This window comes from Zingiber officinale, chromosome 5A (genome assembly GCF_018446385.1).
Source record: "Zingiber officinale cultivar Zhangliang chromosome 5A, Zo_v1.1, whole genome shotgun sequence".
NCBI classification, from domain to species: domain Eukaryota; kingdom Viridiplantae; phylum Streptophyta; class Magnoliopsida; order Zingiberales; family Zingiberaceae; genus Zingiber; species Zingiber officinale.
The window spans coordinates 8,731,720-8,803,808 of NC_055994.1; the positions used below are offsets into that span (position 1 = coordinate 8,731,720).

Consider the following 72,089-nt stretch of genomic DNA (forward strand, 5'->3'; position numbering starts at 1 on the left):
ACTTAATGTCTTAACCTTCCTTTTACTCCCCCTGAATTAATGGTAAAAAAATAAAAATTAAGTTTTTAGGGTCCTAGAGTCCAAGCATGTAAAATAAATATAAAAGTCATTTATTTATTTTTCTTATTTTCCATCTCACCCTTTCTAGGCTATCAAGCATGTTTAGCTTATGAGTTTGTATGAGATGGAGTTAAGTTAAGTTGATTTTATATTTACATTTAAAAAATATTTATGATATTGAAATATATTTCAAAAATAATTTAAGTTAAATTTAGATTTCAAAAATATGAAATTTTAAAATTTAAAATATAAGTTTAATTAGATTTAAACATTTGACCATATTTAAATTTTGAAGATTAATTATAATTTGAAAATGATATTGAAAATTAATTATGATTTAAAAATAATTAATATTTAAAAATGATTAAGATTTTAAAAATTAATTAAACTTTTGTAATTGATTAGATTTTGAAATTAATTAATCTTTTGTAATTAATTAGATTTTGAAAATGATTAAACTTTTATAATTAATTAGATTTTGAAAATGATTAAACTTTTATAATTAATTAGATTTTGAAAATAATTAAATTTTTGTAATTAATTATGAATTTTAATTGAGTTAGCTTTAATTTAATTAATTTAGGTTTGGTTAACTACTTTAAACTCAGGTCCATCTCACCCTTTTCTAAATTTTCAATCAGGGAAGCTTAATAATTTTGTGAGATAGTTAATTTTATCTTTAATTTAGATTATCATCTAAGGATTAATTTACATTTGAGTTAGACTCAGATTTAACAATCAGTCAATTAAATATTTATTTTAATGATTGACTTCCAAGTTATGGCGAGGCACTAGACCTTCTTGGGTATGAGTTCATCCACCACTTCTAGATAAAACCTTTCAAAGAAATTGAATATTTAATTTCCTTTATGAAACTCTTAGGTCTAACTAATCAAGTGTGAATCAAGTCTAGGTCCTTATCTACCCTAGTCTAAGTATATATAATAAGAGCAATAAATCAAACATCAAACAAATCTATTTAATGATAAAAATGATCTTTCTATTGGTTCCCCTTGGATCATAGCCTCGATAAAGTCTATCAAGGTAATTTATTTGATCCTTGGGGATCCAATATTGATTGAGTCCAACTTGATTAATCAGATTAGACTAGGGGATCCATGCTTGGACTAAGTTTCTATTTGATCGAATTCCTAATGATAAGTACGATCTAAATCTTTGTTTGGCCTTGTATCCAAGTCCAGTTCGATTGTATACGACCCTTTATTTTCTAAGCATCAGTTCAAGATTCTTGGAACCCACGGTGAATTGTTCCAACGTGTCCTTAAGTCCTTTAACTTGAGTTTTCAAATTAGATTTCTCTCTCTTAAGTTATTGGACTTGAGTTAAACTTCCATTTTAAACTGGCTCAGTCAAAGGACTTAGGTTAGTCTTCTCCTTAAGAATTGTTACCTCCTTTTAGAATGACTTGACTCGGAAGTTGGATTTTTCCAACTTTCTTAACAATTATGAAACTAAATTTTGTAATTCATCAATTTTAGTACTATAAATTAGGAAACTTACAATATTGTTTGGCCCTTCGAAAATGGATACGGATCAGTGGCTTCTTTCAGACTCAGTTTCTGATTCGGCTTTGATTTTTTATTTGGACTTTGTTTCAGCAATGTATGCTTGTACTGGTAGAGCAAGGAAGCTTATTTGCTCGTGTGCTTCGTCGAAATCTTCAGAGGACTCGAACCACGTTGCTTTCAAGGCCTTCCTTCTTCGTTGCTTCTAGTTCGGACACTTCGGCTTGTATTGTCTTTTCTGGTTGCAGCCGTAGCAGGTAACTCCATATTTGACCTTCGTGTTCAATTGAGTCACCTTCTTATTTTTGCACATTTTTCATACCAGATTTACAAACTCGGTTGTAATTTCATCGTCGTCATCTTCTGAGTTCGATTCATCTTCGGACTCGGGTTCAGTTTTGCGCTTTGCTTTTGATTCCCACATTCTGCTTGTTCCTGCAACCAAAGTAATGTCTTTCTCGGTCCAAGTAGTATTAGTTTGTTCATGAAGTTCAAATTCAGAAAATAGCTCATCTAGTCTAATTAAAGAAAGGTCCTTGGATACTTTGTAAATATCTACCATTGATGCCCACAAGGTATTCCTCGGAAATACATTGAGCACATACCTAATGATGTCGCGATTCTCCACCTTCCGTCCAATTGCATGAAGGCCATTAAGGAAGTCTTGAATCCGCACATGAAGTTGGCTTGCCGATTCATCCTCCTTCATTTTTATATTGTAAAGTTTATTTAATATCAAATCACGTTTGCTTACCTTGGTGTCTGAGGTTCCCTCGTGTAACTCGATTAGTTTCTCCCATTGTTCTTTCACGCTTTAAAGGGGCCGACCTGGTTCAATTCTTCTTTGGTTAGGTCGCATTGGAGAGTGCATGCTGCCTTGGCATCAGCCTCAATTTTCTTCATCAAAAGTTGTGTCCCAGTTCTGCATGATACTAGCTTTCCAGCGCCGTCGAGTGGGAGTTCGAGACCAGAATGGATGATTATCCACATCTCAACTTGCGTCTTGAGGTGATACTCCATTTGACTCTTTCAATATCTGAAGTCTTTGCTGGAGAAGAGGGGAGGGCATGCAGTGCTATACCCTTCTTGGCGGACCATTAAAGAGAAATCTCGCACATAAAAAAAAAATAACAAATGTTCCAAGACTTGGTAGTGCAGGAGAAAAATAAAAATAACAATTCACTAATTTCAAAAAAAATAATAAAATATTTAAAAATATTATTTCAAATTTTGTTAACTGTGATATTTTGTCAATACTAATAAATGGTGAAGAGATGAAAATAAAATTTTCAAAAACAGTTTTGGAGGGAAAAAAATGAAATGTGTAAGGATTTATTTTGAACACAAACGATATATATTTTTCTTTCAAAAAGGAACTCCCTTGCTCGATTGGTGGTTTCACCAATTCAGAGTGGCCCCGCTCTTATACCAATTGTAGGATCGAAAAGCGCTAGAGGAGGGGGGTGAATAGCGCTCGTGACTAATTCGTTCGTTTTGAGTAAATACGCAGCGGAAAAGATAAACAACACAAACACCAAGAATTTACTTGGTTCGGAGCATGTGGCGACTCCTACTTCAAGGCCCTCATGTGAGAGTACTTTCGATGGACAATCACTAATCAATCGAAAAAGAGTATAACTTCAGTTTTACAAGTAATTTGAAAATTAAAGAATACCGACAACTTTGTATAAGGAAATCTTCAGTAGAATTGTCGGCAGAGCTTTCGGCATCGTAGAAACGTTTTCTGAGCAACTTGAAGAAGCGAAAGTTGTTCGTGATCTTGTTATTAAGCTTATGGTCTAAGCCTGGTTTTATAGGTTGTTCTGGGTGCCTGGAACCACTCCGGGCACCTGAACCACGTGGTTCGGCTAACCGACGCGCGCCACATCAACTTGCAGATAATTTTTCAGTTTCTGGTGCTCAAACCAGCTTTTTTCAACCCCTTATTTTCTGTAAAATAAAGTTAGTCCAGGCAAAAATAATATATATATATATATATATATATATATATAATATAAAATTTGACAACCTCTGACTGTCCGGTTCTGACTTTGAGTTTCGTCGAAACTCAAAGTCAAACCAACGCTTACTATTTCCTCTTCGGGGAACGCATCCTCACCTACATCTCTCAGGAGAAGTTACCTATTGTCAGACCAGTCCTCCAGACTGATTGGACTTTTGCTCAACGTCTGAGGCTTCCAGTCTTCATACTGGATGCCCTCTCCACGACCCGCCAAGACTTCCATCCGGTCCGCGACCACTAGAATTTCAACTTAGAGTCCCCGACTCTAGGATTTTGCCCGAAGCGCTTGACCCGCAAAGACTTTCCGCCTAGAGTTATCCCTAGGACTTAGGGTTATCACCCCCTAGGGGTTTCCACCTGCCTAATGATAATGAGTATTTTTATGTATTATTTTGGCTCTTATACTTAGCATTTTATACCTTCTCGCATACTTAATGTTATATTTATATCATGATTTGCGAATAGGGGCTCATTTTAGACTTAATTATAAATTTCCTATAAATTGTGGAATTTAATCTCATGTTTTTATTATGTGGTTTTGTAGGAAATTCAAAGAGCCATGTATTAGGGTCAAGCCGGATCAAATTTGACTTGATTTGGAGGTTAAACGGAGGAAATCAAACTGAATTAATATGGTCTGTTGATCCTAATCTAGAGATATCCTACCCCTTCAGTCAGATCAAGTGATCCAGCCCTTCATCCCTATCTCAGCGGATCTTCCTGTGGATGGCGTTTCGAAAGCAGTGGACTCCGACTGTGCCTTCTTCTCCGGCGAGTTCCATCTCTCTAAATCCATCAGTGTGCCATTGTGGAGCCTTCACCTGTGGATGGCGTTCCAGATCTGGGTCTCCGTGTGACAGTGGAGGTAGTCGATTGGTAGTTGGATTGGTGCATGATTGTGGATGAGTGGGTGTGGATAATTAAGTTAGTTTGTTTTCATGTTTGATTTATTTAGTCTTGTTCTTATGCATTTTGGATATTTTAGTTACATTCATGTTTGAATTGTTTAGTTGTTAGTTTACCTTCATGTTAATTGTTTAAGTTTAATGTAGTTTTTTCTTGCTTAATTAAGTTGTTATATTTGTTATCGCTTCTTAGATTGATAGATCGCACTTTGTTTAGTTTCACTATGCATGATTGTTGATTTTGTATCATAGCGTGACAATGTGATGCAAATTATCAATTATGTATAGTTAGATTTCGTTTATTCGTTGTTAAATTCATTTAGTTTAATTGCACTTGTTTTTGTTTAACTGTTGCTTTCTTTCTGAATGTTTCTTGGATCCTCATAGTGTAGAGTGACACTGCATTGTGAATTCATATTTGCTGTTTAGTTAGGATTTCTTTATTTACATTAGGTGTAGAAATTCCAAAACAAAACCCCATTATTCGATTTCGTCTGAGAGCAAACGTCCTATCACTGTTTCCACGTGAGAGACGACCCGGTCCTCTACTATACTACTTAGCGTAGGTTAAGGGGTTCGGTAGATTAGAGATGAGTTAATTTGATAATGAGCGAGTGACAGTCGTATCCATTATCAAATTTTGGCGCCGTTGCCGGGGAAACTAGTGATGCTCATTTGTTTTTAGACTGTATATAGTTTTATTTTTATCTTGTTCTTTCTTTTCTATTTTGTTATTTTATTTTTCTTTAGAGTTAACTGTTAGTATCTCCTTTTGCTCTGGAACTTTGCAGGTTGATGGAAAGGAGTGAGAGGAGTAATACTATAATATGTCATGAATAAAGACCTATTTTGGTCAATTTCATCATTTAGACCACTATTTCTATTTTTCTATATTTTGCATTTTATTTTTTTTCGATTTTATTCTCTCTTATTTTTATTCTTTGGTGGTTGCAAAAAATTTTAAAAAAAATTATTGTTAGGGCTTTATTATTCATTGCTTGTATGTATGTGTGTTATCTTGTATATTTTCCTGTGTCTTTTGATGGTATTTGCATGAGTGTTTCAGGTTAGAACAGGAAATCTCTTTTGTGCCAGCAGTTTCAGAGTTTCAGTGTGTTCAATTCAGAACCTCAGATTTGTTAAGCAACATGGAGAACAACACTGAAAAGACTCTCAAAGAGTTTTGGGCACCAAACTTGTCAGATGATTTCTTTTGCATCAGATATTCTGATTTGGAAGTCGACTTCGAGTTATGGAAAATATTCATCTAATACCGAAGTTTCATAGACTTTCTGGTAAAGATCCCAACAAACATATGCAAGAATTGGATATGGTGTGCTCTTCATAGAATCCACATGGCGTGTCAAATGAAGATGTCACACTTAGAGCATTTCCATTCTCACTGGCGGATTCAGCAAAGGATTGGTTGTACTGTCTTCCACCTAATTCAATTTCCAGTTGGATCGAGATGAAGAAATTATTTTTGGCGAGGTTCTTTCCTACTTCTACGATTGCAACTATTCGGAGGAGTATTTGTGGAATCCAACAATTCGTAGGAGAACCGTTTCAAGATTATTGGGAGAGATTTCAAAAACTTGTTGCTAGTTGTCCTCAGTACCAGATAAGTGATCAACTTCTGATTATATACTTCAATGAGGGATTGTGTCCCATGGACAGAAGTATGATTGATGCAGTTAGTGGAGGAGCTTTATTTAACAAGACATCTGCTTAAGCCAGAGAACTTATCGAGATTATGACTGCAAATTATCAGCAATATGGGACTAGACCGACGATTGCTGAGGATGTTCATTCCTTTGCCAGTGTACTCCCTACCAGGATCCAGTATTTTCTGCCTGATCCTCAGTCTTATCAGATCCATCAACAAGACAGGTATAATTTCGTTGCAGGATTCAGGTATAGGAACACACAACAAGAGAATTCTGATTGGTCCTAACATTATCAGTCATATTTTCAGTATCAGCCTTAGCAGTATTTTTGGGAGCAGTTACAACAACTTGTACAACATCAAGAAACACAATTTAAGCTAAGGACATATTTATCGACACAGTTACAATTGTTATCAGATCAATCTACTGCATCAATTTCCAAGAAGATTGATTGTAGAGTTTTTGATATTCTTGACCTTGTTTCAGCTACTCTACTTGACTCTTCTAGTTTTTTACATCGTGATGTTGTTGTTGTTGATCCTGATAATATTTTTGTTGATGATATTACTGTTCCAGATAGTCTTGATGTTGCAGGTGTTGTTTTTGATGATGGAAGTGTAGGGGAGACCCAAGAATCACTTCCTTTGACTATTCCACCACCAGCTGAGCCAGTTGAGCCTATATTTGTACTTAGTGGCGATGAAAATGTAGGGGAGACTCAAGAAATACTTCTGTTGACTGTACGACTGCTAGAACCAGAGCCTTTAGCTGTCCAAGAGAATGCCACATTCACTGTTCTAGAGCCTTAGGGTACCTTTTAGGATGGTAAGATCAATAATTTTGCTGAATTCTTATAAAATTCCATGAAGGTAATTAGATCTGATTATAGTAGATGTGATATATCTCTTGATTCATGCTCTGTTGATTTTGATATTGTTTATATCCCATCTCACACAGCATGCGTGCAGGGAATGCATTCTTTTATTTTTAGTGTGCAAGATTTCTATAGATATTTCATTTACAGTAAATCATGCAAGGATGCATTATACCATTTGAAGAAAGCCCTAACCTTTTATGCAATAATGAAGCTTCTGGAGTGGACACTTCAACTAAACCGTCTTCGACCACCGGAGAAAATTTTTAAGGAGTCGTTGGGTGAGGGAGCAACCCTTACTTCACCTACCATCATTCCACTTCCATATTGGCTTCTGGAACTGAATCGGCTCCGACCACCAGAGATCAGGGGAGTCTATTCCATCTTACTTTTACTTTTCCTTTCTACTTGTATATATTTCTTTACTTTGTTTGCTTATGCTTGATAATTCATTTTTAGCTTGTCTAGTCAGCTTTCATAATAAATTCGCTATGCATTTTTTTTATCATCTTAGAAATTGTGAAAGTTAGTTAAATTTGATTGTCAAGTTTGATAATTTATTGTCATGATTTGATTCTTGGATTGCATGTGATTATAACTTGGTGATGGATTTCATGTTGATAGATTGAGATGATAATTTTTTATATACTTAGTGAGGATATTTTTAAGTCTATTATTCCTATTGATGTGTGATGCATTTGTGGTTAATGCTACTCTAGAACTTGTTTAATTCTTTCAAGACCACATTATCATAGGTTTGCATGATTTTTATGAAGGTTATCTCACTTTCTTTTATTCATTCCTTTTATTATCACATGCTTCTTGAATAAATTCCTATCATTTGTCATTTCATTATTTTCTTCCTTTAATTTATTTCCATCTTTTTCTCTCTTCTCATGGATGTGGATATTTTTAGATGTACATGATGAGTATTTTGCCCAGAACGGTCAAAAGTTTAAGTGTGGAGGAGAGAAATAACTTAGTGGAATTTAGTGGAAGCATAGGTGAATCATGCTTGATCACCATAGGTAAACCATGTTATTTATCATTGTATTTGAGCTATTGTTGATATTGTATAGTGATACACAACATGTTGAAAAAAATAAAAAAAAAGGAAAAAAAACAAATCAGAAATAAAAGGAAAAAACAACAAAGAAAAAAAAAACAGAAAAGAAAAAAAAAGAAAAAAAATATTTTGACATGTTGTATCATTTTTATTCATTTGTGATAGAATTTTTATGAGTGACAATTTTTACTTTAGTGATATTGTGGTATTATTGCATATCATGTGTAGAGTTTTAATGTGAAATGCTAGAGTAGGAGTTGTTCACATTTTTATTGTATTGGTGAAAGATGGTAGAATTTTTTGTGAATAACAATCTTTATGGTAGCAAAATTTGAATTTTATTGTAGATCATGAGTGATTGTTTATTGAAAAGCTATTGTAGAGATTGTTCACATTTTTATTGAGTTGTGAAAAGTTAGCTTGGGAGTTTGGATGAGATCTATTTTTGGGCATTGTTTTCTTGCACTCATCTATGTAACATTCCCATATATTCATGTATTCCACCAATAACTTGCTTTATCTTCTTCATCTCTTTTCTTATCCTATCGTTTGCTTTGATTCATATTTCCCTTATATTGCAAATAATGCATTCATTATTTTATTGTACACTCTTATCTATATAGTGGTGGAGATTAGAAGCAAAGCAAGCTTATGGTAGTGCATTTATCATGAGTAGCTTAAGTGAGCTCTACTATTGCATGTATATGAGAGTAGGGATGACAATGGATCGGGTTCGGGGCGGATTCTATATCCTCCGTACCCATACCCATCGGGTATAGGATCTCCAATGGGTATACCAATACCCATTAAAGGATCGGATATCTTCTATAGTTATAATTTTTTTTCTTTTTATCCAACTATTATCATTCAATAAAAATATATTAAAAGTAACATCCTATTAAAAAAATATATATAATTTTAAAAAATAGATTAAACATCTATATACTCTCCTTTTAATATAAATAAAAATAGTAAATTGATTTTGAAAAAAGAAAATTTTCTTTAATATATATATATATATATATTATTTAATCTGGTATTTGGGTCGGGTATTAAGTATTGATAGTTCTTCCCTACGCTCCTCCATTCAGGTCGGATATCGAATCCTCCATCGGGTTCGGATGAAATTGTCATCCCTATATGAGAGGAGAGCCACCATCACTTCCCTTGTGAGGTTATTTTGTTATCATTCTCAGTTTATTCATTATGGATTGAAATTATCATGTTTGCGGATCAATGTATGAATTGAATTCATGATTACTTGGGTTAATTGAATTGGACAATCCTAGGTAACTTTCTTTTCACTATTTTCTAAGATTGAGTAAGAATTGCTAGGGGAATGCATTTTGTTATTTTCTTCTTTTGTTTACTTGCTCGAGACGAGCAAGAATAAGTGTGGGGGAGTTGATAATGAGTATTTTTGTGTATTATTTTGGCTCTTATACTTAGCATTTTATACCTTCTCGCATACTTAATGTCATATTTATATCATGATTTGCGAATAAAGACTTATTTTAGACTTAATTATAAATTTTCTACAAATTGTGGAATTTAATCTCATGTTTTTATTATGTGATTTTGTAGGAAATTCAAAGAGCCATGGATTAGGGTCGAGCCGGATCAAATTTGACTTGATTTGGAGGTCAAACAGAGGAGATCAAGCTGAATTAATATGATCCGTTGATCTTATTTTAGAGATTTCCTGCCCCTTCAGTCAGATAAAATGATCCAATCCTTCATCCTGATTTAAAGCGATCTGGACCGTTGATTGAGAGCTCAAGGCATCAAGGGTTCATCCAAGAAGAGAAGCTTCAATTCAAATCCAATCCAAAAGCCCATTTTTAAAAGCCCAATTCATCAACCCAATTTCAATCCTATTGGTTATTGGATCCAGATCTCAGCTCTAATGGACCCAAACCCGAACCCCATTAAGAAACCCTTTCCCCTATTTCTCCACCTGCTCGCGATTTCCAGCGGCGTTCGCGACTTTCTCCACAGCGGCGCCGGCCTTCTTCTTCCTTCTCTCCGGCCGGCGGCCTCTCTTCTATTCCCTTGCCGCCGGCCGGTCCTCCACATCCTTCTTCTTCCTTCTCTCCGATCTGCCCCAAGCGGCGACAGCTGCAAACTCGGCGATTCCTTTGGGCGGACAGCGGCGGTGGTCTAGGGTTTTCTTGACGGCGGAGCGTTCTCCTCCGGCAAGGTATTCCTTCTTCATCCCTATCTCAGCGGATCTTCCTGTGGACGGCGTTCCGAAAGCAGTGGACTCCGACTGTGCCTTCTTATCCGGCGAGTTCCATCTCTCTAAATCCATCAGTGTGCCGTTGGGGAGCCTTCACCTGTGGACGGCGTTCCGGAAGCAGTGTACTCTCCATCTCAGATGCAGTGACTGTCGAATTCCGGAAGAAGAAAGCTTGATCTCAGTTGTGTATCAATTTCCAGCCGATCATGGGGCAATCGATGGGTTTGTTGTTCACCAGTGATGGCGTTCCAGATCTGGGTCTCCGTGTGACAGCGGAGGTAGTTGATTGGTAGTTGGATTGGTGCATGATCGTGGATGAGTGGATGTGGTTAATTAAGTTAGTTTGTTTTCATGTTTGATTTGTTTAGTCTTGTTCTTATGCATTTTGGATATTTTAGTTACATTCATGTTTGAATTGTTTAGTTGTTAGTTTACCTTCATGTTAATTGTTTAAGTTTAATGTAGTTTACTTTCTTGCTTAATTAAGTTGTTATGTTTGTTATCGCTTCTTAGATTGATACTATATCTTTCTTACAAATAATTATTTTTTTAACTCTAAGTTAGATTTTGGATACTATATCTTTTGGAATTATAACATTATATGATTTTATAATTTAGACAACAATAATCTTTTTTGAATTTACCAAAGGGTGCGTGTAAGTTTCCGAATTGACCAAAAGACATACTCTACTTTGGTATTTATCAAAGGGCACATATAATTATGTGTTCTTCCTGTCCTACCCCTCCTAATAAATTTGACTTTTTTTTCCTCCTTTTTTCTACCTTTTTTTCCTCCTATTCTCTCTTCTCTCCTCTTTACTCTTTCCTCTCTCTTTTGCATGTATGCATGTATAACGTGGGTTGGATATGAAAATCATATCGGACCCATGACGTTTATAGTTTAGTTGATTCTTGCGATAACATTTTAATACCTTCGAAAAAGTTAAAATAAGCAATGAAGGACATCATTGATTCCTTATAGTCTCAGGAATTTACAGAACCTGAAATGGTTGCAATATGAGATCTCTAGGTCGATCAACATATTTTGATTGAAATCCACTGATTAATCTAAGCAGGTCCGATTAGACACATTTCAGATTCTGTGAATTTCTGAGGTTGCAAGGAGTCCAACGGTGCCCTTTATTACTTATTTTGACTTCTCCAGAGATGTTAAAATGTTATCGAAATAATTAGTTAAATCTTAAACCCTATGAGCCTAATATGATTCATATCAGGCTCGTGTTGAGGTTTAGAGATGATTCTTTCTTATTATATTTTAATATATTCGAAGAATATCTAATAAGCAATAGAGGTCACCGTTAGACTCCTTGCAGCCTAAAAAATTCACAGGATTTAAAATGATTGCAATATGAAGTCTTTAGGTCGATAAGTGGATTTTGACCGAAATTTATTGATGGACCTAGATAGGTCCGATTGGACCCAGATAGGTCCGATTGGATCCATTTCAGATCCTGTGAATTTTTTAGGCTGGAAGGAGTATAATTGTGTCCTCCATTGCTTATTTTGACTTCTTCAAATATGTTATAATATTATAAAAAATGAGTTAAACCTTATATCCTATGGGCCTGATATGATTCCATATCAGGCCCAATGTGGGTGTGATATGATTCATATCATGCCTACGAGATTTAAGGTTTAGTTAATTCTTTTAATAATATTTTAACACCTCTGACAAGTTGAAATAAGAAATGGAGGGCAATGTTGGACTCCTTGAAGCCTCGAAAATTCATAGGATTTGAAATGGTTGTAATATGAGATTTCTAGGTCGATCTGTGAATTTTGAACGAAATCTAATGATGGACCTAAATAAGTCTGATTGGATACCTTTCATGTTGTGTAGATTTCTAAGGCTGCAAGGAGTCAAACAATGCTTTCCATTGTTTATTTTAGCTTTTTCGAAGGTGTTAAAATGTAATAAGGAATAATCGGTTCTAAACCCCAATGTGGGCTTGATATTCTTTATATAATACCCACGGGGTTTAGGGTATAGTTAATTCTTTTGATAACATTTTAACACCTCCGAAGAAGTTGAAATAAGTAATGGAAGGTACCGTTGAAATGGATCCAGTCGGACATGTCAAGGTCCATCAGTGAATTTCGGTTAAAACCGACTAATCGACCTAAAGACCTTAGATTGTAATCATTTTAAGTCTTGTGGATTTATGAGACTGCAAAGAGTCCAAGGCCTCCTTTGCTTATTTCAGCTTTTTCTAAGGTGTTAAAATATTAATGAAAGAATGAGCTTTAAATCTAACGTGAGCTTGTGCATGCAAAAAGGGAGAGGAAAAAGAAGAGAGGAGAGGAAAGGAAAGATAAGAGAGTTTGCATCTACGGAGTACAAAGGAAAGAGCAAAGAAGGAAGAGAAAAAAATGATTTGGTTGGAGGGATTGAATGGGAAAAGCACGTAATTGAATGTGACCTTTAGTAAATTCTAAAGTAATGTACGACTTTTAATTAATTCAGAATTTACTTAAATGAAGTAAATCATCGATGACCTTTTTTTATGGTTCACCCAAAAAAAAATCACTTTTATTTTTTTAATTATTTTATCAAGTTTAGTATTTAGAATATTTTTTAAAATTTTATTTCTTTTATATTTTTAAATTTGTAGTTCATTTATGATATTTTATAATTTAGTATGTTTTATTTTCTATATATAAATAATTATTTGGTTGATGTAAAACGAACTTTCGTTTGAAATTATCATCTAATGACTAAGTCACCAGATCTAAAGAAGAGGAGATGAAGACCGTTGATGTAGATATGAGGCTTTGGATTAGATCTGAAACGCTCTCAGCCCTTGGATTAGCTTTGGAGTGTTGTCGTCCTGTTTTTGAAATAGGAGCTACAGTCGAGCTACAGTGGATCTGAGAGGGAGATTGCACGTCAAGGAGAAGAAGCTACCGGCGATTTTCCTTCCACCGGAGTTGTGGACACGAGGAGGAGTGGGGTTCCCTTCTCTACTCAGTCTTTAGCCTTTAACGTCTTCTTCCGGAAATCCTACATTAGTCGTACTTCACCGCCGTTGAGGTCCGGCTCGATTCTTCATCTAAATGTACTGGAGTGCTGTCGATCGTCTTCGCCGAGTCATCTTTTCCGATTCCAATCTGACCTAAGCTTGCGATTGCTCTAGCTGTATTGTGAGCAATACTTTGGTCATGCATCTTCTTCATGTTTGATTTGAATGTCTTGCTATCTTAAAATTGTTGTAGTCTAACTGATCCGAGTTCTCTGTACTGTTCTTTCCAGTCCCGATTGAATCTTTGCTTGCTTAGATAATGAAGTATGGATCATGACACTTCTCTAAAATGTACAGTGTCATGATCCATACTTCATTATCTAAGCAAGCAAAGATTCAATCGGGACTGGAAAGAACAGTGACAGAGAACTCGGATAAGTTAGACTACAACAATTTTAAGATAGCAAGACATTCAAATCAAACATGAAGATGCATGACCAAAGTATTGCTCACAATACAGCTAGAGCAATCGCAAGCTTAGGTCAGATTGGAATTAGAAAAGATGACTCGGCGAAGACGATCGGCAGCACTCCCAGTACATTTAGATGAAGAATCGGGTGAAAGTAGATGAAATCCGGACCTCAACGGCAGTGAAGTACAACTAATGTAGGATTTCCGGAAGAAGACGTTGGAGGCTAAAGACCGAGTAGAGAAGGGAACCCCGCTCCTCCTCGTGTCCACAGCTCCGGTGGAAGGAAAATCGCCAGTAGCTTCTTCTCCTCGACGCGCAATCTCCCTCTCAGATCCACTGTAGCTCCTCTTCCAAAAACAGGGCGACAACACTCCAAAGCTAATCCAAGGGCTGAGAGCGTTTCAGATCTGATCCAAAGCTAGAATCTTGACAAACTTTTTTTTTGTACCTATAAGGGGCCCTGTGTCAGTTAGGATCATGGAAGAATTTTCTGATTAATCTATTTTGATCCATGTCTTGTAATTTTAGTTTTGCTTTCATCATAGAGATCAGAACTTTCTTCTGTTTCCCTATACCTTGAGTATTGTAACTTTATAAAGTCATATTTTGAACTTTCAGATTTGTATTACTATCAACACTCCATAGGTGGTATATTGTCTGTGTAACTTCCTCTAGGTCCTATCTCCTTTGTTATTTATTTTCCAGATTGAATACTTAGTGTCTTTCATCCATAGTTGGGTCATAAGTTTTCTGTATATAGCTCTACAAGGCTTTCAAGTTTTAGTATATGTAAAGATGATAATATATCACTCGCTAACTTCATCTTACATTTGACATAATACCCCACACTTTAAATACTGATTTGAACCTTAAAACATTCTGGTCTGTGTCCGCAATAACTATTTCATTGTAATAGTCAAGTTGTAATTTCATTACATTGCACATTGTAATTTCATTGTACAGGCATCACACATTGTTGGGTACCCTTGCATGGGTCCAGAGAGAGAGCTTCAAACTGCATTAGAATCCTTTTGGAGTGAAGAGATGAGTTCTGATGGACTGCAAAACCTTGCAGCTGATCTTAGGTCATCCGTTTGGAAGCAAATGGCGGATGCAGGGATCAAATACATTCCAAGCAATACATTTTCCTACTTTGATCAAATGCTTGATACCACGGCAATGCTTGGTGCTGTTCCTGAGAGGTACAACTATACTGGCAATGAGATAGGATTTGATATATATTGCTTAATGGCCAGGGGAAATGCATCTGCTGTTCCTGCTATGAAATCTATGGAGAAGAGACAGTGGTTTGACACCAATAAGTAAGCCCTTTATATAGTTTCCTATCATTGCTTGCAGTATTAGTATTCTTCTGACTTTGTACATTTTGATGATATATCATTACATTTATTTGATATAGTCATTTCAGTGTCCCTGAGTTGGGCCCAAATACAAATTTCTCATACTCCTCGCACAAAGCAGTGTTTGAATACAAGGAGGCAAAGGCGGTATGTACTTGATTACTTAAATTATTTGAAAATATCATAACTTTAAATTGTTGCTATTTTCAAATAATTGTTGTGTTTTGAGATTTAATTTTTAGTAAGTCTTTATTTTGTGTTTATATTTCCTCAATTATGCAGTTGGGAATTGAAACAGTTCCCGTTCTTATTGGGCCTGTAACTTGTTGCTCTCAGAACCTACTAAAGGTGTTGAGAAGTCATTTTGCCCCCTTTCACTTTTTGAAAGCATTTTGCCTATTTATAAGTAAGTATCCAAAACCAATCTCCAGTACATTTAGATTACCTTTGATATTTTGTCCTGGAATTTTGTACTTAAAATATCACAAAACAACAGGGAAATTATTGTGGAACTGAAGGCTGTTGGTGCTTCATGGATTCAGTTTGATGAGCCAACCCTTGTTCTGGATCTTCAGTCCGACAAGTTACATGCATTCACAGAGGCTTACTCCAAACTAGAATCATCTCTGTCAGGCTTGAATGTGCTTGTTGAGACTTACTTTGCTGGTGTACCTGCAGAAGCATACAAGTTAGTTTGTTCATATTGATCGACATCATATTGATCGACACCACATTGCATCTTTTTTTGTGCAATATTTCAGATTATTTTAAAATTTCCAGGATTGTCACTGCTTTGAAGGGTGTCTCGGGTTTTGGTTTTGACCTTGTTCGTGGAATCGGGACAATTGACTTGATCAAGACTGAAGGCTTCCCTGCTGGCAAGTATCTTTTTGCAGGAGTTGTTAATGGAAGTAACATTTGGGCAAATGATCTTGAATCCTCTCTCAAAATACTTAAGGATCTTGAGGACTGTGTTGACAAAGGTATTCATCTCTTTTTTTTTTTTTTGTCTATATAATTATCTTTCTTTTTAATATGCAGATGATTGCATTTGCTGTTTGCCTACAGACAAACTTGTTGTCTCTACATCGTGCTCGCTCATGCACATTGCTGTTGATGTTGCTAAGGAGTCAAAATTGGACAGTGAACTTAAATCATGGCTTGCATTTGCTGCTCAAAAGGTTATTGAAGTAAATGCATTGGCTAGTTCCAAGGAGGTAGTTCTTTCTACCAAATTATTGTTATCTCATGAGAGTCTTTTGAGGGAAAATGAAATTAATTCAATATATTTTGTTCAATAGTCATTTAAATTTCTCCTACTTGACTGTGTAAGAATGTAGTGAATAAGTATAATGTTGGTTTCACAAGGTGTCAATTAGTTGAAATATTTTCTCAACATTGCTATGTAGGGTCTCAAATCTATCAAGATTTTTTTTTCTTTCATTTATATTATGACTTCTTTTATTTTAAATTTTTTAAACTATAATCATTCCTTTATTGTCATTTTTGCAAGGTCATCATCACGTTTGAAAATTACTGAATCAAAGTTTCCCAAAAAATTTTCAGCTCTCATATTAGAGATAATTGAAAATGTTATTTTTTTTCATTTATATTATGACTTTTTTCATTTTAAATTCCTTAACTATAAATTATAATCATTACTTTGTTATTTTTTTTTTTGCAGCCGCTGCCATCATCTTTGAAACTTACTTCATCTGAAATTTTCAAAGATCTATTAGTTTTTATCTTATCAAAATTTTCTTTTATCGATCTTCTCAGTGACATATGTTGGGGCAAGGTTGTCCGCTATATGTGCTGTAGTTATGATATTCAACTCCCACCAACTCCCCCATTGTTTCTATGGCAGGATAAATCGAATGAGCACATTCACTACTCCAGCCTATGGGAGGATAAGATTCAGAAACAGTCAGACTTCCGTGACACAATAACTGGATTTACCTATGGTTGGCTAATAATGGTCCACAGGGATCATGTTTACCTTATGGATCCTATAACCCATGTATCTATCAACCTTCCGTCGATACCTAGCGATGACATTGACTATTGGAACATTAGGGGAATGTCATCTTCACCTTCTTCTCTAATTGGAGATTTCATGATCATCATGATATTTAGTGACGGAGATTTTGATAGCTTTTTGATCTTTGCTAGTATAAAAAGATAAGCAGTGGACCAAGATAGAGACAAAGGGTGGAGGGAAGATATTTGACGCTACGCTTTATGAGGGTAAAATCTATGCACTGACGGATGAGAGCAATTTGCTATCTTATGATATCGTCACACATACCAAGAAAACACTGACAGAATTTCAAGATGCTAGTCATGCGACTAGGCAAGCAAGCTTTTTTTACACTCCGGAAGGTGATCTAATGTTTACACAGATAAATGAAAGAAGAATTAAGGTTTGGAAGGTCCATCCAAAGGTATTAGAGGAATTTAACTACCTCTACCCGGTGGAAAGTTTGGTGATGAATTTGATTACCTCTACCTTTCTCGATATAGATTGTGGAGCCTCTGCTCACGAATATAGCATGTGTGCCCAAACTTTCCATCGGGTAGAGGTAGTCAAATTCCTCTAATACCTTTGGATGGACCTTCCAAACCTTAATTCTTCTTTCATTTATCTGTGTAAACATTAGATCACCTTCCGGAGTGTAAAAAAAGTTTGCTTGCCTAGTCGCATGACCACCGTCTTGAAATTCTGTCAGTGTCTTCTTGGTAAGTGTGACGATATCATAAGACAACAAATTGCTCTCATCCGTCAGTGTATAGATTTTACCCTCATAAAGCGTAGCGTCAAATATCTTCCCTCCACCCTTTGTCTCTATCTTGGTCCACTACTTATCTTTTATACTAGCAAAGATCAAAAAGCTATCAAAATCTCCGTCGCTAAATATCATGATGATTGTGAAATCTCCAATTACAGAAGAAGGTGAAGATGATGTTCCAATAGTAAATGTCATCACTAGGTATCGACGGAAGGTTGATAGACACATGGGTTATAGGATCCATAAGGTAAACATGATCCCTGTGGACCATTATTAGCCAACCATGGGCAAATCCAGTTATTGTGTCACGGAAGTCTGACTGTTTCTGAATCTTATCCTCCCATAGGCTGGAGTAGTGAATGTGCTCATTTGATTTATCTTGCCATAGAAACAATGGGAAAATTGGTGGGAGTTGAATATCATAACTGCAGCACATATAGCGGACAATCTTGCCCCAACATATGCCACTGAGAAGATCGATAAAAGAAAATTTTGATAAGATAAAAGCTAATAGATCTTTGGAAATTTCAGGTGAAGTAAGTTTCAAAGATGATGACAGCGACTGTAAAAAAAAATAACAAAGTAATGATTATAATTTATAGTTAAGGAATTTAAAATGAAAGAAGTCATAATATAAATGAAAGAAAATAACATTTTTAGCTACCTCTAATATGAGAGCTAAAATTTTTTTGGGAAATTTTGATTCAGTAATTTTCAAACGTGATGATGACCCCTGCAAAAATGATAATAAAGAAATGATTATAGTTTAAGAAATTTAAAATAAAAGAAGTCATAATATAAATGAAAGAAAAAAAAAATCTTGGTAGATTTGAGACCCTACATAATAATGTTGAGAAAATATTTCAACTAATTGACATCTTGTGAAACCAACATTATATTTATTCACTACATTCTTGCACAATCAGGTAGGAGAATTTTAAATGATTATTGAACAAAATATATTGAATTGATTTCATTTTCTCTCAAAAGACTCATGAGATAATAATAGTTTGGTAGAAAGAACTACCTCCTTGGAACTAACCAATGCATCAGTCAATGTATTTACTTTAATAACCTTTTGAGCAACAAATGCCATGATTTAAGTTCACTGTCCAATTTTGACTATATCGAGAAGGATAGAGGCTTCCATTTATTTTTTTAACTCAGAGAAGGATAACGATGTTACGATTTATAGCATGCTGGAAGAAAAGTTCATCACCATGGACGTGAAACATTTATTTGCACCTCAGGATGTTCTGCCAATTTGGTTTACCCCTATTCTCAAACCTTATGCAAGGGAACCGACAGTGTGACAATGATTGGACAATATTCTGTGCATTTTTTTCTTCAACACGTTGCGTTTCTTTACGTTTTTCATCATTTCAGAAAGATGAAAATGTCTATTAAGGTTGTCAAATTTTGACTTTACCATCTCTGCCAGAGAGTCTCTCAACTTTTCGTTGTATTCATCTTTGTGTTAAGCAATGTGCGTCCAAGTTTTCTTTCAACATAGTTGCCTGAATAGGCAACGTGCGTTCAGTTTACTGCTTATCGATGGGTAAGATAATATATTATTATATAAATTCTCTTAGTTCTAGAAGAACATTTCATATCTTTAGATTGGTAGATGGATTTGAAATTGTCAAGTGGGCTACTCTCGAGTTTCTAGAGAAGTTTAAGACACCTATTGTGATGGGTGATGCACCTGACAAGGAGATATCGAAAATCAAAGGTAAACCAAATTTTTTTATAAAAAATTATTAGGTCATTGATATTAGTTTCTCTTAACTCTGTTTGAATTTTCTTTTTCTGTAGTTATATGAATCGCTAGCTGAGCAACTGACCGAAGCTGTTGTTGATGCAGTAAGTTTATATTTACTTGCACATGTTTTCCTATAGATCTTCTTTAATGCTTATGGATTGATTCTGGTTAAAGTACATTAGTAATAAAACTCTGAACTGACTGCAAATCACAATTGAATTTTTTTGATAGGTTGAGGAAAATTATCATCTCTATGTTGTTGAAATATATCAGTATCTCCTGAAAGGAATTCTGTTTGATACGTGTCTTTATTTTTAGAATGTGTTTATCAAGTTTGGTCTTGGCTCTTAAGCGGTAAAACTCTCTCTCTCTCTCTTTTAAGCTTGAATTATATTTATTCTTCACCCACGGGCTGGATCAGCTGGTTAGGTGCCTGCAGCTTGCCAATGAAGTCGTGGGGTTGAAGGTCGCCAGTTGCATTCGGGGATAAAACCCTAGTCTGCTGTGCTAAAAATTCCTTCGACCCCCAGTCACCTATCCTGTCCAGCATTAACCGTGATTTACTCCCTCTGGAATCTTGTGGTGTCGGGGCCAAGGGACCGTTAGATGACGGTTCCACCTTTTTTTTGCCATTGAATTATATTTATTCTCTCAAGTATTCATTAATTTTTTATCATTCTACCGTTTCTTTCCTATGAAGATCCTATTAACTTTTTCATTAACAGGTATTCTGCATAATAAACGGGATGAGCCAATTGATCTCTTCATGGTTGAGATAATTCACACGTGCCATAAATTTGATGATTTGATGTTGACACACTCTTTTGGTATGTTTTTCTTGTGACCGTTCTTTAGTGTTGTTCAAAGTCTCTAGGTTGCTTGCCTAGGCACCCAAGTGAGGTGGGGCTTGAATGCCTTGACACCTTAATCAGACAGGCATTGCCTAGCCATGTGTTTGCTTCTAGGAGATAGGGTAGTTGGCTAAAAAAAAACTTGTGGAATGCCACAATGGCTCAGTCAACAATAGAGATCAGTCACACGATCAAATATAATGAGGCTTCATTGAGAGGCAAGTGACCATTGTTTTTAAAAGAAATTGCATTTTAGACAAGGGACTTCATCACATATTTGATATATGCACCCTTTAGGCAGTTTATCTGCCTAGCTAGGAGAGCTAGGCAGATGCTTTTGCAGGCCAAGACTGCATATATCTGGTGAAAGGGAACAATGGAGAACATATATGCAATAAAAGGGAAGGGAACAAATGGTTCCGTTCATCTGATGATTAAGAACTTATCTTGATGATATTTGTCTACTGAAGATGAGTAATTATTGTGGTTGTGAAACGCTAAACTAAACTTTTGATGTCTTAACACGAAACTTTATGTTTTGTTATATAAGTTAATAATTGTTAACTATTATGTTTTGTTGATTAATACTTAAATTCTGATAATCTAATATTATTTATTAACCTTAACATATGTATTATTGATAGTTTAATATATAAGGATAGAATAGAACAAGGTTGAGAATTTTAAGATAGATATGTGATATTACTTGGAAGGTGGGATAGAATAGAACAAGGTTTATTAAATCTCAATTCGTGCCAAGATTTCGACCAAAACGATACAATTCTTGTACCGTACGGTGTAGATATCGTTTTGATATTTTTTTTTAAAAAAACAAATATAAATGTATATTGATTTTATTAATATTTGATTATTAAATATGTTCTATATTTTGAGATATTGAATTTATATTTTAATATTTTCTTATAAGATAATCTCTATTATTTTTTTTATATAAAAATCAATAATTCTTAAAATTCAAGCTAAATTTAAAAATATTTGAAAGGCTCAATATAATTATAAAATTATTTGAAAATCTTAAATTATTTTTTTAATGTATTTGTAATTTTTATTTTTTAATGTTTAATAATTATATTTTAAAAAGTAGATTATTTTAAATTATTATTTAATTTTAAAATTATTTTTAAAAATAACTTATTTTATAAAATATTTAATATTTTTAAAATTATTTAAAATTTATAACTATATAAAATAAAAATTAACTAAACAAAAAAAAAATAAAATTTAGGAATATATAAAATTTAATTAGAATTTTTAACAAATTTTTATATATTCTAATGTGATAATAGGATTTTAGGGATTACGCGGGGTTGCCCTCCGGCCTTCGTGACCTTGCGGCACCCTCGAAGTTATGTCGATGTCGATCTCGCCTTGGAATAGTAAATATCATACGTTTTGTGCGGCAAGACAAGCAAATATGTATGGCTCCAAATGTCGATAAAAAGATAGAAAATAGGTTAAGATAGTATGAAGATGCTTAGAGGTGAGCAATAGATTCTATGGTTAGTAGAGTAGAAATGATTAGGTGGGAGGTCTAAGGGATTGAAGACAAAATTTTTTTGTTGATTTTTTTTTTTTTATATGTTTAGAATATTGCTAGTGATATAGCGTGGCATAGAAAGAACAATGAACCTAATTAAAGGATATGATTCATGCAACCAGGGACGGATTTATGTAAGGGTTGGGTTGTGTTGTAGCCTAGTCCTTCGACAAAATCATTCGAAAATTTGAATTTCTCATCTGGTATCTCGGAGTCAACTTTGGACATCTCAGCTAAGAAGACTTTTGCATAGTTCATAGCAATAACTAATAAACTTAATTACATAAAGATTTTAGACAAATATTCATTCGCCCTATCAATTCAATCATTTAAATGAATTCTTTCACTACAAGAAAATAAGAATATAAAAAAAATCTATTACTAAAACTTATTTTTTTCATCTCTAGTTAATTTAGAGATGAAAATTGTAACGCCCCTAGTTTTTTTTAACAATTCATATAAATAATTGTGGACGCTTCGAATCATAATTACACTTATAGCCATATATATTTTCAATTTAACTGAATTACTTAAAACAAATAACTACTAGTAACATTTGACACTAGTCCTATGATCCCAGAACTTATTTTACGAAAGGAAACATTTAGCAATGCGGAAACTAAACTAGAAGGTCTTCGGGTTGTGTTGTTGTCGGTCCGAGTCTGCTCGATGGTCAAGGTCTCCTATGAGCTGTACCTCATCTCCTCATCTCCTCATCTCTTGCAATAATTTGGAACTGTGAGTCTAATGACCCAACATGTTCAAAACCATCATGTACAAGAATTACTTCGTATAATACACGTACTAAGGGAAAAGCGGGAGTTGTCTAAATTTTATGCTTATCTATATTATCAACCTATCTAGTTAGCATAGTCTAAATGTAAACCAAAGCTTATTGATGGACATATCAGGATTTCAACGAGCATGAACATAAATATATACCTAGCATCACAAGAACATGGCATAACATGAACTAGCATAGACATAGCATGAACTAGTCTAACATGACATACTTGCATAATCATGAACGTAATATAATCGTACACATAACGTATCTTAAACATAAACATGAACCTAACATAATATATAGTTAGGTATAATCATGTACATACCATAACGTAAGCATACTTGCATTTCATAAATCATGTTGGATTTGGTGAGCTCTCGGGCTAAGGGTACCGGTCATAACCCCCGTCTCATTCATGAATACCAAGTTACGTATTTATATGGTTATCATTACCATGTTTCTAAAAAAGGATCGTATATCATAAAAATCTTTTTAAGACAACATTGGATTGTTGATAGTGACTAGCTATTATTATATGGTCGATTGATCAATCTCAGCTGTAAAATCATGGTACCTGGTAGCGTCAACAACTATTATCATTGGGTCATGACCAATCATGGAAACTGATATTGGATTCCCTCTTGGGCCTTGTACCGTAAATGAGATCCCTCCGGAGCCTTTTCCCTCACAGGATTCCCATCAAATCATTATCATTTTGTCACAACCAACTTACCCGATATTGGGCTTCCTCTAGGGCCTTGTCCCGTAAACGGGATCCCTCTAGGGTTTTTTCACTCACGGTATCCTCATTAAATCTTTATCATTATCACTTTATTATAGTAACTTTACTTGATATTGGGCTCCCTCTGGATTTTTTCCCGTAAACGAGCTCCCTCTAGGGCATTTTCCTCTCACGGTATCCTCTATTCATGCAAACCATTTGAAACTTAGGAAAAAAACCTAAAGAGAGAGTATCGCCTAGGATGTTACCTATACTTAACCCATAAAGATTATAGGAAGAATTAAAACATCAAGAAAGTGAAGAACATGCTTTCGACTCCTCGCTACTAGGCATGTTTCCTTCTTCTCTCCTTATAGCTTGGAATTGTAGTGGCAAGAGAGAAGGTAAAGTAGCAACGATTGGCTATATTGGCCACATCTAGCTGTGGTGGCTATGGGGCGGAGGTGATAGGGTGATGGCCTCTTAGTCCAGAGCAGTGACTCCAAGGTCGGGTGCTGTGGCGGTGCGATGGCGACGGGTCAAAGCTAGGGCACAGATCCAATGTCACATGGAAAGAAAGGGAGATGCCATCGACTCTAATTGCTTGCAAGGAGAGGGCGGTGTCCGTGCCAGTTCGACAGCGTAGGGGTATTGACGATAGTAGTGTTGATCAACCGAGAGACACAGGGGCCAACGACGAACTTGAGATAGCGACTTCGACGAATCGGGTGGCAGCATGAGTCGAGAGTAGAGGAGAAGAACTCGGAGACATGGGGAGGACTTGAGCAGTTGATGACCGACAACCGACTGGCACCAATCTGCTGCGTTGAGTGGTTGTGCGAAGAGGCGAAGAGAAGGAGAAGAGAGTCGACGTTAGGTGGAGGTAGAGGAGAGGAATTAAGGAAAAATGGATATTATAAACTTAGGGTTTAATTTATATACTTAGGTGAATGAAATAAACCTCAGGTTTAATTAAACCAATCAACTCTCACTTCAAAGATATTCTAAATAAATTTTCTCTAAACTCAATCTATCCATCCCCTTTAAACGTGTTATACAGACCCGTTTAAATCCCAAAAATCCTATAAAGTTATTTTCTCCGATTCTATCTTAGTTGAGACTTCTAGATTAGATATCTTATAATTGGTATCAAATAACTTTATATATATATATATATATATATATATATATATATTTCTTTTTTTTTAATTTTTTTTTAATATTTTAAATTAAAAAAATCAATTAAAAAAATATAAATTTCTAATGCATTAATATATCCTCTCAACATATTACAATACACAATAAATACTTAAATTTATTTTATTTTATTTTTTTTAAACCAAACACTGTAACCTAATTAGGAAGTATGAACCCTAGAGATAAAATCATAAAATCTAAAAAAAATAGCTTAAAAATTATAATCCAATTGGGAAGTCTGAAATATTGTAATATGTTGAGAGGATATATTAATGCATTAGAAATTTATATAAGAAAATATTAATTTTTTTAATTTAAAATATTAAAAAAATTTTAAAAAAATGAGTGATCTCCTGCGCACGCGCACAGTCGCGCACTGTGCGGTCGCGCAGGTAATCACTCCTCTATATATATATATATATTAGGCAACTAGTTAGGACAACTACATGCTTATAATGAAGAGAATATAGGTTATTAATGTAGAAATTAAGAGAAAGAAAAAAACTAACCACATTATTGAATTCAAAATTAATACTTAGAAATGCAGAGTATAAGGTCTTATATAGTTAAGTTAAGAAACCAAACTCTAAATATAAAAAGACCAAATTGCCCTAAAAGCTATAAACAAATAAATATTTATAATCTAACATCTCTCTCAAACTCACGATGCTACAGCTAGAAACATTGAGAGTTTGTCAGATAAGAAAAGAAAACGTGAAGCGGAATGTTCCTTGGAACATATCAGCAATCTGTAGCTTTGAAAGAACAAAAGACAATGTGATGGTGTCAATATGAAGATGGTGACAAATAATGTGACAATCAATTTCAATATATTTCATCCGCTCATGAAAAATTGAATTGCGCATAATTTGAATAACACTTTGATTATCATAATATAACGGAGTAGGTTGATGAAGAGAGATACCCATATCCACAAGCAACCAACGCAAACAAATTATCTCACAAGTAGTTTAGGTCATGACACGATACTCAGCTTCTGTAGAAGATCTATAAATAACATCTTGTTTTTTACTCTTTTAAGAAATAAGGGAATCACCAAGAAAAATGCAGAAGTTAGTGATAGATTTGCGATCCGTATGATTACCAGTCAATCTGTATCAGAGTATACATGCAACTCAAGAGATGAAGTAGAAGGAAATAAAAGGCTTTGAAATTGAGTGCCTCAAAGATAGCTAAGAATACGAAGAACAGTAGCCCAATGAACTGTAGTTAGTGCAGGGACAAATTGACTAACCACATGAACAACATACACAATATTTGGACGAGTCACGGTGAGATAAACCAAGCTTCCAACAATAGTTCTGTACAAACTAGGATCCGACAAAGGTGAGCCATCAGATGGAGAATATCGAGCATTAGTCTCAATAGGAGTATCAATAACTCTATTCTCAGTAAGACGAACATGCTTAAACAGATCAGATATATACTTTGACTGAGATAAAAGATAACCTTTCAGGGAACATGCTACCTCAATACCCAGAAAGTAGTGTAGTATACTCAAGTCTTTCATAGCAAAATAATGAGCTAACTTAAACTTCAAAGAAGCAATTCCACCAGAATTATCATCAGTAATAATCCTGTCATCAACATATAATGATAAAAGAATATGACATGCACTCGTACATCTGACAAACAATACTGAATCATGATTACTAGGATGAAAACCAAACGAAGTAATCACAGTAGAGAACTTCTCAAACCAAACACGATGTGCTTGTTTGAGATCAGAAAGCGCTTTACAAAGCCTGTAAACTGTTAGAGTGTATACTAAAAGTCTAGCTTTTGTAAACATTTGTTATGAAATAAAGAATCACATTGGTCAAAAATGTCTACATTTATGCTAAGTGTAGTTGTTCAATTAATTTATATTATAGATAACATGGTGTGTGGTGTCACACACAGAAGATCACGTTGTCGATTCTTTATAAATTATAAACAGTAGCTCGCAACTAAGATGGAAAGGAACAAACCATTAGAATAGTCGTAGTGTAATTAGGTATTAGTTTATCTTGACTGATAAATTACACTAGTACACTCTAAGTGTATTGAGCAGAATCATTTAATGTAAGTTCTTTTTATACTGACTTAATAAAAGAACAAGACCTTAGTTATTATGGAAGTGTGTGCTCTTAATTCTAATATAATAACAAGCACATATTTTAGTATTTATTTCTTTGAATTATCAAAAGGTGAGATTTAGCTCGATAAATCAATAGGTCCGATAAGTTGGGAAATGATATTACTTATAGTGTGTGTTGTTGATTATAGAAGGAAACTGTGTCCTAGTAATCTAGGTTGATAATGCCCCCAAGAGGAGCTCATAAGGATTGTCATGTTAAACCCTGCAGGTGGACTTAGTTCGACACGACAATAAGGTTGAGTGGTATTACTCTTGGACTCAGATATTAATTAAATGAGTTGTCAGTAACTCAATTAATTAATGGACATCCGACATCTTAAACACAGGGAGATTAACACACTCATGATAAGAAGGAGCCCAAAATATAATTTGGGATTGGTGTGGTAGTTCAATAATAATTCTTTAGAGGTATGAATTATTATTGATGAAATTAAGTTGGGTGTTCAGGGCGAACACGGGAAGCTTAATTTCATCGGGAGACCAAAACCAATTCCTTCTCTCGGTCTCTATCATAACCTCTTATTTATAAAGCATTATACCCACCTATATCCACCTTTATATCCATCCTAAGGTGGCCGACCAAGCTAGCTTGGAGCCCAAGCTAGGGCCGACCAAGACCAAAAGGTTGAGTCAAGTAGGTGGCCGACCAATGCTTGGAGCCCAAGCATGGTGTAGCCGACCCTAATCAAATTAAAAAGATTTTTATTTTAAAATATTTTCTTATGTGGAAGCATGGTTTTAAAAGAGAGTTTAAAATTTAAATCTTTCCTTTTATAGCTTTCTACAAAAGATTAAGTGAAAGATTTAATACTTTCTTTATTTGTAGTTGAAAGGAAGATTTTAATTTTTTGATAAAATTTTTCTTTTTTTAACCATGTTCATGATTTAAAAAGAGAGTTTTAAAATTATATATTTCCTTTTATAAGTTTTTACAAAAGATTAAGAAAAGATTTGATATCTTTCTTTATTTGTAGATTGAGAGGAAGATTTTAATTTTAAAAGATAACTTTCCTTTTTGGAAATCATCCACATGTTTTAATAGAGAGATTTTAATTTATAAAATTCTTTTTATAACCAACCATGAAGGGAGAAATTATTAGATACATTTTTATTTTAAAATTTCTAGAAATAAATTAGGAAATTTTAATTTTGTGTTAAAACTTTTCTTGCTTGGAGCAATGAGGTGGCCGACCATGTGGATTTAAGAAAAGGAAATTGGTTTTAATTAATTAAAATTTTCTTTTCATGGCAAAGGAAATAAAGAAGGTTTTATTTAATTTTTCCTTAATTGTCAAAACCAAGAATTATAAAAGAGGGGGTATGGGTGCCTTCATGAGACACAACTCTATTATATTTTCCTCCCTCTTCCTTAGTGGTGGCCGACCCTAGACCTTGCTCTTCTCTTCTTCTTTGGTGGCCGGTTTCATCCCTCTCTTGGAGCTCTTGTTGGTGGCCGGTTCTAACTTGGAGAAGGAGAGAAAGGAGACTTTGTTTCTAGCATCCCTTGGAGCTTGGTGGTGGTGGCCGAAACTCTTCATCTCTAGGAGGAGTGCTTGGCCGAAACTTGCATGGAGGAAGAAGAAGGGTTTGGGTGGTTTTCATCTTTGTAGATCGTTGTCCACACAACGTCCGAGATAAGAAGAGCAATACGGTAAAAGATCAAGAGGTTGTTGCTTACAAAGAAAGGTAAAACTAGTAATTATTTTCCTCATCATACTAGTTTTTTCTTTGTATGAATTCCAAACACAAGAGACATATAATTCTGGGTTTCGAATTTGTGATTCAAGTTTGTGTTTTTTTTTTTGTTTTTCGAATTTGTGATTCGATTGTTCCTTTTGGTTAAACCTAGGGTTATATAAGGAAATTAAATATTAGATTTCATTAAAAGGCTTTGTCTAGGAAGTGGTGGTTGCTCCCATATCTAAGAAGGCCTAGTGCCTCGCCATGTTTAACACGGAAGTCATTTTCTGAAATTAATATTTAATTGAATTTATAACATAGGTGGATTTAGATCAATAATGTTAAACATCGTTTGCGATCCAAGTCTAAACAATTAAGAACATATAAGTTAAATTTGGAATCAATAATGTTAAGTTCCATTTGCGATTTCGAATTTAATTTCTAAAGAACACAATAGGTTATTAGGATAGGTTCGACACTTGTATAAAATTTTTGTATGGTGGAACCGGTACGATTTTCCTAGGACTAACCAACATAAACTTTACAAGGTTGGTGTAAAATACTAGGAGAAGGTGTCATGTAAACTTCTTCATGAAGATCACCATTTAGAAATGCATTCTTGACATCCATCTGAGATATTCTCCATCGACAAACAGAAGCAACAACAATCAGAGTACGAACAGTTGCCATTTTTGCAACAGGAGCAAATATTTCCTCATAATCCATGTCATATTCCTGAGAATAACCTTTAGCAACAAGACGAGCTTTGTATCGTTCGATAGATTCATCAGATTTAGTTTTGATCTTATATATCCAACGAGAACTAATAATATGTTTTCCTGGTGGCAATGGAACCAAATCTCATGTATGACTCTGATGCAAAGCAGTTAGTTCCTCAGGTATAGCACTCTGTCAAAATGGGTTACAAGCAACTTCTCTATAGGATACGGGCTCAGAAAGACAATGAATAGATGCAACAAATAAAGCAAAAAAATGAGAATAACAAAAGTAAGCAAAATCTGGTAGTTTAGTAGACTTACGAACACGAGTGGATTGATGACGGTAGAAAGAAGGATCATCCGCAACCTCAGGAGATGATTGGGTAGTGGTAGGAGGAGCATGTGGAGTGAATATCTCGCGAACCAAAGTACCAGATTCAGTTGAGCTACTAGTAGGAGTTGTGGGTGAAACTTCCTCAATGTCGGTATTGAAAGGATTAATGCAAATTAGATCTGACTTTGTCATTTTATGCGAACTAGCAGGAATATAAAAGAATGGAATATGTTCAAGAAACACAACATGTCGAGAGACATACAAATTTTGACTAACGGGATCAAAGTAACGATATCTTTTTTGACTAATACCATAACCTAGAAAGACACAAAGAGCAGACCAAGAAGTTAATTTATTACGCTCGATATGTGGACGAAGTAAGTACAACCAAAAACACGCAAAGAGTAGTAGAGAGGAGCATGCCTATATAATTTTTCAAAAGGCGACAAGCTTGAATTGTGTGAAGTTGGACTTCTATTAATCACGTGAACAACGGTAAGGATTGCTTCCCCCCAAAAGGTACTAGGAACATTGGTAGACAATAAAAATGAACGGATTGTTTCAACAAGATGCCTATGTTTTTGTTCAGCCATATCATTCTGTTCAGGAGTATTTGTACACAAGGTTTGATGAATAGTACTATCAAAAGCAAGTAATTGTGAAAAATGATTCGAAGTGTATTCATCCCCCAAATCACAATGAAAACACTTTATGACACTCGAATGTTGAGTTTTCACAAGAGCTCTAAAGTTGTTGAAAATGATAAGATAATTAGACCTATGTTTCATAAGATAAACTCAAGAGTAACGAGTGCAATCATCAATAAACGAAAAATAATACTTTGAACCCCTTTTGTAGGAATAGGAGAGGGCTCCCACATATAAGAATGAATAAGATCAAATGGAGCAGAAGAACAAGAAAGACTTTACAAAATGGTAAGGTAGAAAATTTAGCCAGTTTACAACCACTACAATCAGAAACATCAGAACTTTTTAAAGGTCCTAATACTCTTGTAGAAGCTAAAAACTATAAACGAGATGCTGAAATATGACCTAAACGAGAGTGTCACAAATAAAAATCAGAAGATGAACGATTCAAATGAAAAGATGATAAATCCACCCTTGAAGCTACGACTTCTGGTACTTTGAGTTGTCTAAAATATAGAGTCCTCCTTGCCTATGATTGGTCCCAATCAGTTTCTAAATTTGCGGGTCCTGAACATAACAATTGGATGAAGAAAAAAAAGACTAGGTATCTAGACTCACATAATTGACTAACAGAAACAAGATTTAAAGTAAGACTCAGAATATAATAAACATTAGTAAGAGATAAAGAAGATGTAACAATTAAACCAACACTTATTAATGACATAGGAGTATCATCAGCAGTTACAATAGATATGGATGAACCGGGAGAAAAAGAAACAAAAGATGACAAATTGGATGTCATATGATGGGAGGCACCAGAGTCCAAAATCCACAAGGATGAAGATATACTTGAAATACCAGATGATGACAAACCTATATGAGAGGAAGCTGACATGGCAGAGGGTTGTGAAGTAAGGAACTATTGAAACTGCTCAAACATATACGAATCAGATTTCCATGAAGCATCTGCACGATCAGACATGATGACAGAATGAATAATTCTCAGAATAATCAAACTGTAAGGATACACATTTGAATGATCCGCAAAAACTGATGTCAGGACAACCCGTGGTCACACAAAGAATTTGAGAGAGAAAATGATGTCAAATGTAGAAATCAGTAGCATAGGACGTCGGTGTCAAAATCAGTAGAAAAGGACATCAGTGGCGAAATCGGCAACATAGGGTGTCGGCACCGAAATCAACAGAAAAGAGTGTCGGCACCGAAATTGGCAGCACAGGACGTCAGTGCTGAAATTGGAAGAAAATAGCGTCGGCATCGAAATCAGCAGAAAAGAACGTTGGCGCCGAAATCGGAAGGATAGGGCGTCGGTGCCAAAATCAACAGAAAATATATGTCAGTGCCGAAATCAATCAACAGTATCAGGATAGAAAATAAATTTCGGTGCCAAAATCAACAGCAACAGTAGGAGACGACAGCGGCAACAGGATGCAATAACAAGGGGTGATAGAAAAAATTAGGTCAGAGAAGGAGCACCGCTCTGACACCATGTAGAAATTAAGATACGGAAAAAATTAACCATATTATTGAATCCAAAATTAATACTTAAAAATACAGAGTATAAGATATTATATAGTTAAATTAAGAAACACTAAACTTTAAATATTAAAAAAATAAAAAGAACAAATTGCTCTAACTACAAACAAATAAATATATATAATCTAACAATTAATATTAATATTTAACATTTAGTAAATCGATAAGTTGACATTATTTATGAACTATAAGAAATTTCTATAAGAAACTAGTAATGAGATAATTCAGTTTTTCCATATGTAGAACTTTTATTTGTTGTCATTTGTCTATAAATTCACGTGGCTACTTTGAATATTGAAAATTACTTCCTCTCTAAATTCCTGGATGCAAACTGAGTTTTTATTGTCCAAAATAACTAAGAATCTGTCATAAACAAACTTTGACAAATATAGTTTTATTAGTTTCTTTGTAGAAAACTTGTGGCTATTATGTTGAATTTTGGTACTTCATTCCAGTCATTCTATCAATCAACTCCATTGAATCCTTTGCTAACAAATTTTTTTGTGTGCAAAGTTCATCAGATAATGTGATAATGATCCCTTTCTCATGCATTTATGCACCTATACCACAACCAGTCGAGCATTTTGTTTGTTTACAATTTTAGTCCTGAGAACCAAGAACCTTACTTCTCATTCACGTGATTGATGTGTTCTCTTTTCTGTGAAATAAATGCAGGATTTTTTTACTCCAATGCTGAGCAGAGGGAACAAATGGTTGTTGTTGTACGATGTCAAGTTGATGAACAAGAAAAGATCATTGAATTCGAAAACGAGGCAAATTAATATTTTCGCAATCCTTCAAATGATCTCAATTCCCATATATATATTTTCTGTTTTCTGAAATTCCTTCTTCAATGCAGGTCTGTTTAGGCAATGACAAAATCTTTGTTGTGATTAACCAAAAAGGTAATCCAAGGCCTAGATTACACCGAACTAAGTTGGTTTATGTGCGAGCACAATCTGCGTGTGCCGAATGCCGCGCCAGTTGAGGCAAAATTTACCCAGGTGAAACAATTAACTTTTTGTCACGTAAGCCTTTTTGATCGGTCGAGATAAAATTTGTCCAAGTGAAACAACCAATATTTTGTCACATAACCTTTTTTGTTGCTTGTGTAACGGATGCATCAAAATGGAGGATGCATTAAAGCAAGATTAATGCTTTAGAGCTGGTTGCTCCACATGAGCAACTTGGTTCAATGCAATCCAGACCTTGAATGCCGAATGCTGGTATTTCATAGCTCGGTGAGTAATGATCATTAACGTTGATCCGTAGATAATAGTATTTTGCTGCTTGTGTAACGGATGCATTAGAGCAAGACTAATTTAGAATCAAAACGACTGAGAGTTAACATTTCATAGCTCGGTGAGTAATGATCATTAACGTTAATCCGTAGATGATAGCGAGTCCCACCCAAGGGAGGTCATGAGCATAGGATGACGTGGAGGGCGCGAATAAGCATATGGCCGAGCGGACCACTGAGTCAACGTATGGTCGAGCAGACAAATGAACCAACGTATGGCCGAGCAGACAAATGAGTCAGCGTATGCTCGAGTAGACAAATGAGGCAGCATATGGCCAAGCGGACCACTGAGCCAGCGTATGGCCAAGCGGACAAAGGAGCCAGCACACGACCGAGCGGATTGACATACAAAGAAGCGTAGCATAGCTAGAAGGAGCAACGTGCATCCGAGCGGATTGAGGATAAGCCGAGTGGAGGACATGAGACTAGGCTAGCTCGGGTCGGAGCCGCTCGGCCCCATGAGCATCCTCGCACATCTTTTTGGAAGTTAGTGCCGCTAACAGCATGATTGCTCCGGCCGACAAAAAGTACTATAGAAGCTTCTAGCCATTGTGTCAGAAGATGGTTGGCTTGCTTAAGGAATAGTGTCAAGGACGCTTTTTGGAGTTGTCTTTTCATAGGACATATGGAAAAATGTGTCCACGCTTTGAGATGCGTGCACAGATGCTACATGACCCTTATAAAAAGGGGTTCCTTTGCCGAGGAGGTATGTGCTACTTCACCGTTACACACACTCTTGCTACAGTTCTTTTGCTATTCATCTCCACTGGGAACTGACTTGAGCATCGGAGAGCCAACGCAGGCAACCCCTTTCCCGCTCAGCACTGACGTTCCTCTTTACTTTCAGGGAACGCGAGGAGTCATTTTTGTTGGTGCAATATTCGTTGGATTGAAGTTGACCATGTTTACTAAACTTGAGTTGACTCAAGCTTGAGTTGTGATGTTTGTGTTTTGATGTTTGGCAATACATGAACATGGCTTGACAATAATAGAGATTGCAAGAGCAATCATCCATTCAGAGAGAAGAGTCAAGTAGGTCAAGGTTGACCGGATACTTGATTGAGAAAGTTCTAACTGGAGGTTAGGCAAGGGTAAGACCTAGTGAGTGAAGCTAGGCAGAAAGAAAATCCTAGTGAATGAAGCCAGGTGAAAGTCCTAGTGAGAGAACCTAGACAGAAGGTTAGGCAAGGGTAAGACCTAGTGAGTGAAGCTAGGCAGAAGGAAAATCCTGGTGAATGAAGCCAGGTGAAAGTCCTAGTAAGAGAAGCTAGGCAGAAGGAAAATCCTGATGAGTGAAGCTAGGTGAAAGCTCTAGTGAGTGAAATTAGGCAGGAGGAAGTCATGGTGAGTGAAGTCAGGTGAAAGTCCTACCAAGTGAAGCTAGGCAAAAGAAAGTTCTAACGAGTGAAGCTAGGTAGAAGGAAGTCCTGGTGAGTGAAGTCAGAAAATGGAAATCCAGGTGGGTCAAGGGTGGTGGGACATCTGGTGGATGGAAGTCCAAGTGGGTCACGGTTGAGCGGACACTTGGCACGTGGAGAAAAGCCCAAGTGGGTTAAAGGATTGACCAGACACTTGGTAACGAAGGCCCAGCAGGTCAAGGTTGACCGAATGCTAGGCATGCGGAGTTCTAACAAGTCACGGTTGACTAGATGTCGGGTTTGGGGATCCTAGACTTAAGTTAAGCAAGTTAAGGGTTTGTCAATCGATTAGGTGATCAATTAAACCAGAGTCCAATCGATCAACCAATCGATTGGGAGTGTGCTACAAATGGAGGTTGGCCCAATCGATCAGTCAATCGATTGGGAAGACTTTCTCGAGAGCACATAGGGGTTCCCATTCGATCGATTAGGTCATTCTAATCGATCAGCCAATCGATTGGGCCATGCCAATTGATCAGCCGATCTATTAGGGCTGGTTTTCTCACAAGAATACAAGGAAGCCTGAATTGATCGACTAATCGATTCAGGGTTTTCCAACAAGAGCATAGAGGTGCTCTGAATCTATCGGTTGATCGATTCAAGTCTCCCCAATCGATTGAGATATGATCGTTGCGCAGATAGTGAGTGTTGGACGATTGCGATTGCATGGATGTGATGTGGCAATCGATTGGGAGGAAGCCCAATCGATTGGGAGCCCTAAAAGTGCAAGTATAAAGCCGTTAGGGAGCTTTCTTCTCTGTAGAGGTGACACGATTTTCTCCACCGAGCTTACGATTCTTCCGCCAATTCTTGAAGCTTCTTGGGGACAAGTGTTGTTGCACTTCTAAGAGTCAAGAGACATTCACAAGCAACAAGAGATCAAACAAGAAGAGATTTTACTTTTGTATCTTTGTATTTTCTTCTTGTGTGAGTTGTATCTTGTTGTGTGAGCTTGTATGAGGCTTCTCCGCCTCCAGAGTGTTTCCGAGAAGGAGGTATTTGGTAGTGGAGATGTGTCGTGTGTGGATCCTTGGATTAGTCACCTCTTCTTAAGATGCATACCAAGTAAATCCTAGTGTTAGCATTGTAAGAGTGTTTCGAGTTTATTCCGCTGTAAACTATTGTCATCGAATCAAGCGAACAAACGCGACGAGCTATTCACCCCCCTCTAGCTCCGAAGTGTACTAACACTTTTTCGATTGGTGGAGCCACACAGAGTCTTCTTCAAGTCAACTCGTGAGCCTCGTCACCAGGTCGTCGTCTCCCCAGATTTTAGACAGGATCAAACGCTGTCGTTGATCTGAGCTCCTATATAAGGAGGCTGCGATCATATGGCAAAAGGTTACACACACAGAAAAGAAAAAACTCTCCACCTATCGTTCCCCTCCTTGATCGTGCATCTCTTTCTCAGTGGAGTACCCTTAATAGCAATCAGGTACCTCTCAATTCGCCATGACCACCAGTGCTTGGTGGGAATTACGGTTAGTTATTGTATCATGGGAAACAAACGACCAAAAAAGCCTCGAAGCACAGTCGGAGGTGGGGCGAATATGTTTCATGGAAACTGCGTCCATCGTTGGCCTCGGTCGTTCGCTCGCTCGACATCTAGCTCGTCCGATATCTTCGCCCGTCCAGTATCTTCATCCGTCTGATCTTCGCGCGCTCGGATTCTCTCAGCTCGCTCGGACGCTCATCGCCCGTCCGGTCTCTGCTCGCCCAGTCACTCACTCGCTCGGCTGCTCAGCCTCGCTTTGTCTACCCGGCCGGCCTCCAACTCGCTCGGTCGTTCATCTCCCCCGGTCAGATTCTTTCCGGACACTTGCTTGACTCGTTCGACGATTACGTAACCTTCATTCGGCACTTGGCAGAAATCAGCCGCTACCGATAGTCTGAGATTATCAGCTCAGGTCATCTTAACAGATAAGTTGAATTTGATTTGATATATTTAAATTCAGCAAATTCTCAAATATCTCCGGCAGATTGTGCAACAATCCTATCCAAAAATAGTAAAGACACTAGGCTGGGGATGTGACTTAGCAGTTGACCTTGTGAAGACTCCGCTCCGCTCTACATAACCAAGAGCATTAGTGCCGGACCAGGGAAGGGGTCCCCAGCGTTGGCCATTCGACGCTCAAGTCAAAATCGAAATAGTAGGAAGGCGGCTAAGAACTATAGCAACAACAGGAGCTTAAGCACAAATAACACATACCTTCGCCGATGCATGGACCCCCCCACCCATATAGAGCTCCAGTAGCATACGTGCATACTTCTTAAGACATGTGCACGTTTTCCCAATTTTCATATAAAAAGATATGTCAGAAAAATATCTCTGACACCATTCCTTAACAGAGTGTGCAAATCTCTAACACGATAGTGGAAGCTTCCATCGTACAATTTCCCTATTGACCATGTCCTGTTGTCAGCGACACCATCTCCCAGAAGGATACAATGATCTAGACAAGGGGTCCCACTGTCTGACCAGCGAGGGAGCCGCTCGGCCGGGATTCTCCGTCAGGTCGATCTCAGCAATTATTCTCCACGGTCTCTCGGCTCGGTAGGTTGTTCCTTGTGCGATCGGTCATGCCCTTTTAGGGTCGTCATGGTTGAGCATCTAATGTCCTCTCGACAGTCGTCCCGGTTGAATGAGCGATCTACTCATATGAGCCTTTGGGTCGATCAGACCATTCAGATTCGCTTGGCTTGTTGCTACTCGCTCGGCTAACTTTGCTGACCTTGCGGCTCCCGACTTTTGACCGCCTTGACTTTGACTTTTACGTCGATTGTTGTTTCTGCCTTTGACTCATACTTGGTGGGCTCCCTTTACCACATCAAGAACCATGCCATCACTTAATTATTGACATTTTTGTTTTCAGTTCAAGTTGTACCTAGGTGAAACTATCAATTTTTCCTAGTTGTGTTTATCATGATCATGTTATATCCTTCTTACATACAAAGTTATCAATGAATATAATGTTAGTTAGAGCCCTAGAGCCAATTATATGATGATTGTTGTATGGACACATTGTATCATATTCCTATGTATATAAAGGTATTTGTTTTGATTATTATACTTACTTGTATTTGTGTCAAATAACTAAGTATAACAGCGTCATTGAGTAGAAGGTTCTTATATATATCAATCGATTGGTTGAATCGATAGTGAGATGATATAGAGAACACTACTCTTAATCATTCCTAGTCAAGTATTAACATTTAGGGATAATGTTAATGCGACAAGACTAGCATGTAGGTCAACTCGATGACTTGATCTCGCAAGTCATGGATATAGAGATATCAAGTTGACACATGGGTATGCATTGGAGAATGTATATTGAATGACCCGCCATGAGAAAGTATCATGAATCGTTTTATGAGTGTCATATACTTTCTCATGTGGCTATTAATATGACTATTAGTCCTTGGACTTGAAGTCACAATGGTTCCCTACATAAGGAGTTGCATACTTTGACTTCGTCAAATATCACCCGTAACTGTGTGGACTATAAAGGTGATTACTGGGTATGTAACAAATTATGCGGAGGGATGTGAGTGATGTAGATGTGATCTATCCCTCCTATATAACGGGAGTGACATCGTTATTCTTGATAGAGTGAGACCACTAAGTGCATGACCATGCCCAAATGAGTCAATATGAGATATTAAACTCATTTGATTATAGTGAGTCTACTTGGACTTTAAGATTTAGATTGATCAGAGGATGACACCGTCTATGCCTCAAATTGATCAATCTAGATGTCAAGGATAGAAGGACACTTGTCATATATTGTGAAGAGTCACAATTAGTAGTCACAAGATGATGTTGGATCTCAACATTCTTGTAACTTGGGTAGTAATGACGTATTGCTAGATACCGCTCATTACTTATGCTTCTAAATGGGTTTAGAAGCATTGTCAATGTTACAAGAACCTATAGGGTCACACACAAAGGGGAATTAGATGAAGAATAGGTTCATATGATGAACCACGAGGATTAGGTTCATGTGATGAACCAAATTGAATTAAGAGTAATCCAAATTAAACTAATTGAGTTGGACTCGATTTGATTCATGTGTTCAATGGATCTAATTTAGATTATGTTTCATTGAATCAATTTAATCAATGAATAGAGATTCATTATATTAAATTGATTTGAATCAAATGGTTAGATTTGATCAACCATGGGAGAGAAGTGGTCAAGTTTGACTTGACTTGAGAGGGAATATGAAAGGTCAAATTTGACTTGACCATTGCCACCTCATTTGTGAGTTGATATTAAGTGGGCCAATGATGATGTTCCACATCATCAAGGTTGGCTTATGTGTGTGCCATATCATGAGAGAGATCAAGAGTTGTGACTCTTGATATCCCATGGAGGTTTAAAACCTCTCCTTGAAGTGGCCGACCACTTAACTCATTGAAAGAGTTTCATTTTGTTTTGTAACTCCATCTTCTTCCTCCTTGCTTTCTTCTTCTCTCCCTCTCCTCCACCTTGGCCGAAACCTTCAAGGGTGCTAGCACACTTTAAGGTTTCTTGTCCACCTAATCCTTCGTGTGGATACACATACAGGGGTGTTCACTTGACACCCTTGAGATCCGGCATCTTCTTGGACGAGCGGGATAAGCGAAGGGCTTCGCTACAAAGGTATATCTTTCTTCCATGTAGATCTAAGGTAGATCTAGGATTAGAAAAACTTGTACATGAAATTATAAAATTTTATCTTCGTACGGATCCGGTGGCATAGGATTTCGGGGTTTCCGCAACGTAAAAGCAATTTTTGTGGCTCGAAAATTCCAACAGTGGTATCAGAGCCACGTGCGAAGCGTGTACGAGTTCCATTTTTGTTTTTGTGAAAAACATTCAGATCTGTAAGTTTCTATATATTTATAATTTTATAGATTTTATGGGTATTTTTCTCGTATAGGCGAATCAACAAGTGTTTGGACACTTGTAGGTTTCGAATACCGAGAAAACCTTTCCGAAATGGGAAGGTTTCACCCAAATCATTTTGGGACAGCGGCTTAAGGCGCTGTAAGATTGTCGTAGGACACTCGTGATATTCATTTCACGAGAAGGGGGCGCTGCCCCTAACCCCGCAAGGGGTATTGTCTCGCGATCGCGTCCGAAAATCGCTAAACGGGACCGTCGGAAAATTTTGACTCATAAAATTGTAAAAATAGTAGTAAAAATTACAGAAATTTATGGAAAATACATAATTTAGTATTATGTATAATTTTATGATGGTCATGGCCCAAAACCCTAATTAAATTAAAAAATTTGTGTTGTAATTCATAATATGGCATGCGTGCCATTTTGTGTGTTTGTGCGTATTGTATATGATCGCGACCTGCGCGTCGTGTCTTCCTTTATTTTATATTCGATTAGATTAGATCTAAATCGCGTCAACTTGAAATGTCTACCATGCCGTGATACCCATCACTACCTCAATCACATGTTGTTGAATCTGTCAAAGCAGAGCAACACATATTATCTTGGTAGGGTGCGGAGAGACAATCTTGGTCACACCTATCAACGCATGGGTGAGTACAAACTCAATTAGATTGAGTAAAACTAGTTAAAATCAATTGAATCGGGTTTAACTATAGGTATTTTTCAATGGTTGGTTGATAGATCAAAATCACATTTATATTAACTCTTGAGCGATTTAGCCAAAGCTAACTCAAGTTTTAATAAACATGCGGATCTTGATCCTATAAACAAGAGTTGCATAGAGATGTAATTGGTAATTAGTTGTCTACCGATCATACTAAGTCTTAGGCGATTTAGCCAAAGCTAACTCAAGGCGTAGTATGATGTGGATCTTATCCCGCAAGAATTATAGCTAGTTGGTTAGAATTTAGTAGGTGTGGTTTGACCACATCCATGACTTAATTCTACAAAAGTTCTATAATTCAGTGGGAGCATCATTTAGTTAAAGACCTAATTAAATGATTAGTGAAATATGATTATTTATTTTCTGCATTTTCTGTTGTAGAATGTCATGTCGTCAAACACAAACACCTTCTCCCTGCGTTCTGTGCTTGATAAGGACAAACTCAATGGAGCTAACTTCCTGGACTAGTACAGGAACCTGAGAATTGTTCTCACACAGAAACGAAAACTTTATGTCCTCGAGCAGCCCATTCCCGAGGCACCTCCTGCCACTGTCACGCGAGCTAACCGTGATGCTTATAAGAAGCATCAAGATGACGCATTAGATGTGTCATGTCTCATGCTCGCGACCATGAACTCTGAGCTTCAGAAACAACACGAGTTGATGGGTGCTTATGATATGATTAAACATCTTCGTCAACTATATCAAGGACAAGCTAGGCACGAGAGATTTAAGATCTTTAAGGCACCGTTTCAGTGCAAGATGCAAGACGGGACTCCCGTAGGTCCATATGTACTCAAGATGATTGGGTACATAGAAAACCTACAGAGGTTGGGATTCCCCCTTGGCCAAGAGCTGGCCACTGATTTGGTCTTGCAATCATTGCTAGAGAGCTATAGTCAATTCGTCATGAACTACAACATGAATGAAATTGACAAGCCACTGCCTGAGCTTCTGAGTATGTTGAGAACTGCTGAGATTAACCTTAAGAAGGTTAAGCTCAACTCTATTTTGATGGTGCAAAAGGGCAAAGGCAAGGGCAAGCCTAAAGGTAAGGGAAAGTCCCAAGCCAAGGGCAAAGGCAAGGCACTGAAACCTAAAGGAGGGGTCGCCAAGGATGCTACATGCTTCCACTGCGGTCAGACCGGGCACTGGAAGAGGAAATGCAAAGTCTACTTGAAAGATCTTAAAAAAAAGAGAAGTGAGACTTCTACTTCAAGTATATATGTTATAGAAGTTAATCTCTTTATTTCTTCATCATGGGTATTAGATACCGGATGTACTTCTCACATTTGTACTAATATGTAGACGTTGAGAAATTACAGGGCATTGACGAAGGACAAGGTGGACCTACTAGTAGGCAATGGAGCACGGGTTGCTGCTGTTGTTGTAGGGACTTACTATCTATCTCTGCCCTCTGGGCTTGTACTAGAACTAGATGAATGTTGTTATGTGCCTGCTCTTACTAAGAACATAATTTCAGTTTCTTGTTTGGACAAAAAGGTTTTTCATTTATAATAAAGAACAAATATTGCTCAGTTTATTTAAATGATATGTTCTATTATAGTGCATCTCTGATTAATGGACTCTATATTCTAGACTTAGAGAACCTCATCTATAACATAAATATCAAAATGTTCAAATCAAATGAAATGAACCAAACCTATCTCTGGCACTGTCGCTTAGGTCATATAAATGACAAACGCTTATCCCAGCTCCATAAAGATGGTTTGCTGGCTTCATTTGATTTTGAATCATATGAGACATGCGAGTCATGCCTACTAGGCAAGATGACCAAGACTTCCTTTAGTGGACACAGCGAGAGAGCGACTGACTTGTTAGGACTTATACATAGTGATGTATGTGACCCTTTCAATGTCGTTGTCAGGCGTGGTTATAGGTACTTCATTACATTTACTGATGACTTCAGTAGATATGGTTATGTGTATTTGATGACACATAAGTCAGAATCCTTTGTAAAGTTCAAAGAATTCAAGAATGAAGTACAAAACCAGCTTGGCAAGAGTATTAAGATACTTCGATCAGATCGAGGTGGAGAATACCTTAGCCATGAGTTTCGTGACTATCTAGCTGAGTGTGAGATTCTATCCCAACTCACTCCTTCTGGAACACCACAGTGGAATGGTGTATCCGAAAGGAGGAATCGTACCCTATTAGATATGGTACGGTCTATGATGAGTCATACTGATTTTCCTATCTCATTTTGGGGCTATGCTTTGGACACAATAGCCTTTATACTCAACCGTGGTCCATCCAAGGCTGTGATAAATACATCATATAGGATATGGACTGGGCGAGATGCCCAGGTGTCTTTTATGAGGATTTGAGGTTGTGAGGCTTATGTTCGACGTCAAGTCTCAGACAAATTGGGACTCAAATCCAATAAGTGTTATTTTATAGGATATCCCAAGGAAATGAAGGGATATTACTTCTACATTTCTAGTCAATACAAAGTAGTTGTGACTAAGACTGGGATTTTTCTAGAAAGGGATTTTGTTTCTAGAAAAACCAGTGGGAGTACGTTCAATCTTGAAGAAGTTCAAGATATGGACCATAGCACTGAAGGCTTGATGGAAGTTGAACTGGAACCACAAAGTGTTGTGGATGATGAGATTGTTCTACAAGGAGTTGAGGAACAACAACCAGTTCAAGTAGACATACCTCTTCGCAGGTCTGATAGGGTATGTCGTCAGCCTGACAGATACTCATTTCTCTTGTCTGACCATGATGACACTATGCTCATTGAGAAAGAGCCTACCTCTTATCAGGAAGCTGTGATGAGACCAAATTCTGAGAAATGGCTAGAGGCCATAAGATCCAAAATGGAATCCATGTACACCAACCAAGTATGGACTTTGGTTGATCCTCCTGAAGGGGTAAATACCATTAGGTGTAAGTGGGTCTTTAAGAGAAAGACTGACATGGATGGACTTATATATAAGGGTCATCTGGTAGCTAAAGGTTTCAAGCAAATTCATAGTATTGACTATGATGAAACCTTTTCTCCAGTAGCGATGTTTAAGTCCATTCGGATCATGCTTGCTATTGCAGCATACCGCGATTATGAGATCTGCATATGGATGTCAAAACCATGTTTCTGAATGGAAACTTGCTAGAGTATGTGTACATGACACTACCTGAGGATTTTGTAGATCCACAACATTCTGCCAGAGTATGCAAGCTGTATAAGTCCATTTATGGACTAAAGCAAGCTTCTCGGAACTGGAATCTTCGATTCGATGATGCAATCAAACAGTTTGATTTCATCAAGAATGAAGATGAACCCTGTGTCTACAAGAAGGTTGTAGGGAACACAGTTGTTTTCTTTGTGTTGTATGTGGATGACATACTACTCATTGGGAACGACATCCCTTTACTGCAGTCTGTAAAGACTTGGCTAGGGAATTGTTTCTCAATGAAGGACTTAGATGAATCAACCCGTATTCTAGGCATACAGATCTATAGAGATAGATCTAAGAGTTTGCTTGGCCTAAGTCAGAGTACATATATTAACAAGGTATTACTACGGTTTGCCATGCAGAACTCCAAGAAGGGATTTCTGCTGATGTCACATGGTGTGAGTCTTTCGAAGACTCAAAGTCCCTCTTCTAGAGAAGAGAGAGACCGCATGGATATGATCCCTTATGCCTTAGCCATAGGATCTATCATGTATGTCATGTTATGTACTCGTCCAGACGTTTCGTATGCTTTGAGCATGACGAGCAGATATCAGTCAGATCCAGATGAAAGTCACTGGATATCAGTCAAGAATATTCTTAAGTACTTAAGAATGACTAAAGAATATTTCTTGATATATGGAGGCGACGACGAGCTAGATGTAAAGGGTTACAGTGATGACAGCTTCCAAACTGACCAGGATGATTATAGATCGCAGTTTAGGTTCGTGTTTTTCTTGAATGGTGGTGCTGTGAGCTGGAAGAGTTCGAAGCAGGACACAGTTGCTGATTCTACAACAGAGGTCGAGTATATTGTTGCATCAGAAGTAACAAAGGAGGCAGTTTGGATCCGCAAGTTCATTACTGAGCTTAGGGTGGTTCCTAGCATAGCCGATCCGATAGAGCTCTATTGTGACAACAATGGAGCAATTGCACAGGCTAAGGAACCTCGCTCACACCAGCGGACCAAACGCATACTACGACGCTTCCATCTTATTCGAGAGATCATCGATAGAGGAGATGTGAAGATTTGCAGAGTTCCCACAGAGGCTAACATCGCTGATCCCTTGACCAAGACTTTGGCACAGAGAAAGCATGATGGTCACACTAGGTCATTGGGCCTTAGAGCCTACACTGATTGACACTAGTGCTAGTGGGAAATTGTTAGTTAGAGTCCTAGAGCCAATCATATGATGATTGTTGTATGGATTCATTGTATCATATTCCTATGTATATAAAGGCATTTGTTTTGATTATTATACTTACTTGTATTTGTGTCAAATAACTAAGTATAATAGCGTCATTGAGTAGAAAGTTCTTATCTATATCAATCGATTGGTTGAATCGATAGTGAGATGATATAAAGAACACTACTCTTAATCATTCCTAGTCAAGTATTAACATTCAGGGACAATGTTAATGAGACAAGATTAGCATGTAGGTCAACTCGATGACTTGATCTCACAAGCCATGGATATAGAGATATCAAGTTAACACATGGGTATGCATTGGAGAATGTATATTGAATGACCCGCCATGAGAAAGTATCATGGATCATTTTATGAGTGTCATATACTTTCTCATGTGGCTATTAGTATGACTATTAGTCCTTGGACCTGAAGTCACAATGGTTCCCTACATAAGAAGTTGCATACTTTGGCTTCGTCAAATGTCACCTGTTACTAGGTGGACTATAAAAGCGATTACTGGGTATGTAACAAATTTTGCGGAGGGATGTGAGTGATGTAGATGTGATCTATCCCTCCTATATAACGGGAGTGACATCGTTATTCTTGATAGAGTGAGACCACTAAGTGCATGGTCATGCCCAAATGAGTCAATATGAGATATTGAACTCATTTGATTATAGTGAGTCTACTTGAACTTTAAGATTTAGATTGATCAGAGGATGACACCGTCTATGTCTCAAATTGATCAATCTAGATGTCAAGGATAGAAGGACACTTGTCATATATTGTGAAGAGTCACAATTAGTAGTCACAAGGTGATGTTGGATCTCAACATTCTTGTAACTTGGGTAGTAATGATGTATTGCTAGATACCGCTCATTACTTATGCTTCTAAATGGGTTTAGGAGCATTGTCAACGTTACAAGAACCTAGAGGATCACACACAAAGGGGAATTAGATGGAGAATAGGTTCATATGATGACCCACGAGGATTAGATTCATGTGATGAACCAAATTGAATTAAGAGTAATTCAAATTAAACTAATTGAGTTGGACTCAATTTAATTCATGTGTTCAATGGATCTAATTTAGATTATGTTTCATTGAATCAATTTAATCAATAAATAGAGATTCATTATATTAAATTGATTTGAATTAAATGGTTAGATTTGATCAACTATGGGAGAGAAGTGGTCAATTTTGACTTGACTTGAGAGGGAAGATGAAAGGTCAAATTTGACTTGACCATTGCCACCTCATTTGTGAGTTGACATTAAGTGGGACAATGATGATGTTTCACATCATCAAGGTTGGCTTATGTGTGTGTCATATCATGAGAGAGATCAAGAGTTGTGACTCTTGATATCCCACGGAGGTTTAAAACCTCTCCTTGAAGTGGCCGGCCACTTAACTCATTGAAAGAGTTTCATTTTGTTTTGTAACTCCATCTTCTTCCTCCTTGCTTTCTTCTTCTCTCCCTCTCCTCCACCTTGGCCGAAACCTTCAAGGGTGCTAGCACACTCTAAGGTTTCTTCTCTATCTAATCGTTCGTGTGGATACATATAGAGGGGTGTTCACTTGACACCCTTGAGATCCGACATCTTCTTGGACGAGCGGGATAAGCGAAGGGCTTCGCTACAAAGGTATATCTTTCTTCCATGTAGATCTAAGGTAGATTTAGGATTAGAGAAACTTGTACATAAAATTATGAAATTTTATCTTCGCACGGATCCGGTGACATGAGATTTCAGGATTTTCGTAACATAAAAATAATTTTTGTGGCTCGAAAATCTCAACATATAACTAGCCTTTTCAATTCGTTGCAGATGATATGCGGTATGCCTAAAGTTATCAATGATATGCAGTATTCTAAAATGGCTTATTCGTTGACTATATAGCAATGGCAGGAATTTATAACATAATCTGCTCTTGCCTTGCCATAATGTATTTTACAATTTTCTGTTTCTAACCCTGTGTGTGTGTGAATACAAGTGATGTTTGATTGTTTCAGCTTTTGGCTAGCCATTTTTTTTACTTGTTTAATATTTTGTCATGGGTGATTTATTTCTAATCATTTGTGGCAAAAAAAAAAAAAAAATTGGTGAAATTGTCACTTAGTGGCCCCTCCAGACAACCTCACATACTCTAGAAGGTTAGCCTTACTCAAACGGTCTTTCTAAACTAGGGGCACGATATAATCGAAACGGCCTTTCTAAACTAGGGGCACGATATAATCGAAACGGCCTTTCTAAACTAGGGGCACGATATAATCGAAACGGCCTTTCTAAACTAGGGGCACGATATAATCGAAATAGTATTTTCAGTGGTCGGAAATCAAATCATGTCTCACTAGTAAGCCCGGCTAGAGTACAACTCGGCTACAACTGCAAGGGTGATATTTTTGTAATCATGTGGTAAAAAGGTGATTCGCTCACCCTCAACGTCCCAGTCAATCAGTCCTTAGGCCAACACGAAGGAAGTAAATCACGGGTGACTACTAGCCATTAGTGCAAATGGCCAAAACATGGGGGAGGATATGCTCGGTCACGTCGAGTTTCGACCCCAAGACCTCATGTGACAACACCTCATGCCTTAACCATCGCACCACCCTGAAGGGACCGATATTTTTGTAATCATTGGTGGCAAAAAGACGAATACGCTCACCTCCAGCGCCCCCGTCAACCCGTCCTAGGGTCAACACGAAGGAGGTAAATCACGGGCGGCTACTAACCTTTGGAATAATGATCAGCACATAAGGGAGGTATTTACCTCGGTTTTACTGAGATTCGAACCCCAGATCTCATTGGTGACAACACCTCATGTGCTAGCCATTAGACCCATCCGATATTTTTATAATCATGTAGCAAAAAGGTGATTCGCTCGCCCCCAGCGTCCCCGCCAACCCGTCCTTAGGCCAACACGAAAGAAGTAAATCACGGATGGTTACTAGCCATTAGTGTAAATGACTAAGATATGAGGAAGGTTATGCTCAGTCATGTCGAGTTTCGACCCCAAGACCTCATATGACAACACCCATGTCTATATTTTTTGGTACATCAATTGCTATTAACTGTCCAGATTTTGTAAACATTACATAAATATGATATTTATCTTTTTTTTTTCTTTGGGTACCTTTAGATTATTACACTTAGAAGAGCTAAGAGGAGGAATATGGAAAGACTGGTTTTGGCTTGTGGTGGTGAAGCTATTAATTCGTCGACGACTTGACGGTTGACTGTCTTGGTGGGACATATTCTTGGTGAAGAAAAGCATACCTTCATGGAGAATGTAAAAAAACCCTCGCTCTTGTACTATCTTGATCAAAGGTTATGTTGATTAAGTGTGAATAGAGAAGAGGAGGAAGAAAAAAAGTTTCATTGTGAATAGGGACTTTAGTTTCACATTGGAAGTTTTAAGTGGTTTTTGTTGGTTTATATTGATTCACATACTTTGAGGATGTGAACAAGTGCATGGGGAGATGCTCTCTCTCACGCGTGGGTGCGCAGGGGGTGCAAATCCAGGACCCGGATTGCACTGAACCCAGTTGACTCGTGTGCGAGGGCGACCTGCGCACATGAATGCCGGACCGGTCGGGGCAAAAATTAGCCCAAGCAGAACAACCAACATTTTACCACGTTGAACTTTTTGTTGCTGTAAAACGGATACATTAATTCGAGATTAATGCAGAATAAAATCGGTCGAATAATAATGAGTGAAACGGTGGCCGTTTCGCTGCTCGGCTAATAATGACCATTAAGGTCATTAACACTGCCGTTGATCTGAGCTCCTATATAAGGAGGCTGTGATCACAAGCAGAAAAAAAAGAGAGAGCAACAAAGCAAAGGTCCTCCTCCTCGTTCCCCTCTGTCGTGCAACTCATGCTCGGCAGAGCGCCCGTGATAGTGATCGGGTGGCACTCAGTTCGCCGTGACCACCAGTGCTTGGTGGAGTCCACGGTCAGATCGTTGTATCCTGGGAAACAGACCTCCCGAATAGGCCTCGAAGCACAGCCGGAGGTGGGGGCGAATCTGTTTCAAGGAAACTGCGAACTCGCAGGCCTCGATCAATCCACCTGACCCAATGTTCGACTGAGCTACTGTGCTGCCGACCTGACCTGCTATTCGTACTGAGCTGCCGACCCGCCGAGCTGGTCTGCCGACCCGCCGAGCTGAGCTGCCGACCCGCCGAGCTGGTCTGCCGACCCGAGCTACCGACCCGCCGAGCTGATCTTCCAACCCGCCGAGCTGGTCTGCCGACCCGAGCTGCTGACCTGACTTGCTGCTCGGACGATTTGCTCAAAACCAGCCCCTGCTGGCAGCCTGAGATTATCAGCTCAGGTCATCTCAATTGTAAGTTGAATTTGAATTCGGTGTAATTTTAAATTCAGCTAAATACCCTATATATCTCCGGCTACAGATTGTTTGGTGTCCAACAATCTTGAAACAGAGTCGATTCTGTTGAGATGGCCACGGAACTAACTGTTGAGGTGCAACAGACTCAACACATTCAGGCCCCCTTTGCCCCGATTGGAACTGTGCCAATCAGTCATGGGAAGGCGGAGAAGTTCGATGGATGAACTCAAGAGGTGGCGCAGAAGATGCTCTTCACCCGACCACACTCAACTGCCCTTCTTGACCGAGGACCCTCAGCCAAGCGAGGATCGAGGATGCAAACCATCAAGATAGTGGAGGCATGGACTCATTCCGAGTTCCTTTGCCGAAACTACATCATCTGACTCGCTATATGTTGTGTATAGCATGAAGAGTACGACTAAGGAACTGTCCCTAGACAAGAAATACAAGACGGAGGACGCAGGGCAAAGAAGTTCATCGTGGGCGATTCTGGACTACAAGATGGTTGACTCCAAGGCGGTGATTCAAGTCCAGGAGCTTGGTGATCTTGCATGAGATCCACTCAGAAGGTAGTGAAACCTTCCAAGTGGCTGCTATCATCGAGAAGCTGCCTCCTGGCTGGAAGGACTTCAAGAACTACCTGAAGCACAAGCGGAAGGAGATGAATGTGGAGGAACTCATCGTTCGACTTCGCATCGAAGAAGACAACAAGAGTTCAGAGAGAAAGTTGTTCTCTCCGGCTACTGTCAAAGCCAACGTGGTCGAGCACGGACAAAGCTCGAAACGGAAGAACCCCAAGTCTTCCAAGATGGGACCCAAAGGAGGCATCAGCATGAAGAAATTCTCTGGGAAATGCTTCAACTGTGACAAAGTGGGTCACAAATCTTCGGAGTGCAGAAAGCCGAAGAAGAAGCAGGAGGCCAATCTGAACGAGGGACCAGAAATGGATGACCTCTGCGCTGTGGTCTCTGAGCTGAACCTGATCGGTTCAAACCCGCGGCAATGGTGGATCGATACTGGAGCCACTCGACATGTCTGCTGCAACAAGGAGCTGCTCCACAACTTCGAAGAAGTCACTGGAGACAAACTGTTCATGGGGAACTCAGCAACCTCGGACATCACGGGCCAAGGAAAAGTGGTGCTGAAGATGACCTCGGGCAAGGACCTCACTCTGAACAATGTGCTGTATGTTCCGGAGATTCGGAAGAATCTAGTGTTCGGATCACTTCTGAGCAAGCATGACTTTCGCATTGTTTTTGAGTCGGACAGAGTTGTATTGTCCAAAAATGGGATGTTTGTAGGAAGAGGCTATGTATCTGATGGGCTGTTTAAGCTCAATGTAATGGCCATTAGGCCCAAGATAAATAAAACTGAAAGCTCTTCCACTTATATGCTTGAGTCTTCATGTTTGTGGCATGGTAGACTAGGACATGTTAACTACGATGTATTGCGTAGATTAATAAACATGCAAAGCATACCTACATTCCACCTTGACCCAAAACACAAGTGTGAGATTTGTGTTGAAGCGAAAATGACAAGGTCATCCTTTCAACTATTGAAAGAAGTAACGAACCACTTGACCTAATCCACACTGACGTGTGCGATCTAAAAGGTACGCCAACGCGTGGTGGAAATAAATACTTCATCACTTTTGTAGATGATAACACAAAATACTGTTATGTGTATCTTCTCAAAAGTAAGGATGAAGCTATAGAGAAATTTGCTCTCTATAAGAATGAGGTTGAAAACCAGCTTAATAGAAAGATTAAGGTGGTTCGAAGTGACCGAGGCGGTGAATATGTGTCACCGTTCGCTGAGTTGTGTGTTGAACATGGGATCAGACATGAAACAACAACTCCTTATAACTCCTCAGCAAAACGGGGTTGCTGAGCGAAAGAATCGAACTCTTAAGGAGATGATGAACGCTCTTCTATTAAGCTCTGGATTGCCAGAGTTCATGTGGGGGGAAGCTGTATTAACAACTAATTACCTTTTAAATAAAGTGCCTCGGAAGAAAATAGATAAGAGCCCTTATGAGTTGTGGAATGGAAGACAACCGTCCTACAAATATTTACGAATGTGGGGGTGTCTTGCCAAAGTGTTGGTGCCTGATCCAAAAAGAATTAAGATAGGACCAAAGACTGAGCAAAAGAGCTCGGGTAGAAAAATTCTATGGATCAGATTTTATCACTTTCATGTTGGAGAGTGAGCCCCGTAGTTACTCAGAAGCTATAGGCTCTTTTGATGGACCTCACTGGAAAGAAGCAATTGCATCTGAGATAGAATCTATCTTGCAAAATCACACTTGGGAACTTGTGGATCTTCCTCCGGGAAGTAAACCACTAGGTTGCAAGTGGATTTTCAAGAAGAAAATGAAGTCAGATGGCACGATCGATAAATACAAGGCCAGATTGGTAATCAAAGGATACCGACAACGAGAAGACTTTGATTACTTCGATACATACTCTCCGGTATCGAGAATAACTTCCATTAGAGTATTGTTGGCTATAGTTGCTCTATGGAATCTCAAAATACATCAAATAAATGTAAAGACAACTTTTCTAAACGGGGATTTAGAAGAGGAAATCTACATGGGCCAACCTGAGGGGTTTTCTGTGCCAGGACAGAAAAACAAGGTATGTAGATTGGTGAAGTCATTATATGGCTTGAAACAAGCGCCAAAGCAGTGGCATGAGAAATTCGATAATGCCATGAAGGAATGTGGATTCAAGATCAATGAATGTGATAAATGTGTCTACATGAGAGCCACAGAGAGTGACTATGTCATCTTGTGCCTCTATGTAGATGACATACTTATCATTGGGAGTAATGATAAGATAATCAAATCCACAAAAGATATGTTGAACTCAAGATTTGACATGAAAGACATGGGCCTAGCTGATGTGATTCTGGGAATCAAAATTCTTAGAACGACAGAAGGACTTGTTCTTAGTCAGTCCCATTACGTGGACAAAATTCTTGAAAAATTCACCAAGGGTGATACTGCTTTGGCACGAACGCCGATATATACGAGTCAACATCTATCGAAAAATCGAGGTGAAAGTATCTCGCAGATAAAGTACTCTCGAGTGATTGGAAGTCTGATGTACTTGATGAGTTGTACTCGACCAGACTTGGCCTACGCAGTAAGCAAACTGAGTAGATACACGAGTAATCCCGGTGTTGAGCACTGGAAAGGGATAACAAGAGTACTGAGGTACTTGAGGTATACTCATGAATATGGACTGCACTATACGAGATATCCTGTTGTAATCGAAGGATACATCGATGCAAGTTGGATATCCGATATAAAAGACTCTAAGTCTACGAGTGGGTATGTCTTCACTCTAGCAGGTGCAGCCATTTCCTGGAAATCTTCTAAGCAAACCGTAATAACCAGATCCACGATGGAATCTGAGTTTGTAGCTCTTGACAAGTGCGGTGAAGAGGCTGAGTGGCTACGACAATTCATAGAAGATATTCCACGATGGGCGAAACCGGTGCCGGCGATTTGCATACATTGCGATAGTCAATCAACAATCGGTCGGGCACAGAGCCATCTGTATAATGGTAAGTCTAGACATATACGTCGTAGACACAATACCATTAGACAACTACTCTCAACTGGAGTTATCACTGTTGACTATGTGAAGTCAAAGGATAACCTAGCGGATCCGCTAACCAAAGGGTTAAATCGAGAGTTAGTTGCAAGCTCATCACAGGGAATGAGCTTGATGCCATTGTCAGCGATCAGTGCAGAGGACACCCAACCTATGCTGACTGGAGATCCCAAAAACTAGGTTCAAAGGGACAACTAATCTGCACTGACTAGACACACTGTGGGGGGTAGCCCATTGAAACAGTGACTAGAGCAGGATAAGCAAATGAGCTTTTAATGATCAAAAAGAGTAGATGGTAACTCTTGAGGGATCACCTATGTGAGAAAGAAGTGGGGCCGCTTCGAAGAGAATTGGAGGCACAATTCTTAGAGTTTCTCACAGAACCAGGCGTGTTCATGGCCAAGAACGAACACACTCATGAGAATTGAGTTGTATCAGGGAGAGTCTTGGATGAGATTTGTCACTGCTTACACAGACGGCAGTATAGTTCAAGGACATCACGTCTACTATCAGTCAGTAAGCAACCAGATCTTCATAAGGGAAGGTTCAAAGGGTAAAACCTACTTATCCTATACTTGACTCAACTGTTGAATGATATCACATTCCCTATCTCCATTCATGTGGGGGATTGTTGATTAAGTGTGAATGGAGAAGAGGAGGAAGAGAAGAAGCTTCATTGTGAATGGGGACTTTAGTCCCACATTGGAAGTTTCAAGTGGTTTTTGTTGGTTTATATTGATTCACATACTTTGAGGATGTGAACAAGTGTATGTGGAGAGGCTCTCTCTCACGCGTGGGTGCGCAGGGGGGGTGCAAATCCAGGGCCCGGATTGCACTGAACCCAGTTGACTCGTGTGCGAGCGCGACCTGCGCACACGAATGCCGAACCAGTCGGGGCAAAAATTAGCCCAAGCAGAACAACCAACATTTTGCCACGTTGAACTTTTTGTTGCTGTAAAACGGATACATTAATTCGAGATTAATGCAGAATAAAATCGGCCGAATAATAATGAGTGAAACGGTGGCCGTTTCGCTGCTCGGCTAATAATGACCATTAAGGTCATTAACACTGCCGTTGATCTGAGCTCCTATATAAGGAGACTATGATCACAGGCAGAAAAAAAAGAGAGAGCAACAAAGCAAAGGTCCTCCTCCTCGTTCCCCTCTGTTGTGCAACTCATGCTCGGCAGAGCGCCCGTGATAGTGATCGGGTGCCACTCAGTTCACCGTGACCACCAGTGTTTGGTGGAGTCCACGGTCAGATCGTTGTATCCTGGGAAATAGACCTCCCGAATAGGCCTTGAAGCACAGCCGGAGGTGGGGGCGAATCTGTTTCAAGGAAACATGAGCTGCTCGATCAATCCACGACAGCGCGCCCTTGGCCGCGACCGTACCGTTGATCTGGACATTGGCCGCCCGAAGCGCGACCTCGCTGCCGACCTGACCTGCTGTTCGGTTGAGCTGCCATCCTGACCTGCTGTTCGGCTGAGCTGCCGACCCGCTGAGCTGTTCTGCCGACCTGCCGAGCTGAGCTGCCGACCCGCCGAGCTGGTCTGCCGACCCGAGCTGCCGACCCGCCGAGCTGAGCTGCCGACCCGCCGAGCTGGTCTGCTGACCCGAGCTGCCGACCCGCCGAGCTGGTCTGCCGACCCGAGCTGCTGACCTGACTTGCTGCTCGGACGATTTGCTCAAAATCAGTCCCTGCTGGCAGTCTGAGATTATCAGCTCAGATCATTTCAAATGCATTTTTGTTAGCCTTCTGAACATATAATCGGAAAGACAAAGAAGGCTATTGCCATCTTTATTGTAGGACTAAATGATCATATACCATTGCTCAAATCAAGGATGTTGTTTGTGATGGCCTCAGATCTGTCAAGAATACAATTGAAGATGAAACTGTTGTTCTGGTGAGTTTCAAATATCTGAAATATTTTACTATGCTACCTTATATGTGTAAGAGATGCATGAAATTAGTCGAGATAAACTATTATTGGACTAGTTTAGTTACACTTAAAACCAAGACTTCAGGCACATTGATAGCATCCTTTAAGCGAACGGCCCAAGATAGAAAGCAACTAAATGGTGTCTGATCTTGTATGAAAATTATAAAGATGGAGTGCCAGGTGCGGTGGCTAGATTGTTGACTGGCAGAAGATTTTTTACTCTCTGAAGAAGCTTTCTTGTGCATGCTCAGACAAGCCAACAAATGTCAGTGCCAAGAAATCAAGGAGGGGGTCCCTGACAATAGTTCTCCGACGCTCAAGTCAATATGCAGTCAAACGAATGAATGAAGAACAATAAAGAACGTGTGCGAAAAGGAGCTTCAAATATTCAGAGTGTATTTTACCAACGAAAAAGATCCGATCTTTATCTACCACCTCTTATAACCTGACCAAATTCCCGAAATATACCAATTTCTTAAAATGTGGAGAACAATGTATTTATTTTAAGAGTAACTACCTTTGTCTGTATTTCGCATTTATAAAATACAAAACTTAAATAAATTTTATATTATGCAAATGCGAAATTAGATGGAAATCACATACATTCTAGTATGCCAAAATAAAAAGAATTTATCAGGTTTCGTATTTCGTAAATGCAAAAGCTATAGTTTCGCATTTATGAAATGCAAATATGTGGGGAAAAAAAAAGTAAATGCCACACGTTCTGCAAACTTATAAAATATATATATATATATATATATATATATCTTTTACATTTATTAAATATGAAACTATAGCTTTCGTATTTAAAAAATACAAATATAACAAATACAAAAAAAAAATGATGGAAATGGCCTTCTGCTAATGCAAAATGTTTTTTTTTAAAATATTTTTACAGTTTTCATGGAAATCGATACATTTATATTAAAAAAAATGATTCGAGAGATAAAAGACTCAAATTGAATGTCAAATCATACAACATAACTAAGAGTTTATCCTCTTCAATTGAGATAAACTTCTTGATCATCACATAATTCACTTACATGAGCAAAAGTTCGGGTAAACTAAATTAACCGATCAAAATTAAAATTTCAGTTTAGTTAAATCGGAAGTTAGTTTTTTTTTCCTAAAAATATCGATTTAATCGATTCGATTTCAGTTTTGAAAATCAAATTTTAGTTAAACCGATTAAATCATCTCAATCTATCAAGACCTGAAATATCAAGCCCTACGCATAGTGCCTAAATATTTCAGGCCCTGTGCATCCTTGTTTACTTTGGGCCCCGTCGATCGTTGCCCGTGAGTTAGAAAGCACGCAACAGAACTTGGATATGATTGCACTTAGTTTGAAACTTGGAAGTTGGAAGAGTATGATGGTTGCATCTCTAAAGCCGCGTTGTGGTGATGATGGTGCTCACTGCTTACCACGGCTAGACCAGAACTTGGATATGATCGTACCACGACATGATTATGATGAGAACCATGACTTGGCTGTTGTAATGTCGGACTTTCCAAATTGGATAGAAATTTTGATTATTTCGGTAGAAAACTGAATTAACCGATGTTTTATCGGTTCGGTCGGTTCAATTTTTTTTTAAAAGTTCGAGTGGTTCGGTCTGCTCGAAAAATGTTTGGTCGGTTCGGTTTAAACTGATTGCACAACCCTATTTGTAATGAAAAAAATACAAATAAAGACAAAAAATACAACAACATGAAATAGAGTATAAATAAAGTTGTACAATGTTTCAAATCCCAAATAACATAAATGTACGAGATGTAATCTTATAAATACAAAAATTAACAAAATACTAACTCTCTTCACACAGTATTCATGTACTGAGATGCAATATATTAAAAAACATCAGCCATCGACTTCATTATCAACCCTAGGGTATGTATTTTGACACTTTCTCCTGTTGGGCCAGTTTGGTGACACCTTCCACATTTACGAGGTTCATCAGGGTGCCTCAAATCCATCTCAGCTTGTGTTCGACTTTCACGTCGCCTACCCCGCCCATGATTGATCAATCTTGGGTAATCTACTTGAATCTCCCAACTTGGATTTGTCCAATAATCCTTATGATGAATAGGATAAAAATTGCCAGAATATTGTTCCATGTAAGTCTTGTGGTGTGTGTAGGACCGTTAGATTCGATAGAGGGGGGGGGGGTGAATATCGATTCGCAAAACAAGAGTTTAAGCGCAGCGGAAAAAGATAAAGTAGACACAAATATTTTTACTTCGTTCGGAGCCTGTGACGACTCCTACTCGAAGGCCCGTGGTCCTTGACCACTTTCGTTGGGCAATCACTAGCAAGTCGAAATATGATTACAGAAAAAGTACAGGAGATGCTAGTAATAATAAAGCAATACCGACAAAAAGAAAATTAAACAAAAACCGGAAGAGCACTTTTGTCGGAGCGTTGTTGGCGTCGCACTTGAACGTCGAGCAGCAAGATCAGCAGAAGAGTTCTCAGTCAAAGTTGATTCTGAAGCTCCTGTCTGGGGCTTCTTTTATATGTTCCGGGTGCCCGGATCCCTTCCGAGGCGCTCGGACCTTCCGGGCGCCCGGACCTCCGGGTGCCCGGACCACCTTGTTCCAGAAAGACTCCTTTTTCCTGCAAAACAAGATTAGTCCGAGGCAAATATATATCCTGTAAAACAAATGGTTAGCACAGTTAAAGTTCAACAGATAGATAAAGAGAGTATGACTTAGATTCCGTCTTTCCGAGACCGGAATCTAGTCACGATCTCGACTTAGACATCCGAAATGGATCTAAGCCGGATCGACGCCTAATGTCCCTTCCCGGGAACGCGTCACAGTCACTCTCCTCCGGTGACTTACCTCACTTACCGCCTGAGGCGACCATGACCCCGTCTGGACTTCTCGCCAAGCGTCCGGTCAGCCCGTCGACCCGCTGACTTCGCCCCGGTCAGCCCGTCGACCTAGCTGGACTTCTCGCCAAGCGTCCGGTCAGCCCGTCGACCTGACTTCTCGCCACCTATCCGTCAGCCCGTCGACCTGCTGGACTTTTGCACACTTGATCAAAGTGTCGACAACAACACAACTAACTTAACCTATTTGTCATTCATCAAAACCTGGGTTAGACCGTTAGTGCTTGATGGAGTGACAACCTGGTTAAGTTAGTGAAAACATATGTACGAAACAACATGCATTTGTGTGGTTTTAAAGTCAGTTTGTGTTTTCAAATTGGTTTAGCTAACTTAACCACCTAACCCTCCTCCCCCTTTGGCATTCATCATCAAAAAAACAAGGGTAAACAATCATAGTGTAGAGTTACTGAATAACACTTAAACAATCATAGTTCATAATTTAAGGACAAAAGTATAATTTTTCAATCCAAGAAAAGATCAAGTTGACTTGGGGGAGTATAAAGTTTTGAAAGCTTGTATAAAGCAGTAGTTTTTAGCTTTTAGAAAAATTTCAAGATTTAAATTTACAAACATAAGTGTATAAGGTCTAAATTTCAAGATTTAAATATTCAAAACAAGTTTCAACTTTGAAACGCTTTTTCAAACATAAGTTTTCAAAACAAAAAATTCCAAAACTAAGTTTGAAAAACCTATTTTTCCAAAACTGATTTATTTTTCACCACTAAATTTGTAAACAATTTAATTTAAAACTTAAGTTTTGACAATGATTTAAGTTTGAAAAATCTAACTTTCATAATTTTCAACACTGAGTTTTGCAAATCAAATTTCAGTTTGCAAATATTGATTTTGAACTTTACTTTCAGTTTTCAAAGGAGTTTGGGAGAACTAACTTTAATAAAGTAAAAAAAAATAAAAATAATAAAAAAAATCAAACTTTTAAAGTTCAAAAGTACTAGTTTCAAAACCATGCTTTAAAATACTTGAAAAGTTGAGTTTTCAAAGATTAAGTAAAAAGGATAAAAAGTTTGTGATTTAAAACAAACAATTTTGAGTTGATTTAAAAAATTTCACAATTTTAAGCAAGTTGATTTTGAAGATTGATTATTGAACTTTGATTTTCAAAATTAAGGAAAAAGATTTTGAGAAGCTTAGTTTGTAAACTTAAGTTTTGGAAAATCTAATTTCCACAATTTACAAAACTAAGTTAAATCTAATTTTCAAAATCAATTTTCAATAAGATGTAAAACCTAATTCTTAAAAACAGCTTAGTTTTATAAGAGTTAGTTTTCAAAAGTAGGTTTAAGAAATTTTTAAGAAAACATTTTTCAAACAAAATTTAAAATATTTTATATAAAGGAAAATTTTTAATTAATTCCTCCCCGAACCTGACATAAACTTTAAAAATATTTGCTAACTAACTATTCAAAGTAGATAGTATAGTTATTTTTTAAATTGAGTTACAATTTTCTAGAGTGATTTTAATGATGAAGATTAAAATATTTAACGTCCGGACTTATGTTGATGCACTGAAATTAGCATCTTAAGTCCAGACAGTTGGCCTATGCATCTCACCCCTTTCTATGTTTATCAAACACAAGCAAGGTAAACCTAAGGTGTTGGTGAGATGCTCAAGAACTAGACCTATGGGCACATGCTTTCTAAGGATGTAAAACTAGTCTAAGGCCAAAACTGTTTTCGAAAGTCTAAAAATGGAAAGTTTGAAAACAAACAAGTTTAACCTATAAGTTGGTAAAATCATTTTTGAAAGTATTTTTGAAAGATCCTAGTCTATTAAGCACATCCCTAATTTTCGTCGTAAGTTGCTAAATTCACTTTCAGGGAGAGGTTTTGTAAAAATGCCAGCTAAATTTGATTTGGACTCAATGTACTTGAGTTCAATGTCGCCATTAGTAACATGATCCCTGATGAAGTGGTGTCTAATTTCAATATGTTTGGTTCTTGAATGATGCACAGGATTCTTGGTTAAGTTAATTGAACTTATATTGTCAATTAATACTTTTACATTTGTGATATTTAAGTTGAAATCTTTTAGAGTATGCATCATCCATAATATTTGTGCAACACATTCGCCTATAGCTATGTATTCTGACTCAGTTGTAGACAGAGCAACACAATGTTGCTTTCTACTAAACCAGCTAACAAGTGATGAACCTAATAATTGGCATCCACCACTTGTGCTTTTGCGGTCTAATTGCATCCAGCATAATCAGAATACCCTATTAGTTCAAAATTACTTGTCCTAGGATACCGATTCCTACATTTGTTGTTCCTTTAAGATATCTAAAAATTCTTTTAACGTTAGTCAAATGGGATTACTTAGCACAAGTTTGGTATCTAGCACACATACTAGCTGTAAAACTTGCAATTAGGTATAGTAGGCTACCTATTGCACTTCTATAATATTTTAAGTCAACTGGTTTTCCATTTGGGTCACTATCTAAGATTGTGTTTACAGTGTGTTTTTATTTCTTTTGTATTTTCCATTCCGAATTTTTTAAGTAATTCTTTGGTGTATTTATGTTGAGAGATATAGTTTCCTTCATTTGTCTGTTTGATTTGTAGTCCTAAGAAATAGGTTAGTTTTCCCACTAAGCTCATTTCAAACTCTTTTTCCATTAGATTAATAAATTCTTCTAAAAATTCTGAATTTGTTGAGCCAAATATTATGTCATCCACGTATATTTGTGTAATAAATATGTTTGTATTTAATGATTTGACAAACAAGGTTGGGTCAATTTGACCTTGTTTGAATCCTTTAGATGTTAGGTAAGATGTTAGCCTCTCATACCATACAGGTGCTTGTTTAAGTCCATATAGGGCTTTCTTTAATTTAAAACATAATCAGGTGTTCTAAGCTTTCAAAACCGGAGGTGACCTACATAAACTTCTTCTCTGATTAGTCCATTAAGAAAGCAGACTTAACATCCATTTGGTATAGTTTAAATCCCTTATGGGTTCATAACTTAGTAACATTCTAATGGATTCTAATCGGGCTATCAGTTTCATCATAGTCAAGTCCTTCAACTTTACTAAATCCTTTGTCTAGCCTTATTTCTAGTAATTTCCCCACTTAGTTTTTTAATACCCATTTTGTTTCTATTATTTTCTTATTCTTAGGTGGTGGGACTAGGTCCCAGACCTCATTACGCTCAAATTGGGCTAGTTCTTCTTGCATAGCTATAATCCAATCTGGGTCTAGTAGGGATTCATCCACAGTTTTAGGTTCAATTTTTGAAATTAATGAGATTTGACTTAGGTTTCTAAAGGATGATCTGGTTTGAACTCTTAAGTCTGGGTCACCAATTATTTGATCAGTTGGATGATTTGGGTTTACCCTTATTGTTTTAGGAGGTTGATTCTCTTGATGTTGTTCCTCGTCTTCATGATTTAGAGTTTGGTTGGTTTCTGGAACAAACTCTGGGGGTTGTGTAGGTTCTATGTCTTGTTTAGTTTCTTTAAATTTTACATTAGTAGTTTCTTCAATTTTTAAGGTAACTTTATTATAAATTCTATTTAGGGAATATCCTACAAAATTCCATTTTCAATTTTAGAGGTGAATTTTCCTAAGTGTTCTCTTGTATTTAAGATAAAAACTGGGCACCCAAATACCTTAAAGTATTTTATGTTTGGTTGTTTATTATAAAATATTTCGAAGAAAGTTTTGTTATGAGTTTTATTTATTGTTGTTCTGTTCTGTACATAGCAGGCTGTACTAACGACTTCTGCCCATTTAACATTGTTCTAGAAGCTTCAAGTAAGGTTCTATTTTTTCTTTCTACAATTCCATTTTGTTGGGGGGTTTTAGGGCATGAGAACTCATGATGGTAACTATTTTCTAGACAAAAACTGTTAAAGTTATGATTTTTAAATTCTCCCCCAATTCTTTTAATTTTAATATCTTTTTCGTTTTCAATCTGTTTGCAAAAATTTGTAAGAATTTCAAAAGTTTCATCTTTATGTTTTAAGAATTTTACCCAAGTAAACCTAGAGTAATCGTCTATAATTACTAAACAATATAAGTTTCCATTAATGGATTTGACTCCATGGGAGTCAAAAAGATCTAAATGTAGAAGTTCTAAGATTGAGTTAGTTTGTGGTTGATTTGTTTGTTTGTGGGTTGACTTAGTTTGTTTTCCTTGTTGACAAGCATTACATATAGTTGAATCTAAGTTAGGTAACTTCGTTAAGCCTTTTACAAGTCCATTTAGTTTACTTATATTTCTAAAGTTGGTGTGAGACATTCTCCTATGCCATAACCAAGTTTCTTCTTTTTGTGTTAAATAACACTTAATGGAAGAAATGGTTAAGTTGATGACATAGATGTTGTCTTTTCTAAAACCTTTTAGGCTTATGGTAGGATTATCTAGATGTTTGATTGAGCATTCTGTAGATAGAAACGTGACCTTATGCCTAGTATCACACAATTGACTTATACTTAGAAGATTATATTTAAAGGTTTCAACAAGTAAGACATTTGTAATTATAAAGTCTGATTTTAATTCAATATTACCTATACCAATTACCTTGAGTTTGCCGTTGTTTCCAAAGGCAACTGTTCCTAGGCTTTTGTAAGTGAGTTGAGTGAACTTGGTGTGATCTCCAGTCATATGTTTGGAGTAACCACTGTCCAAAATCCACTTGGTTTCCTACAGTAAGTAGGATTTTGAAGTTAGTCTTTCGAGCATGCATTAATTTAAGTTTAAAATTAAGATTTTGAGATTAATTTAAGTTTTAAAATTAAAATTTTGAAATTAATTAAAATTAAGTTTTAAAATTAATTTAAGTTTTTAAAATTAAAATTTTGAAATTAATTTTTAAGTTTAAAATTGAAATTTTGAAATTAATTTAAGTTTTTTTTTTTTTTTAAGTTTAGAATTAAAGTTTTGAAAATAATTTTTAAGTTTAAAATTAAAATTTTGAAAATAATTTTTAAGTTTATAATTAAAATTTGAACATAATTTTTAAGTTTAAAATTAAAATTTTGAAATTAATTTTTAAGTTTAAAATTAAAATTTTGAAAAATAATTTTTAAGTTTAGAATTTTGAAAATAATTTTTAAGTTTAAGATTAAAATTTTGAAATTAATTTTTGAGTTTAAAATTAAAATTTTGAAAATAATTTTTAAGTTTATAATTAAAATTTGAACATAATTTTTAAGTTTAAAATTAAAATTTTGAAAATAATTTTTAAGTTTATAATTAAAATTTGAACATAATTTTTAAGTTTAAAATTAAAATTTTGAAATTAATTTTTAAGTTTAAAATTAAAATTTTGAAAAATAATTTTTAAGTTTAGAATTTTGAAAATAATTTTTAAGTTTAAGATTAAAATTTTGAAATTAATTTTTGATTTTAAAATTAAAATTTTGAAAATAATTTTTAAGTTTAAAATTAAAATTTTGAAAATAATTTTTAAGTTTATAATTAAAATTTGAACATAATTTTTAAGTTTAAAATTAAAATTTTGAAATTAATTTTTAAGTTTAAAAAAAACTTTTAAAATTAAAATTTAAGCCTTATTCATCTCACCCGATCTATATTATCAATCAGGGAATCCTATGATTTTGTGAGATGAAATTAGTTTGATTACAGAGTTTTGTTTTAACTTGTGTTAGATTCAGACTTAGCTTTGGTTTCCACAAATAGGTATTCTTCGGATAAACTTCTAAGCTTGGTGAGTCACAAGGACATCATTAGAAGTAACCAACCTTTCGAGGTTTTCCGAATAGTCCTATCCATGGAACTTAGTACTAAATCTTGGTCTAACTGGTTAGGATTCGTTTAATGGTAGTTTCGGTCAGTTCCACTTGGCCAAATGCACCAGATCGAAACCATATCTTTCTAGACATGCGATGCCCAAGTTTCCCTAACGTACTATCATCCAAAAATTTCACCAGTACCATGATTCAAGTTAAACTTGGTCTCTAATTCTAATTGCCCTGTCGGGTTTGTTAGTTTTGTGTTACCCTGTCGGGTAAGTTAGTTTTGGAGGTGCCAGCTATTCTGGAGCCTCCCCCTGAATTATTGGCCATTAATTTAAGTTTTGATTTTAGGCTTGTGTCGATTCTTTTTATAGTTATAGTTAACTTGGTGATAATTTTGTTGTTTTTTAAACTGTTTAGATTTTGAATTTGATTTAGGTTTGTATTTTGGATTTTGGTTTGGTTTATTTATATAATGTATTTTTTCTTTAGGTATATAATATTGATTAAGTCCTACTTGCGTGGTTAGACACGCTTTCGGAACCCAAGCTAGATTTGTTGACTTGTATTGGGTTATTAATGATTTGAAGGTTTTATTTGAATTCGACTTATATCCTAGTCCGGTTTTATTATAACATGCTTTTTGATTATTTAGGATTAAGTCTAAATTTTTTGATCTTGTTGTGAATTTTTCTAACATCTCCTTTAAATTGTTTATTTCATTTTTTAATGATAAATTCTCCTCCTCAAGTGTTAGATCTTGAGTTGGATTTGAATTTTTTAATTGTTCCTTGAGGTTTTGATTTTCCTCAAGAAGTAAGTTGTTTTCATTTTCTAATTTAGTTAATTTGCTATTTAAACAGGAAATAATTCTAAAAAATTTTTTGTTTAAATTAAAGTATACCTCATTCGGGCCTTCGGAAACGAGTACGGACTCGTGGCTTGTTTCGGGTTCAGACCCGTCTTCATCTTCCGACTCGTTATCTGTTTCGGCTTCGCGAGCCATCAGTGCGAGGTGGCTCTGATGTTTCTGCTCTTCTTCCTCTGTCGTCCCACGTTGCTTTGAGTGCCTTCTTTTTGGTTGGTTTTGGTTTATCGAACTTTAGTTTTGGACATTCGTTCTTGTAATGTCCCTTTTTGTTGCAGCCGTAGCAAGTCACGTTCTTTTGTTCTGAGGGAGAGCTGATCTTTTGAAGATCCTTTTTGCTGAAGCTCCTCTTTCTCCTGGTAAACATTTTTCTTACCAAGTTCACCAGGTGTTCTTCGTCTTCAGAATCTTGATCGGAGTCTTCTTCAAATTCAGGCTTGCTTTTCTTTGAGGAACCCGCAAATAAGGCTACACCTTTCTCGGCTCCAGCATTAGTTTGTTCGTGCAATTCTAATTCACGTAAAAGCTCATCCAATTTTAATTTAGAAAGATTCTTAGAAATTTTGTAGGCATCCACTATTGATGCCCATAAACTATTACGTGGAAAGGCGTTTAATCGTACCTTATCAAGTCTCTGCTCTCCATCCGTGGCCTATCGCATGGAGCCCGTTGAGGATGTCCTTGATCCTCGCGTGGAGTTGATTCATTGTTTCTCCTTCCTGCATTTTTATATTAAAATTTTATTTAAAAGCAGGTCTCGTTTTGTTACCTTAGCGTCGCTTGTTCCTTCGTGTAGATCAGTTTGTCCCACAATTCTTTAGCGTTTTGTGTGGACCGACTCTGCTTAGCTCTTCTCTTGTTAGTCCGCATAGAGTGTTGATCGCTTTGTTTTCGTTGATGCTTTTTCTTGAGATCTGCTGTCCGGTCTTCAGATCCACTAGATTCCGGCGTTGTCCACTGGAATTTTATAAGGTCTTGTAATGCTCATCCACTGTCAAAGTCGGTTTTGAGGTAGACCTCCATGCGCTTCTTCCAAGGAAAGTCGTCCCGTTGAAGAGTGGAGGTCGAACTTGAATCCTTCTTGTTGGGACATTCTGCGCACAGGTAACAAAAAATATCCCAAGACTTGGTCTTGGATTAGTAATGGGAAGAAAAAAACTAAATTCGTGTTGCACTAATTTAAATTGATTAGAGAAATATTAAGTTAACGAAACACCGATTTTTAAAATAAAAACAAAAAAAAATCCCCCTTATTCGATTGGTGGTTGCACCAAATCGAGGCGAACTTGGCTCGATACCACTTGTAGGACCGTTAGATTCGATGGAGGGTGAATATCGATTCAAAACAAGAGTTTAAACGCAACGGAAAAAGATAAAGTAGACACAAATATTTTTACTTCGTTCGAAGCCTCCTACTCCAAGGCCCGTGGTCCTTGACCACTTTCGTTGGACAATCACTAGCAAGTCGAAATATGATTACAGAAAAAGTACAGGAGATGCTAGTAATAATAAAGCAATAAAAAAAATTAAACAAAACGGAAGAGCACTTTGTCGGGGCGTTGTTGGCGTCGCACTTGAACGTCGAGCAGCAAGATCAGAAGAGTTTTGTTGAAGCTCGAATGCTGCTTTTATAGCTGTTTTGGCGCTGGATCCCTTCCGAGCGCTGGAGTGTGACGTAATCGCTCAAATCAAGATGCTCCACGTAGCGACGAGGTGTCGGATAAAATTCGCCTTCGGCGCGGATCCTTCCGCGCCGGATCCAGGCGCCGGACCACCTTGTTCGAAAGACTCCTTTTTCCTACAAAACAAGGTTAGTCGAGGCAAATATATATCCTGTAAAACAAATGGTTAGCACGATTAAAGTTCAACAGATAGATAAAGAGTATGACTTAGATTCCGTCTTTCCGAGGAATCTAGTCACGATCTCGACTTAGACATCCGAAATGGATCTGCCGATTGACGCCTAATGTCCCTTCCGGAATGCGTCCTCACGGTCCCTCCAAGGACTTACCTCACTTACGCCAGACGTCCGGCCCGTCGACCGTCGACTTCTCGCCAGCGTCCGGCCGTCGACCGCTTGACTTCTCGCCACTATCAGTCACCTCGACCTAGACTTCTCGCCAAGCGTCCGGTCAGCCCGTCGACCCGCTTGGACTTCTCGCCAGCTATCCGGTCAGCCCGTCGACCTAGCTGGACTTTTCCTGCACACTTGATCAAAGTGTCAGACAACAACACAACTAACTTAACTTATTTGTCATTCATCAAAACCTGGGTTAGACCGTTAGTGTTACCCGCACCAACAGTGTGAACTTCATCCACAAGATCAATAGCATTATCCCCTCTGTGCCGACAAACAACAATCATTTTCATAGTAAAGAACTGTGTGTACATGACAACCTTTATCATTCAATTGCCTTGTTGTTACAATCTTGTATACTCCATCTGCATAGTTAAACTCATCAATGTGATGTCCTTGTGCATGTCTTTCAACCTCCCTCAATTTACTCCAATGATGTGAGAGGAGGGTTGTATTACAATGATGGACTACCTGTTTATACCTTTGAAAAACTTAGACAGTTCTATGAAATGACATATCAACGCATGCCTTAATTGGCAACAATCTAGCCCTCGTAATACATTGTTCAAACTCTCAGAAGTGTTTGTTGTGCAACATCCCCATCGATGGTTACCATCGTAAGCAAGACTCCACCGACTTATGTCAATATCTCTCAAATACTGCCATGTCGCTAGATCAAGTGCCTTTATCTGTCTCCTAAATCTGTTGAATTTCTGTCTGAGTAGTACTGCCAATAGTCCAACAATAATGTTTCAAAGTGATATTCTTAAACTTTGTCATAAATTACTTAGAACATGTCAAAGGCAAAATCTATGATATGCAATTGGTTCCTTCTATTCCTCTAAATTTGACATAGCATGAATAATACCACGGTGTCTATCATAAATAACACATAATTATTTATCTTGTGCCACATAATATCTGAATTGTTCAAAAAACCAACACCAACTAACTATAGTCTCCTCATCTACTATAGCATAAGCAACAGGTAACATATGACTATTTGCATCCTTAGAAACAACTACAAGCATCATTCCCTTATAAGCCCCCCGCAAATGTGTACCATCAACACTAATAACTGACCTACACATGTGGAATGCATCAATTGCTGGTCCAAATGTTCAAAATATATATTTGAAGACTTTCACATTTTCCATGTTACTTGGGTGATGATGTCACTTAACAATAGTATTGGGATTAGAATGGTCTAAGGTTGCAATATTCGAAGGTAGCTCAGCGAAATTACTTTCCCAATTTCCATAAACATTTTCTATAGCTTTTCTCCTCCCATGTCATACCTTCTTGTATGAAACATTAACATGCAATGACTATTTAATATCAACTTGGATTTTTTATAGGATATCCAGGGTTCACCTCATTTTGATGGATAATGTGAGACACAATTATAGTTGAAGTAAAATTTCTATTATTATTGTCACTGATGGAACCAAGACAATTGTGCATATTCACCCATCGAGTGATTTGCCGCATCTTATGCGTCTTCTTATGAACTGCATGAATACACCAAAGATATGATGACCTATAATTCTAAGGCCCACTGTTAGAATCTATGTCTAACGGCATCACTTTGCATTTTGCAACCCATGAATTGATTCTGCTTTCAACTACCTTAAACTCCCGATTTTGACTGATAGACCATAATGTCACGGCTTTCCGTAGTTGAGACTTGCTGTCAAATAGCATTCCTAGCCGAATTTGATTCTTTGATTCACTCAATATGAACATCATCTTCTCGATCTACATTGTCATCATCATTTTCCTCCCCTATATCATTCATGAAGTGCATTACCCGTTCATTATATTGTGGAATCTCGCCACGATTAAGATGAGTATCATATGTTGATACAGTCTGACCTGGATGTTGTTTTGCTGTTGACACTGGTTTAAGTTTGTATCAGATATTTAACTCAGATTAATTACTAATCTAGGTTGACTAGGTTGACCTGATTGAGAAAGTCCTAACTGGGATGTTAGGCAGTTGGAAAGTCCTGGTGAGTGAAGCCAGGCAGATTGGAAATCCTGGTGAGTGAAGCCAGGTGAAAACCCTAGTGAGTGAAGCTAGGTGCAAGTCCTGGTGAGTGAAGCCAGGCAAGGGAAAATCCAGATGGATCAAGGGTGATCGGACATCTGGTGTTGAAAAGTCCAAGAAGGAAGCTTGGCATGCGAAGTCAGAGAGGGCTCGGTAGCTCGTTCTCTAGGACCAGATGAAGTCGGAGAGAGCTAGGAGCTCGTTTCTCGGACTAGGTCGAGAGGGCTCGACCCGGATGAGTCAGAAGCTGGATCGGTCGGCGACCGATCCAGGAAACTGACACCGATCGCGGACCGATCCAGGAAATTTTATACTGACGGCCCGCCGACCGATCGTGAATTGATAGCTACCGAACGCCATCGACGGCCCGCACCGATCGAAATCGATCGAGCTCATCAGGATGTTACCGATCGGTCGGAGATCGATCGAAGTCAAACGCGTTTGGGAAGAACGCTCGATCGGTCGGGACCGATCAGATTTTCGATCGGTCCGCACCGATCGGGAGTTGTGCGATTTTCAAACAGCGCTATCTCGATCGGCGGGACCGATCAGATATTCTGATCGGTCCGCACCGATCGAGATGATCAGCATGGATCGGCGACCGATCCACATGATTGTTTGTTTTGCATGTACTTTTTTCGATTGCCATATTTGTCTTCACCATCTGTTTTTAACCATCTGCCGTGAGTCTTTCTAGCTTGCAGGTTGCAGGTCACATTCTCATGTTTGGATTCAAATTAAGCTTCATTAAGAGAAGGAGACAAGTACCCTTTTCACCGTAATTTGCTGCAACAGATACATTTGAGGCATCAACGTTCACTGGCGAAATCCAATTACGATTGGGCTGCTCAGTTTGACTTCTACCCATTGGTTGGTATCCAGAGAGAGGTGATTGGCTACGCCTGGCTGGCAGCAGCGATTCTGCAGACGGCGGTGATTCGAGCCAGTGAAGGATTGAGACATAAGAAGGAAGAAGAGGAGTTCAGAAAGTGATAATTTTGAATTTTCTGTCTTTTGTGATCAAGCCTTCGAGAGAGCAAGTTGGTGAAGCTGTGAGCTCCTTGCTGAGAAGGTTGATTGTGCGCTCTCTGCTCTGTTCTCTTCTCCGCGTGGCTGTAAGCTCATCTTAATATTTTTCTCAGCCACCACTGTAAGTCTTGTGCTTAAATCTATAATCATCTGAGACTTTGTTGAGAGGTTGCTCCACCGAGAAGGAGACATCTTTAGCCGGATCTTGTCCGGGGTGTGATCTACCAAAAGATCAAGGAGTCATCCTCCTTACGGACACGCCGAGGAGTAGGGGCAAGTTATCCCCGAACCTCGTATATCCTTGTGTCTGCTGTGTGTTTGTTTTTCTTTCGTTTTAGTTTTTCTATTTCCGCTGTGCTGTGCTAACAAAGTTCTTGAAGAAATTTCTGTTTAGTGTTTTTCAAAGAGGCTATTCACCCCCCTCTAGCCATCTAAGATCCCAACAAGTGGTATCAGAGCCTGGTGCTCTTCATCTGGACTAACATTCCAAGGAGCAACAAGATGGCCATGAAGGAAGGATTCAGCACCAACAGACCACCGTTCTTCGATGGAGCAGATTTCCAGTATTGGAAGAGTCGCATGGAGTATTACCTCAAGACTGATATTTCCATGTGGTTCTCGGTCAAGGAGGGATTCTCACCTCCAAAGGACGAAGAAGGTAAGGAACTTGACTCATCGAGATGGTCAACCGAGCAAACTCGCAAGGGACAAGCCGATGCCAAGGCGGTTGTCACTTTGCAATGTGGGATAGCCAAGGATCAACTTGTCAAGGTTGGTCCTTTCACAAGTGCGAAGGATCTATGAAACAAGCTCATCGAGCTCCAAGAAGGGACTCGAGACTCTCGGATCGCCAAGAGGGATTTGTTCCTAAACCAACTACAGAACCTTGTCATGAAGGAAAATGAAACTGTAAGTGAGATACATGGAAGGTTCAAGGAGATCATCAATGGTCTCCATTCGGTGGATGAACGAGTAGAAAACCGTGACCTCGTAAGGTATGCTCTAAAAGCTTTTCCTAGGAATGCCTTGTGGTCATCCATGGTGGATGCCTACAAGGTATCCAAGGATCTTTCCATTGTTAAGTTAGATGAATTTTTTTGTGAAATGGAATTACATGAACTTGCTAACAAAGGGCAAAAAGAGAAAGGTATTGCTTTGGTTGCAGAAGAAAAGAGCAAGGAGGGAAGAAGAAAGAAAGAAAAGAAGAAGGAGAAAGAAATTGTTTCATCTTCATCCTCCTCCGAGTCCGATGATGAAGGTGAATCATCATCAAGCGAGATGGCCAACTTCGTGAGAAGAATCATGAGAAGGAGCAGAAGATACAAAGGGAAAGGTAAACCTAGTGAACAAAATATTGACAAAACTAATGTTACATGTTATGAGTGCAGTAAAAAGGGACACTATCGGAGCGAGTGTCCGAAATTAAAAAGGAAGGAGGAACGAGCCAAAAAGAAGGAGGAAAGAGTCAAGAAGAAGAAGGCTCTAAAAGCTACATGGGATGAGTCTTCTTCAAGTTCATCTGAGGAAGAGAAGAGGGAGAAGAGTACACGGCAGTTAGCCCTCATGGCAAGAGAGGAGTCCGAGTCCGAGAGTGAGGACTCAAGCTCTTCAGCCGCGACTTCATCATCTTTGGATGATGAAGAGGTAACCTCTCCCCATTTAGAAAAGTGTTATAAAACAATTGCACATTTGTCTACTTCCCTTAAAAAATCAAAAACAGAAACTAAACTGCTAAAAGATGAAATAGAGAAATTAAGGGCCCTTAGGGAAGATGAGGTCGATGACCTTTATCAAGAGGCCCTAGAGGATGAAAACAAAACCTTGAAGGGTGAAATTGAGAAGCTCAAGAAAATGCTTGAGAAATTCTCAACCAGCTCTAAGACCTTAGACATGATTCTAAATGCCCAAAGGGCGGTTTACAACAAGGCTGGATTAGGATACCAACCTAAGGAGTCTAGCTTTATTTCTTTAGTGTCAAGAACCCAATTTCATAGAACACATGTTTCTAGGGTTCATGAGACTAGGAAGAAGGTGACTAAGGCATGGGTGCCTAAGTCTCTCATTGTAGATGCATTAGGTCCTAGAATTTGGGTACCTAAAACATCCGTCTTTCGTGTCTTGTAGGCATTGGTCGAGGGGGAGCGTCTATCAACTTGGTTTGTTGATAGTGGATGCTCCAAGCACATGACAGGGGACAAGTCACTATTCTCTACCATACAAAATAAAAATAGAGGTAATGTGTCTTTTGGCAATAATGGTAGTCTTAAGGTTATAGGGTTGGAGACATTCATATATCCGAATGTCTCCACATCAAGAATGTTCTTCTAGTCAAGGGATGACTTTTAATCTAAGTGTCATCAATTGTGTGATACGGGTTACACAATTGAATTTCATTCAAGTCAATGTTTGGTTAAACACATTGACACACTTGACACGGTACTAGTAGGCACAAGGGTTAATAATATTTATCAAGTATCGTTTAAAAGTGCTACTAATGCTTTGATTAAGTGTTTCATGTCAAAAGAAGAAGAGTCTTGGCTTTGGCATAGAAGGTTGGCACATGTAAACATGAAGAACATTCGGAAGTTGGCCAACAAAGGACTAGTACGAGGCTTACCAAGCATCAAGTACCAAAAGAACAAACTATGTGATGCATGTCAAATGGGTAAGCAAACAAAAGCATCTCATAAAGGTAAAAGCATTGTGAGTACATCTACTGCCTTAGACTTATTACATATGGACTTGTTTGATTGTAACAATATTATTTCATTGAATGGTAGTAGATATTGTTTAGTAATTATTGATGATTTTACTAGATATACATGGACTTTCTTTTTGAAAACTAAGGATCAAACCATAGATATTTTTATTTCTTTTTGT

General features: G+C 37.6%; 1 pseudogene; it reads left to right on the forward strand.

Annotated features, from left to right (window-relative positions):
- Nucleotides 1-10,075: 10,075 nt before the first annotated feature.
- Nucleotides 10,076-19,507, forward strand: LOC121979799 (annotated as a pseudogene).
- Nucleotides 19,508-72,089: the final 52,582 nt, after the last annotated feature.